Raw genomic sequence first — 72089 nt, 5'->3', positions numbered from 1 at the left:
GTCCAACTCGGGAAGGGGCCATACTGGACCTGGTGTTGGGGAATGAGCCCGGCCAGGTTGTTGAAGTTTCAGTAGGGGACTACTTTGGGAATAGTGATCACAATTCCGTAAGCTTTAAAATACTCATGGACAAAGACGAGAGTGGTCCTAAAGGAAGAGTGCTAAATTGGGGGAAGGCCAACTATACCAAAATTCGGCAGGAGCTGGGAAATGTAGATTGGGAGCAGCTGTTTGAAGGTAAATCCACATGTGATATGTGGGAGGCTTTTAAAGAGAGGTTGATTAGCGTTCAGGAGGGACATGTTCCTGTGAAAATGAGGGATAGAAATGGCAAGATTAGGGAACCATGGATGACAGGTGAAATTGTGAGACTAGCTAAGAGGAAAAAGGAAGCATACATAAGGTCTAGGCGGCTGATGAAAGACGAAGCTTTGAAAGAATATCGGGAATGTAGGACCAATCTGAAACGAGGAATTAAGAGGGCTAAAAGGGGTCATGAAATATCTTTAGCAAACAGGGTTAAGGAAAATCCCAAAGCCTTTTATTCATATATAAGGAGAAAGAGGGTAACTAGAGAAAGGATTGGCCCACTAAAGGACAAAGGAGGAATGTTATGCTTGGACTCAGAGAAAATGGGTGAGATTCTAAACGAGTACTTTGCATCGGTATTCACCGAGGAGAGGGACATGACGGATGTTGAGGTTAGGAACAGATGTTTGATTACTCTAGGTCAAGTCGGCATAAGGAGGGAGGAAGTGTTGGGTATTCTAAAGGGCATTAAGGTGGACAGGTCCCCAGGTCCGGATGGGATCTATCCCAGGTTACTGAGGGAAGCGAGAGAGGAAATAGCTGGGGCCTTAACAGATATCTTTGCAGCATCCTTAAACACGGGTGAGGTCCCGGAGGACTGGAGAATTGCTAATGTTGTCCCCTTGTTTAAGAAGGGTAGCAGGGATAATCCAGGTAATTATAGACCGGTGAGCCTGACGTCAGTGGTAGGGAAGCTGCTGGAGAAGATACTGAGGGATAGGATCTATTCCCATTTGGAAGAAAATGGGCTCATCAGTGATAGGCAACATGGTTTTGTGCAGGGAAGGTCATGTCTTACCAACTTAATAGAATTCTTTGAGGAAGTGACAAAGTTGATTGATGAGGGAAGGGCTGTCGATGTCATATACATGGACTTCAGTAAGGCGTTTGATAAGGTTCCCCATGGCAGGCTGATGGAGAAAGTGAAGGCGCTTGGGGCCCAAGGTGTACTAGCTCGATGGATAAAGAACTGGCTGGGCAACAGGAGACAGAGAGTAGCAGTAGAAGGGAGTTTCTCAAAATGGAGACGTGTGACCAGTGGTGTTCCACAGGGATCCGTGCTGGGACCACTGTTGTTTGTGATATACATTAATGATTTGGAGGAAAGTATAGGTGGACTGATTAGCAAGTTTGCAGACGACACTAAGATTGGTGGAGTAGCAGATAGTGAAGGGGACTGTCAGAGAATACAGCAGAATATAGATAGATTAGAGAGTTGGGCAGAGAAATGGCAGATGGAGTTCAATCAGGGCAAATGCGAGGTGATGCATTTTGGAAGATCCAATTCAAGAGTGAACTATACAGTAAATGGAAAAGTCCTGGGGAAAATTGATGTCCAGAGAGATTTGGGTGTTCAGGTCCACTGTTCCCTGAAGGTGGCAACGCAGGTAAATAGAGTGGTCAAGAAGGCATACGGCATGCTTTCCTTCATCGGACGGGGCATTGAGTACAAGAGTTGGCAGGTCATGTTACAGTTGTATAGGACTTTGGTTCGGCCACATTTGGAATACTGCGTACAGTTCTGGTCGCCACATTATCAAAAGGATGTGGATGCTTTGGAGAGGGTGCAGAGGAGGTTCACCAGGATGTTGCCTGGTATGGAGGGCGCTAGCTATGAAGAGAGGTTGAGTAGATTAGGATTATTTTCATTAGAAAGACGGAGGTTGAGGGGGGACCTGATTGAGGTGTACAAAATCATGAGAGGTATAGACAGGGTGGATAGCAAGAGGCTTTTTCCCAGAGTGGGGGTTTCAATTACTAGAGGACACGAGTTCAAAGTGAAAGGGGAAATGTTTAGGGGGGATATGCGTGGAAAGTTCTTTACGCAGAGGGTGGTGGGCACCTGGAACGCATTGCCAGCGGAGGTGGTAGATGCGGGCACGATGGAGTCTTTTAAGATGTATCTAGACAGATACATGAATGGGCAGGAAGAAAAGAGATACAGAACCTTAGAAAATAGGCGACATGTTTAGAGAGGTGATCTGGATCGGCGCAGGCTTGGAGGGCCGAAGGGCCTGTTCCTGTGCTGTAATTATCTTTGTTCTTTGTTCTTTGTTCTTTGTTTGTCGGGGAGCTCCAGAACCAAGGTAAGTTTTTGTTGCCTCACCAGGGGTGATTGATTGTGTCCCAGCAAGGCAAGGGTGGTCGATTGAGGGACGGGGGGCATATTTGTGTGTTTGGGGGTGGTTGGGGCAGCGGGGGTGGCCCTCCGTCGGGCACAGGGTGCCCAATCATGAGAGCCACCCCAGGCTGTCAGAGAGCTGCCTGCTTTTAACAGGTGGATTTTCTTGGGCCTGGGCTGCCTGCTTGCCATGGGTAAAATCCCTGTGGCAGCTGGCGGAGGCCTTTAAGTGGCTGTTAAGTGGCCACTTAAGGGCCTTGATTGGCCAAGGACGAGCGCGCCATTTTCACCCTGCGTAAAGTAGCAGTGGAGGCGGGAGTGGGCCAGGAAGGGCCCCCCGAGCCTCCCGCTCCATTTTATGCCCCCCGCCCCCCCACCGCCACATTCCCGCTCTTTGGGGGGTAGCGTAAAATTCCGGCCTATGTCTCCTTGCAGCCTCTTTGTGTCCTTCTCACAGCTACTGTCCCACCTAGCATTGTTTCATCAGCAAACTTGGAAGCATTACTCTTCGCCTTTACATCCAGATTGTAAATAGCTGAGGTCCCAACCCTGATCCTTGCAGCACTCCACTAATTGCCAAATTGCCTGCAAAATTCAAAAGCCCTGTTTCCCCCTACTCTCTGCTCTCTGTCAATTAACCAATCTGCAAACCATGCTAATATATTGCCCACAACTTCATGAGCCCTTATCTAGTGTAATAACCTTTTATGTGGCACCATATCGAATGCCTTTTGGAAATCCTACATCTACTGATTCCCCTTTATCTACACTGCTAGTTACATCCTAAAATAACCTGAATAAAATTGTCAAAAATGATTCCTCTTTCATAAAATGATGTTGGCTCTGCCTAGTCATATGATTTTCTCAGTGCCTTGTTCACACCTCCTTAATAGTGGATTTCAAAATTTGCCAATTGATGTCAGGACTGGCCTGCAGTTTCCAGTTTTCTCTTGCCTTCTTTTCTTGAATAGAGGTGTTACATATGTCATAGAGTCATAGAGTTATACAGCACAGAAACAGGCCCTTCGGCCCATCATGTCCGTGCCAGCCATCAAGCACCTAACTATTCTAATCCCATTTTCAAGCACTTGGCCCGTGGCCTTGTATGCTATGGCATTTCAAATGCTCATCTAAATACTTCTTAACTGTTGTGAGGGTTCCTACCTCTACCACCTCTTCAGGCAGTGCGTTCATTCCAACCACCCTCTGGGTGAAAAACTTTTTCCTCAAATCCCCTCTAAACCTCCTGCCACTTGCTTTAAATCGATGCCCCCTAGTTATTGAGCCCTCCGCTAAGGGAAAAAGTTTCTTCCTATCTAACCTATCAATGCCCCTCATAATTTTGTATACCTCAATCATGTCCCCCCTCAGCCTTCTCTGCCCTAAGGAAAACAAACCTCTTCATAGCTGAAACGCTCCAGCCCAGGCAACAGCCTGGCGAATCTTCTCTGCACCCTCTCCAGTGCAATCACACCCTTCCTATAGTGTGGTGCCCAGAACTATACACAGTACTCCAGCTGTGGCCTAACTAGCGTTTTATACAGCTCCATCATAATCTCCCTGCTCTTATATTCTGTGCCTCGGCTGATAAAGGCAAATATCCCATACGCCTTCCTAACCACCTTATCTACCTGTGCTGCTGCCTTCTGTGATCTATGGACAAGTACATCAAGATCCCTCTGACCTTCTGTACTTCCTAGGGCCCTACCATCCATTGTATATTCCCTTGCCTTGTTAGTCCTCCCAAAATGCTAACTTCTAATCTTCTGGGACCATTCTAGAATCAAGGGAATTTGGGAAAATCACAACCAGTGCAGCCACTATCGCTGAAGCCACCTCTTTTCGAACCCTATGATGCTACTGCCCCTTTTAGTCTATGGGTTTCTATGTTGCTAATGAGCCAATTATGTGGAATTTCTTTATCAAAAGTTTTTTGAAAGTCCATATACATTACATTAACTGCACTGCTCTCATCCGCCCTGATCAAAAATCTCAATCAAGTTAGTCAAGTACAATTTGTCCTTAACAAATCTATGTCGACTCTATTAGTCCATACTTGCCTATGAGGATGTTAATGTTCTCCCGCTTATTGTTTCTAAAAGCTTCCATACCACCCACCCATGTTAAACTGACTGGCCCATGATTGCCAGGTTTATCATTCTCCCCGTTTTTGAACAAGGGTGCAACATTTTCAATCCTTCAGTCTGTTGACACCATCTCTGTATTTAAGAAGAAATTTTTACCCTTACTTCCCTCAGCAACCTGGGATGTATCCCATCTGGCCCAGGTAGCTTATCTATTTTAAGTACTGCCAGCCTTTCGAGAACCTCCTCTTTATCAATTTCATTCTCGTTCCGTATCCCAACAACCTCCTTGTTTACCGTAACTTTGGCAATCCACTTCCTTGGTAAACACTGATGCAAATTACTTATTTAGTATTTCAGCCATGCCTTCTGTTTTCACCAATACATCTCCATTTTGGTCCCTAATCAACCTCACCACTGGTCTGACAGCCCTTTCACTGTTAATATGCCTATAGAAGATCTTTAGATTGCCTTTTATGCTTAGCGCTAACCTAATCCTCATACTGTCTATTTACCCCTATTATTTGTTTCATCACTTCTCCTCTGTAACTTTTATATTTAGCTTGATTCTTCCTTGTATTATCAAACTGATGATTCTCATGCACTCCCTTTTTCTGCTTCATCCTACTCTCGAACTCCATCATCCAGAGCTCTGGCGCTGGTTTACCTTGCTTTGCCCCTTCACTCCCATACTAGATCCCACCTCAATTCTCTGAAAGCAGCCCTCCTCCAGTTAAGTATTTTCACCCTAAATTGTTCCTAGTCCTTCTCTATAACTAATCTGAACCTTATGATATGAATGTTGCTATATTCAAGGTGCTCCCTGACTGTCACATTCTGCACTTGACCCATTTTATTGCCCAGGACTGGATCCAGCAATGCCTCCTTCTTCATTGGGCAGAAAACATACAGAGCAAGAAAATCCTCCTGAACACACTTCAGAGGTTCTGCCCTCTCTCTATCCTTAGACACAATCATTGCCCCATTCAGTACTGGGGTATTTAAACTCTCCCATTATCACTCCTTGAATTCTTGCACCTCTCAGTAATTTCCTTGCCAATCTGTTCCTCTCTTTCTCCTCCCCTCTATTTTGTGATCGCTAAAGTACGCCAACTAGTGTGATAGCTCCTCTATTGTTTCTTGACTCCAATTGAACAGAATCTGTCTTTGACCCCTCAAGGACATGCTCTCTTTCTAGCACTGTAATATTTTCCTTAATCAGAACTGCTACCCCTCCTTTTATTATTTCCTGAAATATGTTACACCCAGGAATATTAAACATCCATTTCTGCCTTTTTTCAGCCAGGTCTCAGTTATCACCACTACATCCTATTCTCATGTAGCAATTTGACCCTACAGCTCACCAAACTTATTAACCATCCTTCGTGTATTTACACACATGCACTCCAAACCTAACTTAGGCCTCTTTGTATTTTTCTATGATGACACCTAATTCTGTATGATCTTTAACTGTCTCTCCCACTCCTCTGTGGACCTTGTTTCTACCTCTAAATAACACATCTTGGTGTCCAATCCTCTTACTAAATTAGTTAACCTGCCCACAAGGATATTGATACCAGCTCTGTATAGGTGGATATCATCCATCTTGAACAGGTCCCTCCTGCTGCAGAGCTGGACTTAGTGTCCCAGAAATTTGAAGCCCTCCCTCCTGCAACATATCTCTTGCCACACATTAACCTGCAATATGCTCCTATTTCTACTCTCATTAGCACATGGAACTGGGAGTAATCCAGAGATTGTGGTCCTGCTTTTTAACTTCCTCCCGAGCTCCTTAAACTCTGACTGCAGGACCTCACCCTCATCTTCCTCCCTATGCCATTAGTTCTTACATGGACCATGAATCCTGGCTCTTCCCCTATCCCCCTGATTGTCTGTTCCCTGACTATTGATCTCTAATTACTGATGCATTCCTACACTTTATTGCACCCTCCTGTGCAGTCCTTTGGCTCACAGTGCCAGACTCAGGAACGTACTTCAAGGCATCATCACCCTTACCAGTTTAATGCTAAATACTGGTTTGTGTGTGCCACATTCCAGAGGATTCATGCACTGTCTGCCTCTTCTTACCTTTCCTGGCAGCCACCCACTTGCTATTCTAAACTTTGTCTGGCTGTGGAGACCACCTGCTGGAACCTGTGATCCAGGAAACAGTAAGCCACCCATATGCCCTGCAGTGAATCTAGCTGCCCCTCATCTTCTGAAACCCTCAGCAAGGGTGCAAGCAGCACTTCTTGCAAATATGGGCTTTCAAGACACATGAAGTACCTTGAAGTTCCCACATGGTACAGGAATTGTAGGCTGTAGGTCACAGGAGAGGAAGGCAAAAAGGACCATTATTAGAGAGGGAGTAGGAGACACCCAATATTATTGGAAAGAAAGACAGTATCAGAGAAACATTGAGTTCGCAACATGGAGTCCCTACCCACACTAAGTGTATGTCCCACTATCAACAGAACATTTTCATGTCCATAAAGGTCAGGAAACATCTCATTCAGTGAAAGAGAAACTTCCCGAATCCAAGGGAGTGGGTTATGCATGAATGGTGAGGCATGGAGGAAGACACAGAGTTCTCAAAGGTTAAGAACATTAGCACATAGGAGCATGGGAACAACAATCAACCTTTAGCCTCTTAAACCTGTTCTGTTATTCAATGCGATTAGATGTTAGAATTAGATCTGTGACCTAACTCCATATACCCATCTTTGCCCCCTCTCTCTTAATAACTCAGGATAACAAAAACCTACCAACTTCAGATTTAAAATTAACAATTGATCTAGCATCAATTGCCATTTACAGAAGAGAGTTCCAAACTTCTACCACCATTTGTGTGTAGAAATGTTTCCAAGTTTCACTTTTGAGAAGTCTGTCTCTAATTTTTTTAGCTTGGAGAAGGTTACAGAAATAGTGAGGGGTGAGACCAAGAAGGAATTTGAACACAAGATGAGAAGTTTAAATTTAAGGAGTTAGGGGATCAGGAGCCAATGCAGATGGTAAGCACAGGGGATGGGTTAATGGATATTGCTGCAAAATAGGATACAGTCAATGGAGTTTTGAATGAGCTGAATTTCAGCATAGCATCAAATAGGTGCAAGCAGTCTAGTACAGTTTGTGTCAGTGGGTGGGAAGCAGGATGGTATCATTGGCAAAAGTGCAGGGGTGGCTGAAGACAAAGGCTTCAGTCTTCACAATGCTTAACTGAATAAAGTTATAGTTGGAGAGGAGGATGACAGCACAGAGATAATGGAAGGATTGCGAGAGGTGGTGGAGGGCTAGAACTGGTTGTCATCGGCATATATGTTTGAATCTGACGTCATGTCCTTGGATGATGTTGCCGAGGGGCAGCATGTTGATGAGGAAGAGTTGGGGATGAAGAATACATTCCCAGAGGTAGGGAAGCAGGAAGAGAAGCCATTGCTGGAGATGTTCTCGTGACCATTGGATAAATAAGAAAGGAACCAATTGAGGGCAGTCCCATTCAGCTGAACAATGGAGGAGAGTCATTAGAGAGAGTCATTAAAATCAGTGTTATAGTTCATCGTCTAATTGCCCAGTCACTGATCCAGTCTTGTTCCCTGCTGACAGTATAGCCGTACAAAACTATCCTTATAATGCTGAGACATAGGTGGGTGCTTTATTGATTTCTGCAGTGTGGGAACCAATGAGAAATATCAACCAATAGAGGAGTAAACTTCAAATGTTCCATGATAGCTCATTGTGCCATTTTACTGTCACAATAAAGTTTCCAGTGGAAAGATTCATTACAACAGAGAAGCAAACAGTAATCATTGTAATACTCACAGCATCTGGGCTAGTTATCAGTGTACAATTTGCCGGATCGATTCCAGAATCTTTGCGACACACAGTTTCCTGGACATCAACCATTAAATTCACCCGGAACAGACGTTCTCCGAAATCAGTAACCTAACCAACGGAATAATGAAGGGTGTTTGAGATAATACTTATAAATAATGATATAGTGCCAGACAGAAATATTCTGAGATTCCTGGAGATTATTACACTCCTGTGAAATGCCTTGGGACATTTTTATATGTTAAATGTGCTATCCAAATTTAAGTTTTACCATTGTGGTCAGTTAGTAGAAGTATGTACAAAGATATTGTGGTGAATATTTGACTTGTGTAAGTTCTACACTGAGCAGAGTTTTTATTTTATTCGTTCATGGCATATGGGCGTCGCTGGCTAGACCACCATTTATTGCACATTCCTAATTGCCCTTGAGAAGGTGGTGGTGAGCTGCCTTCTTGAACTGCTGCAGTCCATGTGGGGTAGGTACACCCACAGTGCTGTTAGGAAGGGAGTTCCAGGACTTCGACCCAGCAACAGTGAAGGTAAGATGTAAAAGTCCATCTGGATCTTTTAGGAAGACAATCCGCTGTCCTCACCCTGTCTATCCTGCATGTGACTCCAGACCCACAGCAATGTAGAATCAAAATGGTTTCTGCATATAAGGAAGCCATTTGAGATCATTCTGGTTTTCTGCAAGAAAAATTTAACTATTTCTACTTTCCTGCCAATTCCCCTGTAGCCCTGCAAATTTATCTCTCTTAGGCCTTTATCCAATTGCCTTTGGAAAGTAATAATTGAATCTGCCTCCACCACAGTCTCAGATAGTGCATTCCAGAGCCTAACCACTTGCCATCCAAGAACTATTTTTCTCATGTCGCCTTTGGTTCTTTTGGCAATCACATTAAATCGTGTTCTTCACCCTTCTGCCAATGGAAACAGTTTCTCCCTATCTACTCTGTCCAGACCCCTCATGATTTTGAACACCTCTGTCAAATCTCCTCTCAACCTTCTCTTCCCAAAGGAGAACAATCCCAGCTTCATCAATCTATTCACAAAACTGAAGTCCCTCACCCTGGAACCATTCTAATAAATCTTTCCCGCACCGTCTGTAAAGTCTTCATAACCTTCCTAACGCCCAGTGCTGGATACAATACTCCAACTGAGGCCAAACCAGTGTTTTATAAAGGTTCATCATAGCTTCCTTGCTTTTGAACTCTATGGTACTACTTAAAAAGCTCAGGATCCTGTATTCTTTTTGAACTGCTTTCTCAATATGCCCTGCCACCTTTAAGACTTACATACATATATAGAACAAAGAACAAAGATAATTACAGCACAGGAACAGGCCCTTCGGCCCTCCAAGCCTGCGCCGATCCAGATCCTCTCTCTAAACATGTCGCCTATTTTCTAAGGTTCTATATCTCTTTTCTTCCTGCCCATTCATGTATCTGTCTAGATACATCTTAAAAGACTCCATTGTGCCCGCATCTACCACCTCCGCTGGCAATGCGTTCCAGGTGCCCACCACCCTCTGCGTAAAGAACTTTCCACGCATATCCCCCCTAAACTTTTCCCCTTTCACTTTGAACTCGTGTCCTCTAGTAATTGAATCCCCCACTCTGGGAAAAAGCCTCTTGCTATCCACCCTGTCTATACCTCTCATGATTTTGTACACCTCAATCAGGTCCCCCCTCAACCTCCGTCTTTCTAATGAAAATAATCCTAATCTGCTCAACCTCTCTTCATAGCTAGCGCCCTCCATACCAGGCAACATCCTGGTGAACCTCCTCTGCACCTCCTCAATAAAGGCCACCAGTAAAGCGTCAGAAAATCTTGGAGCCCACCCTCTCCCATGTCATGCCATTAATGAGCATTTCTCAGGTCAGAATTAGTTTTGGAATGACTTCCAATACCTGCTCCAGTTACAATGCACCTCCCCTTTAAGTGCTGCAGGCTGGCTTTAAGTACTGCAGTCTAACTTTAACTGGTGCTAGCCTCTCATGATTTTGGGCCCCTTGCTAAGGCATACAGCCGCTTCATAGAGTGAGTCGCGTTGGCTGCACACTAAACTCATGGCAATGAACAGGCAGCACGAAGCTGGCATGCTTGTTTCCAGGGGCTATTGAATTTTGCCCTCAACATCTTTGCAACAATTGCAGGTCTTCCTCATTTGTACAGAAGATGCAGTAAAAGTTGTGTATGAGCAAGTCAAGTGCAAATATTACTCAGCTAGGATTTCAGCTGTGATCAAGTCTGGTGTGACCAACAGGGAGCATGCAAATATATAAAAATAGACCAGAACAGATGTTCTGTGGCGATACTAGCAAAATTACTTGCGCTTTCAACAAGTTTTCTGAAGTGTTAGGTACATTGTATTCGAAATACAGTAGAAGACCTGTATCTTTCAGTATCAGTAAAGTGCATAATTCTTATACTTCATGAGTTATGTACTCTTATTGCTTCAATAAATTTCTCACCTGTAGAATTGGGAAATTCACCGTCACATTGAAACTACCATAAGATAGAGGTAAACATCAATAACCTCAGTAGTGCAAAATACAGGAGTAATTATATGGGAGATCTACAAATATAATTATAAAAACAATTAAGTGAGCGACAATCAAAAGCTGTTATCTGAACCCTATGTTTGGATTACATCTGCAAATTGGTCAAGTTTCATCCTTTGATATGGGAGGTTATTTGAACTCCACTACATTACAGTCATGTAACATCCTTGTGATACAGCTATTTCTCTTCTTGGAAAATTAATCAAAATTAGTCAGACCATTTACTTACATTCACTTGTAGAAATCAAAATGTGCTACAATTTAGAAACAGGAAAAAAAATGAAGTACTCAGCTGGTCAACAATTTACTCAAGCAACATTGGGAGTAGTCAACAATAGATTCAATGGCACTTTAACAGTGAACATTTATAGCTATATGACCCCCTCTATATTTTTTGAACTTTTTTTTTTTAAATGATTGAAAAATATTTTACCCATCATGCTGATAATATTCCAATATACAATTCTTTCATTTTTTTCCCCTTTAAATTGACTTAACTTTGTCCAAGTCAAAAACATGGTCATTTTGTTTTTAACTTTACAGTATTCATTAGATATCTGCAGGTGTATCTTTTTTTTTAGAGATACAGCACTGAAACAGGCCCTTCGGCCCACCGAGTCTGTGCCGACCATCAACCACCCATTTATACTAATCCTACACTAATCCCAGATTCCTACTACATCCCCACCTGTCCCTCTAATTCCCTACCACCTACCTATACTAGGGGCAATTTTATAATGGCCAATTAACCTATCAACCTGCAAGTCTTTGGCATGTGGGAGGAAACCGGAGCACTCGGAGGAAACCCACGCAGACACAGGGAGAACTTGCAAACTCCACACAGGCAGTACCCAGAATCGAACCCGGGTCGCTGGAGCTGTGAGGCTGCGGTGCTAACCACTGCGCCACTGTGGACAGTTCTGTTCTGGGACACCAATTAGAATTGTACCCTCTAGTCAACATGCCTCTTCTTTTCCTTCTAACAAAATGTATCACTTTGCACTTCTCTGCATTAAATTTCATCTGCCATATGTCTGCCCATTTCACCAGTCTGTCTATATCCTCTTGGAGTCTATCAGTATTTTCCTTACAGTGCACTATACTCTCTAGTTTTTTGTCTTCTACAAATTTTGAAATTCAAGTCTAAGTCATTACCATATATTAAGAAAAGCAGTGGTCCTAGTCCTAATCCCTAGAAAGCCCAATGCACACTTTCCTTCAGTCTGAAATATAACCGTTTACCTCGACTCTCTGGTTCCTGCTGTTGCTTTATTAGGTTCTCAATACAATTGTACCAAACACTATTACAGGAGAGCTCTTCAGTACATGTGCTACCTGCTGACTGACACTGCTCCAACTACTGTATCACATCCTGTGATGATGGAAACTAAACTATTGACATATTCAGTGATATGTTAAATAGTATTAAAGCATTTAGAGCAATATCACAACACCTATCACCTAGGCAACTCCATATCTATCTTGCCACTGTCCCTTTTATTCCACCTTGCTTGCAAGCTAATTACATTGTACTTTATCAGATGCCTTTTGGAAGTCCATAGTCACGACATTAATTCCATAACCCTCATGAACCCTTTCTGTTACTTCATCAGAAAATACAATCAAGTTCTTTGAACACAGTTTTCCCCTAAAAATAAACACGCTGGCTTTCCTTAATTAATCTACACTTATCCAAGTGACTGTTAATTTTGTCCTGGATTATCAATTCGAAAAGCTTTCCTACCACTGAAGTTAAACTGACTGGCGTGTAGTTGCTAAGTTTAGCCTGACACCCTTTATGCACAAGGATGTAACATCTGCAATTCGTCAGTCCTCTATCACCACCCCTCGAAGGAGGATTATGGCCAGTAGCTCTGCAATTTTCCCCTTTACTTTTCTCAGTACCCTTGGATGTATCTCATCTGGTTCTGGTGACTTAACAATATTAAGTACAGCCAGCCTAATTAATATCTCCCCTTTATCACTTTTTAACCCATCCATTGTCTCAACAACCTCCTCTTTCACTATCACTTGGGCAGCATCTTCTTCCCTGCTAAAGACAAATGCAAAGTTTTCATTTAGTAACTCAGACATGTCTTCTGCCTCCATGCATAGATCCCATAATAAGCCCCACCCCTCCTCTTACTATCCTTTTACTATTTATATGAGTATAGAAGTCTTTTGGATTACCGTTTAGGTTAACTGCCAGTCTTTTCTCATATTCTCTCTTTGCCTTGCTTATTTCCTTTGTCACTTCCCCTCTGAAATTTTTATATCCAGCCTTTTCCCACTTGTATTATCAACCTGACATCTGTCATGCGCTCCTTTTTTCTGCTTCATCTTACTTTCTATCTCTTTCATCATTCAGGCTTTGGTTGTCCTACATTTCCCCCTCTTGCGATTGTACCTCGACTGTACTCAAAACATCTCTTCTTTCAAGGCAGTTTATTGTTCTGTTGCAGTTTTGCCTTCCTATCTTTGATTCTAATTTACCTGGGACAGATCTGTTCTCAACTCACTGAAAGTGGCCTGCCTCCAATTAAGTAATTTTAATCTTGATTGCTTCTTGCCCTTTTCCATAGCTCATGTGAACCTATTGACACTATGATTGCTGTCCCCTAAATGCTCCATTATTGACACTTGATCCACTTGACCCACCACATTCCACAGAACCAGATCCAGCAATTCCTCATTCATTGGACGAGAAATGTACTGATCAAGAAAATTCTCCTAGACACACTGCAGAAACTCTTAACCCTCTCTGCCCTTTACTCTATTGCCACCCAGTCTATATTCGAGTACTTAACCTCCCCCATTATAACTACTCTATAGTTCTTGCACCTCTCCGTAATTTCTTTGTAAATGTGTTCCTATATATCTTTCTCACTAATCGGTGGCCTATAGAATAGGGGGCTGCTACCGGACCTGAACCCGACAGGACCCGACGACATGTGTCGGGTTCGGGTTCGGGTTCGGGTCGGGTCGAGTCCATCTTCCGGGTATAGCTTTCGGGCTTGGGTTGGGTCGGGCCGAGTCCTGGTCAAGTCGGATCGGACACACACATGGTCAATGCTCTGCTGGTAAGTATTGAAATTTAAAAAACTTACCTGAGCTGTGAGTCCGAGATGAAACTGAGTCTGCGCAGTGAGAGAGTGATGTCACTACGATGGCATCACGCATGCGCTGCAGCTTCTTGCAGGTTCGGTGTCAGGAAGGTAAGTAAACGGATGGTCAGGTTGGGCTCGGGTCAGGTCGGGTTGAGACTGGGCGGGTTCGGGTTGGGTCGGGCTCGGGGCAAAATTGGAGGGACTCGGGCCGAGTCAGCCTCGGGTCCGCTGTAGTTCGAATGGGTTCGGGTCAGGTTCTGTTTTCCCGACCTGAGCAGGCCTCTACTATAGAATACACCCAGTAGTATAATGGTACCTGTATTTTTTTTCTTAACTCTAACCAAATGGATCCTGTCCTTGACTCCTCCAGGACATCCTATCTCTCCAGCAACGTAATATTCCCTTTAATCAATACTGCCATCCCTCCTCCTTTCTTTCTTTCCTCATTTTCCCTGAGCACCTTGTATCCAGGAATATTTGGTTTTCAGTCCTGCTCGTCATTAAGCCAGTCCTCTATTATCACCAAGACATCATATTCCCATGTGGCTATTTGCATTTGCAACTCACCAACTTTATTTCCCATGTTTTGTGCATTTAAATACATGCACAATAAACCTAATTTAGACCTTCTCATATTCCCACTTAGTCTGACCCCACCTAAAACCTTACTATTTCTTACTCGAGTGCTATCTGGCTCTTTCAATCCTGTAGTTGATTGTTTAATTTGGAATGGCACTGCAAGTCACTTCCATTCAAAATCCTTGAACTCCCTCCCTAACAGCACCATGGGTGTACCTCTGCCACACAGACTGCAGCGGTTCAAGAAGGCCTTCTCAAGGGCAATTAGGGATGAACAATAAATGCTGGCCTTCCCAGTGATGCCAACACCCCATAAATGAATTTGAAAAATACAGGAATTCAAGGCCTATATGCTGTTGAAATCTTTTATCTTGTTCCCAAAGACCATAATGACATTGCAGTGTAAAACACAGGATGGCAGAAGATGCTACCACCATAATGCACAGATCAAAGAAATACCACAATAGAATGGAAACCTTCAATCAGAGCAATAATATAAAAGCAAAATACTGCGCATGCTGGAAATCTGAAATAAAAACAAGAAATGCTGAAAATACTCAGCAGGTCTGGCAGCATCTGTGGAGATAGAAGCAGAGTTAATGTTTCAGATCCGTGACCCTTCTTCAGAACTGGCAAATATTAGAAATGTGAAAGGTTATAAGCAAGTAAAGCGGGGGTGGGGAAAGAGATAACAAAGGAGAAGGTGTAGATAGGACAAGGTCACAGAATAGCTGACCAGAAGGTCATGGAGTAAAGGCAAACAATATGTTAATAGTGTGTTGAAAGACAAAGCATTAGTACAGACAGGGTGTTAACGGACTGAAATTGAACAGCTGCAAGTACAAACATGAAAAAAAAGTGGGTAAGCAAACTGAACAAACTAAGATGAAATAAAATAAAGTAAACACAAAAACTCCCCCAAAATAAATAAATAAATATATAAAAAAGGAAAAAGAAAACATAACTAAAAATAAAATTAAAATGGGGGGCCCGGTCATGCTCTGAAATTATTGAACTCAATATTCAGTCTGGCAGGCTGTAGTGTGCCTAATCGGTAAATGAGATGCTGTTCCTCGAGCTTGCATTGATGTTCACTGGAACACTGCAGCAATCCCAGGACAGAGATGGGAGCATGAGAGCAGGGGGGTGTGTTGAAATGGCAAGCAACCGGAAGCTCGGGGTCATGTTGCAGACTGAGCGGAGGTGTTCTGCAAAGTGGTCACCCAGTCTGCGTTTGGTCTCCCCAATATAGAGGAGACCACATTGTGAGCAGCGAATACAGTATAGTACATTGAAAGAAGTACAAGTAAATCACTGCTTCACCTGAAAGGAGTGTTTGGGGCCTGGGATAGTGAGGAGAAAGGAGGTAAATGGGCAGGTATCACACCTCCTGCGATTGCAGGGTAAAGAGCCATGGCAAGGGGATGAGGTGGTGGGGGTAATGGAGGAGTGGACCAGGGTGTCGCGGAGGGAACAATCCCTTCAGAATGCTGACAGGGGAAGGGAGGGGAAGATGCGTTTGGTAGTGGCAACATGCTGGAGGTGGCGGAAATGGTTAATCAGAGCAAAATGGGTTGTTGTTTTTCCATTCCATAATATTGCAACATGAGAACTGAACCCACAGAAACCTTCACAAACCACAAAAATGCGGTCTGAGGGGCACTAACTGGAGGATATTGATCAACATTACAGCATCACTAAGACAGCATAAGTGAACTAACATTGATAGAGCAGTGGGAATCCTTGATTACTGTGGGTTTGTCACTTCTGTTTGTCAACCCCCTAACTTGTGACACAGTAAGAGGTGGGACTGGTGAGATCAATATTCCAATGGAAATCCAAACAGCTTTTCTGTGTGTATAACCAATGTATGTCTCCATGTTGCAGATTCCTGTTGTGCAGCTGCTGTAAGTAGGACCACAATATCATTTCCCGATGACAATTGCACTTTAAGATTCGGCAACTGGAATTCAACGAGGGTGCATCTAAGGAGTGAAACTTTTGTCACCAGCCACTCCTCTTCACAGACTCAATCAACGGAGACAACACAAGCAACACGAGTGTCTGAATCTGCAACTATATCATGACAGGTAGCTACAGGCTGGATTGGGATGTTTTCAGCCTGATTTCCATTCTAAATGTTACCTTGGGCAATTTCATTGTTCAATCTTGAGATTAAAAAAATGACTTAAAAATGATGACACAGGAAGACATAAGGTCTGTGGACAAAAAGTGGTTGGCTAACACAAGAGTTGTGATAGTATCTTAGTGGATGTCCTGTCAAGTTGCTGTCAGGAAGTGAGGGGAACAGAGCTATTCCCCAAGAAAAATAGTAATAACAGAAATGCAGTGTTCATTTGATGGTGATGGGATTCATCATCATTGCACCAATTTATTAATGGATTACATGACCCCTTGTTTCATTTAAATATGAATCCCCTTAAATTTATTAAATAAAGTAAAGAAATAATTGTATGAATTAAATAAAAGGTTCAGGGTTTTATCGAACAGGATTTCACCAAAATGTATTAATAAAATAAAAGGAACAAAAATATGTTTCCACACAATGTCTTAATGAAATAAAAGCTGCAGCTGTTAGTAAATGAATTGTGCATCGCTGGGAGCAGGTTGGAAATATAAACTCGGACTGGAGTAAGACCTGAAGACTGCGAATTGGGAAGTTAGAAACTTTTATATTTAAAATATATAAATAAAAAATTGAAAGTTTGAAAAATTAGCTGACCAGCACATCAAGACGGTGGAGAGAAATGTCCTTGACCTGAAACATTAACACTGTTTCTCTCTCCACAGATGCTGCCAGAACTGCTGAGTATTTCCAGCATTTTCATTATTTATTATACTGTATACAAAGGGAATTTCAAGCCTAATAGTTCACATAAAAGCATGAGAAAAAATGGTGACAACAGGAAGTAATTTAGTTGAACAAAAAATTCATTCATACATGAGTAATTCTTCTTTGGCCTCCTTGTCTCGAGAGACAATGGGTAAGCGCCTGGAGGTGGTCAGTGGTTTGTGAAGCAGCGCCTGGAGTGGCTATAAAGGCCAATTCTAGAGTGACAGGCTCTTCCACAGGTGCTGCAGAAAAATTTGATTGTCGGGGCTGTTACACAGTTGGCTCTCCCCTTGCGCTTTTGTCTTTTTTCCTGCCAACTGCTAAGTCTCTTCGACTCGCCACACTTTAGCCCTGCCTTAATGACTGCCCGCCAGCTCTGGTGAACGCTGGCAACTGACTCCCATGACTTGTGATCAATGTCACAGGACTTCATGTCGCGTTTGCAGACGTCCTTGCAGCGGAGACATGGACGGCCGGTGGGTCTGATACCAGTGGCGAGCTCGCTGTACAATGTATCTTTACGGATCCCGCCATCATCCATGCGGCTCACATGGCCAAGCCATCTCAAGCGCCGCTGACTCAGTAGTGTGTATAAGCTGGGGGTGTTGGCCGCTTCAAGGACTTCTGTGTTGGAGATACAGTCCTGCCACCTGATGCCAAGGATTCTCCGGAGGCAGCGAAGATGGAATGAATTGAGACTTCACTCTTGGCTGACATACGTTGTCCAGGCCTCGCTGCCATGGAGCAAGGTACTGAGGACACAGGCTTGATACACTCGGACCTGTGTGTTCCGTGTCAGTGCGCCATTTTCCCACACTCTCTTGGCCAGTCTGGACATAGCAGCGGAAGCCTTTCCTATGCGCTTGTTGGTTTCTGTATCTAGAGACAGGTTACTGGTGATAGTTGAGCCTAGGTAGGTGAACTCTTGAACCACTTCCAGAGCGTTGTCGCCAATATTGATGGATGGAGCATTACTGACATCCTGCCCCATGATGTTCGTTTTCTTGAGGCTGATGGTTAGGCCAAATTCATTGCAGGCAGCCGCAAACCTGTCGATGAGACTCTGCAGGCACTCTTCAATGTGAGATGTTAAAGCAGCATCGTCAGCAAAGAGGAGTTCCTGATGAGGACTTTCCGTACTTTGGTCTTCGCTCTTAGATGTGCAAGGTTGAACAACCTGCCCCCAGATCTTGTGTGGAGGAAAACTCCTTCTTCAGAAGACTTGAACGCATGTGAAAGCAGCAGGGGGAACAAAATCCCAAAAAGTGTGGGTGCAAGAACACAGCCCTGTTTCACACCACTCAGGATAGGAAAGGGCTCTGATGAGGTGCCGCAATGTTAAATTGTGCCTTTCATATTGTCATAGAATGAGATGATGATACTTAGTAGCTTTGGTGGGCATCCAATCTTTTCTAGTAGACTGAAGAGACCACGTCTGCTGACGAGGTCAAAGGCTTTGGTGAGGTCAATGAAAGCAATGTAGAGGGGCATCTGTTGTTCGCGGCATTTCTCCTGTATCTGACGAAGGGAGAACAGCATGTCAACGGTCGATCTCTCTGCACGGAAGCCACACTGTGCCTCAGGGTATACGTGCTCGGCCAGCTTCTGGAGCCTGTTTAGAGCGACTCGAGCAAAGACTTTCCCCACTCTGCTGAGCAGGGAGATTCCACGGTAGTTGTTGCAGTCACCGCGGTCACCTTTGTTTTTATAGAGGGTGATGATATTGGCATCGCGCATGTCCTGAGGTACTGCTCCCTCATCCCAGCACAGGCATAGCAGTTCATGTAGTGCTGAGAGTATAGCAGGCTTGGCACTCTTGATTATTTCAGGGGTAATGCTATCCTTCCCAGGGGCTTTTCCGCTGGCTAGAGAATCAATGGCATCACTGAGTTCCGATTTTGTTGGCTGTATGTCCAGCTCATCCATGACTGGTAGAGGCTGGGCTGCATTGAGGGCAGTCTCAGTGACAACATTCTCCCTGGAGTACAGTTCTAGGTAGTGCTTAACCCAGCGGTCCATTTGTTTGCGTTGGTTAGTGATTATGTCCGCTGATTTAGATTTGAGGGGGGCGATCTTCTTGATGGTTGGCCCAAAAGCTCTCTTAATGCCATCATACATTCCTCTGATGTTTCCGGTGTCTGAGGCCAGCTGAATATGACTGTATAGGTGTTGCCAGTAGTCATTTGCGCAGCGCCTGGCTGTTCTTTGTGCAGTGCTTCTGGCTGCTTTAAGTGCTACGGATGTTAACTCGCTGGGGGCTTTCTTGTAGTTCAACAGTGCAATGCGCTTAGCGGCTATGACAGGTTCTAGCTCTTCAAAGTGAGATTGAAACCAGTCTGCATTTCTCTTCGCACGTTTGCCGTAGGTGGTCAAAGCTGACTCATAGATGGCGTCTCTGATGTGGGCCCACTTGGTCTCAGCATCCCCTGTGGGAGTGCTTTGAAGGGCTGTTACAAGTGAATTTAGAAATTTTTGTAACAGCTGTGGGTGAGAAATTTTGCTCGTGTTGATGCGCGGGTGGCCCTTCTGCTTGGAATGATGCAACTTCTTTGGTCTGAGTCTGACCTTGCTGCACACCAGGGAGTGGTCGGTGTCGCAGTCCGCACTGTGGAAGCTGCGTGTGATTTGAAAGCTGTTTAAGGAGGCTCATCTTGTGATGATGAGGTCTAGCTGGTGCCAACGACACGATCTTGGGTGCCTCCATGAAACCTGGTGACAGGGTTTAGTGTGAAAGAACGAGTTGGTGATGCAGAGGTTATGAGTAATTAGTGAGATATATATCGCTAATTGTTCTATTACAAAACAATACTGACCTAAAATGCTGTAAATTAATCTTTTCTATCTTTCAACACTTGTACGATTTCTCCCAGTAAAATCCTTGCCAGCTCAACAGAAGAAATTCATGCCAATGATGTTTATCATGAAGGAGGAGACAAAAAGAAATCAATTGGATTTAGTGTCACTTACATTTACTACTTCACAGCGTGTCACAGCAAATAGGTTATTAGTTGCTACATCTTCATTCACCTGCGTAATTGTAGCATTTAATACTATCTCAATCTGTGAAAAGGTAGAATTTCCACATGTTGCTCCTGAATCAAAAATCAAAGGGGTTTAACGATGAATATATTTTTGACTAATGAACATTTAGGTCAATACACAATGCTCAGAACAACAAATCGTACAACAAAATCATTCTATAACAAGTATTTCCAGCATTTCTTGTTTTTATCTCTGGAATTCCCTCTCTGAATTACATTGCCTCTCCACTTCCCTCTCTTCCTTTAAACCCCACTATTTCGCTGGGTTTTTGTTGACCGCTTCCAATATCTCCTTTTCAGTTCATCATCCATGTTCATCATACATCTGTGAAGTTCTTTCAGTCACTTTTCTGCATTAAAGATGTTATAATCAATGAAAATAATTGATATCAAGAGTTTTAAAGGAACTTAGTTTAGCCTGATAAAAGAAAGGTCATTGACACAGTAAGGTTGGAATTGTACTAAAACTATGTGCATTGGCATGAATTTGGCATTTTGTCTCTTAGAGTCAATAAGGGTGGAAGCTCCGATCAGGAGCAAGCAGGAAGTTTATTTAAGTTTGGAGATGAGAAGGGTGAACATCCTACAATCCATTTCCCAACATTTGTGCATGCAGGATATTCATCACAGAGCCAGAGGGCTGAATTTTTGTCACGGAGGTGGAAAACAGGAGCCGAGTCTGTTTTTGGGTCAGAAACCTGCCTCCAGGGGAAACTCATGAAACTTCTAATTTTTGTGTGAGAAGCCCTTAATAGTGTGGAGACAGGTTTCCATTTTGCTTAGAGCCACTGGGGACGGGAACAGAGTCGAGTGAGATTAAGTGTGGGATTAAGTTCGATTCCCCACAGCAGCCATCTCTCAGTTTGCAGGTTGTCCTGAGGGAGAGATCTGCGGTTTGTGCCAAGGCCTTCCACGTCACCAGAGTGAAGTGAAATGTCACGGGAGAGCCTGAGTCATGGCATGTAAGGCAGGGCAGACCCTCGCTTCATCGATGTCAGCTTGGATCTAATGCTGGAAGCCGTGAGGTAGAGGAGGATGGCAGGAGGAGGCCACCTTATTGTGCAGCAGGGGCACCTCTGCGTTCAGTGTTATTCCCCTCCACATCCTCTTCCTCCTCCTCTCTTTCCTTCCACTCCTCCCACAATGAGCTGTCGCCTTCCAGGGCCTCACTGTCCTCAAGGTCCACACCTCTCTGGAGGGCCTTGTAATGGAGAGTGCAGCAGACCACCATAATGACCAACACCCTCGCAGGAGGGTATTGGAGGGCACCATAATGACTGGTCCAGGCACCTAAATCGCATCTTCAGAAGCCTTGTGTCCTGTCCAATTGTTGTCCTGTTAAGCAGGTAGCATTGATTGTATCACCTCTGCCTCTGTCTGCGCTCCTGCAGAGGTGTCAGTAGCCTGTTCAAGGGGTGGCCCTCATCACCTAGGATCTACCCACGCATTTTGGTGGTTGTAGTGAAGATCTGGGGTAGCCTGGACTGGTGGAGGATGAAAGAGTCATCGCAGCTACCATGAAAGTGAGCACACACATATGGAGGAAGCTCTTGTTGTGATTGCAGACCAGTTAGACATTGAGGAAGTGGATGAATCTCATCGGCCAGTCACTGGATACCTTGATGGCCACAAGAGTGCAATTGATCTTGGCCTGCACCTGGGGGAATCCATCAATTGAGGCCAAACTCAATGCCCTTTGTCCCTGCGAGGCCAGTCTGTTGTTATTAAGTGAATGTACTGTGCAGCTCTATAAATGAGGGCATCAGTGACCAGCAAGATGCAGTGGTATCCAGCTGTTTTTGAGATGCCACTAAGGTCCACAGCTGATCCTCAAAAGGAGCCAAAAGCAAAGAATTTCAAGGTCACAGTTACTTTGACCCCAACTGGCAGGCATGGCAACCAGTGGTGTGAGGTGCGAGGTCTATGGAGATGAGGGCACAGATGTCAGTGACCACCTGCCTAGAGAGTCGCAGTCTCCTTTGGCACTGGGTCTCACTCATTCCCTGGTAGCTCCACATTTGTCGGTAGATCCTGTGTTGATTGTTTGTCCTCCATTGTCTTCCTGCCCTTCTTTCCTCTCCTGCGCCCTCTTGATACCCGGTGTTCTGCCTTTCCTGTGGAAGGTGTTACTCCTTATTGCCACTGATTCCAAAATCAGACAGTGGTGCCTCCATTGCCAGCTGGCGCCTTCCTTCTAGACAGTTGTCCGCCCAATTGTCCTTGGCAACCTGGCTGCCTCCTTGTCTGCCTATGCAATGCCAGTGGGGTGCCAACCCCATTCAAATCCCGGTGCTAAGTGCCCACTCTCCCTGCCACCAGCACAGCACCAAGTGCACCCCATTACCAAGTGCCAAGTCCCCCTTTGCCTCGCTGACCCTCTTAAAGGGCCAGGGTGATGCTGTGGGGCAGCCTAAGACTGTCTGCCCACTCTGTACCTGCCTGCCCTTAGCTGGTCAGTTTGTGACCATGGGTTACATGGGAAAACTCTCTGGCTGTTTAAAAATTTGAATCTCAAAGCTTCGCAAGCCCTTAACAAGCTTTAAGTAGCTTCAATTGTCCTCAATGGATAGTAGAGTGGAATCCCTGTCTGGCCCTCATCCCGCCCTGGTGAGTATCACTGGTGCCGGTATTGGCACCTGGAAATTGACATGATGCCTGGCACTGGTATTTTCAGGGTCCCCACCCCCCCACCCCATCCCTCCGTTCCCATCTTCAGGAGCCCCAAACGTTCAGCCCATAGAGTCATTACAGCACAGAAGGTGGCCATTTGGCCCATTGAGTCTATGCTGGCTCTCTGTAAATCAATCCAGTAAGTCCCATTCCCCCTCTCTATCCCCATAGCCCTGAAGCTTATTTCCCTCTAGTGCCCAACCAACTCCATAGGCAGCGAGTTCCAGGTCGTTACCACTCGCTGCAAGTTTTTCTCACTGCATCTCTTGCCCAAATCCCCTAGGTCAGGCAGCACCTGTGGAGAGCGAGGCAGAGTGAACTTTCAGATTTGTGAACTTGGTGATAAGTGGACGATTTGGGCTGTTTCATTCCCAAATTACACAAGACCTCATGAAATACCCCTGACATGAAGTTTAATCCCTGGTTTGGCAATCTATATCGAGTGAAAAACTGAATCAGCCCATAAATCACAACTTTCGCTGTGACCTTTTTCAAGGATATTGCCTCTGGAAACCGAGTGGACAAATTCCTGATGGTTAGGAGAAACTTGTGACCTGATTTAGTTGTCAATAAGGGTCCGACACAATCCACAAGAACCCTACTAAACAGTTCGTCAAAAGCAGGTGTCGGTATAAATGTGGCTGACTTAATCGAAGGTTGTAGCTTCTCAATCATCTGACAATGCGTGACACGTCTTCCAGAAGTTGACCACATCCCTGTGCAGCTTTCCCAGTAAAAATGCATCATCACCCTAACCTGCGCCTTCAGAATACTGCTACTGGAATCTCATGGGCAATTCTCAAAATCTCACTGTGGTAGCAAGGAGGGACAATAATTTGATTATCTGTGGCCCAATCCTCAACAGCAGGCCACTGGGGAGGTCTCCACTTTCTCATTAGAATGTCATTCTTAACATAATAGCACTAAGGGATTTTCTCAGCCTCCATCTCAGAACACCCTGTTTGAGATATTTTCTTGAAATCAGCATCTGCCTGTTGTGCCTCAATCAAAGATGATCTGCTAAACAATTCAGCCTCGCTACTCAAATTCCTGAAAAAGCTTTCAGCCAGCCAGACATTTGGCTTGTCCTTTATAACCACTGAGTCCTTATCTTGTTTAATCCTATGAGCCTGTTACAACACAATCTGGGAATATTCCTGGAAATTCTTCCTGCAAAACTTCAATTTCAGCAACCTCAACTGGCTTTTCTGAAATTATTGGCGATGCCAATACCTTATCTCCACTTAAGTCATTTCCTTGTAACAAATCCATTCCTTCAATCTGCAAATCAGGGATGACTCCTGCTGCTGCAGGACTGGTGACTAAATCACATTGTAAATTAATTTTACACAATGGTACAAATAAATTACTTCTCTCAATGGCCCACATTAGGACTTTCACATTCATTGAACTACTTGGGGGAAAATTCACATCCTTTGCTACCATTAATGATTGGGTTGCCCCTATATCTCTCAGCAGAACAGTCGACTTGTCTGCCTCACCACATGGATATTGAGACACTTTACCCTTGAACACAAAACTTCTATAACCTTCAGGAACCTGATTTAATTCATCAGTACTTACAGGAGAACCCTTCTGCCATTATTCAAAATTGCCAAGGCCACTGGCTTGTCAGTAGCACCTCCTATTGGGACATCCATTACAGGACAAGCTTTCAGCAAACCTGCCAGAGCTACCGCTTTGCCTTTTAACTTCCAGAATTCTGACTTTATGTGCCCTCTTTTATTACAAAAATAACATGTTGGTCCTTTTGACTGAACCCTAGTCTCCTGATAATTTTTATTACTACTCTGAGAATTGCCTCTATCCTCTTCTTTACCCTTTCTCTCACGAAAACAAATCTCTTTTCATTATCAGCCTTCCTATCTCTTCAACCTGTCTTAAAATTTTCAAACTGGGGCCTGTAAATACTACTTTTGTGGGTGTTTTGACACGACTGCTCAATACAAAGCCCCCAATTAATATTTATATAATTCTATATAATTATAGTTACTCCCGACTGTGGTGGGAGTAATGCACTGTTAATTCAGTCCCGTCGCTCCACAGGTCGCATCATACACATCTTAAAGCTTTCCAAGTCAAAGAAAGCCACAGCCAAATTGAACCAATCTAGTAAAACCTGAATGAGGCAAACCAAACCAGGTATCTTTAGATATCAACAAATTAACTGTTTATTAGAAAAAAACTAAAATCTTAACCACTATTAAGATTAAACCAATATCTAAAGACCTTATAACTTATTTAAAGAATCTAATTCCCGCATACATATACCCAAACTATTGGTAGTTTGGTGTTTAATTAGCTGCCCGAAACATAGAAATAACAATAAAGTCTTTTATAACCTTCAGGAGCCTGATTTAATTCATCAGTACTTAGACCAGAACCCTTCTGCCATTATGTTGATTTACGTTCCTTACGAAATGGAACCTTCAACGTAGACACAGTCCAAGGTTGCTTGAAGTCTTTGCAGTTGTCCAATGGGAAAAAAACAAGTTCTTCAATCATCAGAAATCCAGTAGTCTAGTTGAGCAGTTGAAGTGTTACTCTCCTTTTTCCAGCGAGGAACACAGCAGATCAACAATTTGCTATTACTTTCAAAAGAATCAATCTGGCTTGTCTTTTTAGAATTTTGAGAGGTAAATAAACAGACTAAATTTTCTTCCTTCAGTTTAAATGGTCTGAGAGCACTCCTTTCAGATGCTAACAGATAGCTGTGCCAACTGTCTCTGCAAAGCCAGTTTTCAAAGTCAAACGGCAACATTGTGTCCCGTTGTCCCTCTCTTTATGGTTGTATCCAGGCAACCAAGATGTATCTTCACTTGGTAACTTCTGAAGCTGGCTGCCTTAAAGAAGTACTGATCTTTTGTTGTCTTAAAGACACACTGCATTTTTCCGGAGGAGAGAAAAAACAGGATCATGACAGTGGGTCAATTTGTAATCATCTGCCATTACTATGGCATCTTTTATTTTACCAACTTTATGTTCTTCCAGGTGGGAACTTATTCCAGGAGGGACACTATTTTTAAATTATTCCATTAGGACTACTTCTCTAAGGCTCTCAAAGTATTGTTCAATCTTTATCGACCTATACCACCTATCAAACACCATTTCATTCTCTCTAGCAAATTCCATAAATGTCTGGCCCTGTTTCTTTTTTAAATTGCTGATCTTTTTTGTCTGTAAGCCTCTGGTACCAACACATAGGCACTGAAATCAGCCATTTCATAATCACTTGACTATTCCTCCAAAAATGTTGAATATACCTCTAACATATTTTCCACTAACACACTTTGCAATAAAATTGTCTAACATTCTTTTGGCCAGGAGTTAAATTGGATTCACCCTCAAACCTTCCTGCCACCTATTGTTCACTCAATCTAAGCTGCTATCTGTCCAGTGCAAATTTTCTGGTTTCTCTTTCTTTTTGTAAGTCTCTTTCTTTTTCTTCCCTTTTGAGTTCACATTTTCTCATTTCAAGTTGTAATTATCTTTTTCAGTTTCTTCTTTTTCAAATTCCAGTTGCCTCATTTGTAACTGCAGTCTAGTGAACTCAATCTGAGAACATACTAATATATGATTTAGGAGTAGGAATAGGCCATTTGGCTCCTTGAGCCTGCTCCACCATTTGATAAGATCATGACTGATCTGTTTGTGGCCTCAACTCTACTTTCCTGTCTACCCCCATACCCTTTGACTCCCTTGTCAATCAAGAATCTATCTAACACAACCTTAAAAATATTCAATAACCCTGCCTCCACTACTGTCTAGGGGAGAGAATTCTGCAGACTAACCACTCTCTGAGAGAAAAGATGTCTCTTTATCTTTGTATTAAATGGGTGACCCCTTATTTTTAAATTTTGTCCCCTAGTTCTAGTCTCTCCAATAAAGGTAAACATCCTTTCAGCATCCACCCTGTCAAGTCTTCTCAGGATCTTATATCTATCAGTAAGATCACCTCTCATTCTTCTAAACTCCAGTGGATACAGATACAACCTATCTAATGACCCCTCATAAGATAATCCCCACATCCCTGGAATCAGTCGAGTGAACCTTCTCTAAACTGCTTCTAATGCAATTATATCCTTTCTTAAATAACTGTAAAAAATACTCTGGATGTGGTCTCACCAAAGCCCTGTACAACTGTAGCAAAACTTCCCCACTTTTATATTCCATTTCCTTTGCAATAAACAACATCATTCCATTTGCATCCCTAATCACTTGCTGTGCCTGCATGCTAACTGTTTGTGAATCATGTACCAGGACACCCAGATACCTCTGTACTGCCGAGTTCTGCAATCACTCTCTATTTAAATAATATACTGCCTTTCTATTCTTCCGGCCAAAGTGGACAAGTTCACATTTTCCACATTATGCTCCATCTGCTAAATTTTTGCCCACGCACTTAAACTAGCGATATCCAAATAGTCGTTTTGTAGCACAGAACTTGAGTATTGCTGAAAACCGAGACATTTTGTTGAAGCTTTTCAACTTGCACTTAGCAGGACAATTCGCAAGAATACCAATGTAAAGGAAAGCAACAAATTTATACTGTATGAGAAGAGAGTGCTGATTGGTTGGCAAGTGGACTCTGATTGGTAGAGGTATTGCCATGGAGAGTGCACCAGTTTATGGTGATTGACTGATGGGGAATTGAAGGCACGGGAGTGCTGGCCATTGCATTGTGGATTGTGGCGGGCCTGGAAGATTAAAGATATGTTCATTTAAATTTATTTATCCCATTAATTTAGATATTATCACTCAGTTCCCATCGTCAAGCGGCAGGTGGGCCACCATGGAGCCTTGCTGCTGCCGGGAGGATCTTCTGATCCCCTCCCACCATGGAGCCTGACATCGTGGGCTTGGTAAAATCCAGCCCATAGTGTTCTCAGCAAAAAGGTATTCTTGCAGTTAAAAGTCCCAAACTCCTCCTATTTGTAATGGGTTGGATCTCCCAGTGTTCTTGACAAAGCCAATGTTCTCTTTGCTCACTTCTCTGTGTACACTCGACTGGTCTTCTGTTAATAAGGCAATCTCTGGTGACCGTCTTGATCTTTTCTCCTCTGCAAACATCAGCCAGAAATTTATGCCCCACCAAAGAGTAGGATGGAGGCGAGGGGGGCGGTAGATGCATAAAATGGAGCTTGAAGCTCAGGGGGACCTTCCCGACCCAGTCCTGCCTCCGCCGCCATTTTACGCGGGGTGGCGACGGTGGGAAACGGCCTGTCCGCCCCAGGCCAATCATGGCCCTTATGTGGCCAACTGACATCCACTTAAGGGCCTCCGCCCGCCACCACAGGGATTTTACCCTCGGCTGGTCAGGCAGCCCAGGCCTGCGAAAAGCCACCTGACAAAAGCAGGTGGCTCTCTGATGGCCTGATCAGACACCCTATGCCCAATGGAGAGTTGTCCCCAATGCCCCAACACCCCCAATGTCCATCACGCTCCTCGCTACCCCCCCCCACCACCCCCCCCCCCCCCCGAATCGACCAGCCTTGCCTCGCTGGGGCCCAACTGATCACCCCCAGCGAGGCCCTTAAAACTGACCTTTTCCTGGGGCCGTCCTTCCTCGGCTGCAGTCCCAGAAGTGACCACTGCTCCTGATCGTGCTGCTAGGACTAAGAGCTTCTGGCTCACTGATTGGCCGGCAGCTTTATTAGGCAGGACTTCTTGCCACAATGAGTTGAAAGTCCTGCCTCAGAGCTATTAAAGGCCTGGGAACTGTAAAATCTGGACTGGATCCCCAGGTCAGGCAGAGGTGGGATCACCACCGACCTTTTGGTGAGTGGATGGCTCCCGCCCGATGAGGGTAAAATTCAGCCCATCGAGCTGATGAACCGGGTTCAAATCTTCGCAGCCTTTTGCTGTATCAATGTTCAAAAAGCAACGGTCTCTCTCTCTCTGCTTAGGTTCAGCAGCTCCTGCTGGTTTCATCATGTCTTCCTTTTCAACTCCCCGTCTGCCTCCAGACCTAGAAAAACCTGTTGAATTTATTCAGAATCAAAAGTCAACAGTTTTTTTTGCCTTTTACAATTCCCAGATTCCATATGTCTGGCCATAGCAAAACCACCTGCACCTTCCCTTCTTCCAGGTGTTAAAAAGTTCAACTCCAATTTGCATTTGTAGAGCCCCTGACTTCCTGTTTACAGGCTGAGAGTCTGAGAGAGCAAAACTTATTGTCATTTTGAAACTATAACCTGCACTCTGCTTTCAAAAGGGCCTTGAATCTGGGTTCCTTGATCTTTTAGTAACCAAGACCTCTGGCTTGTCTCTGTGTATGTGATGGAATATAGGTATAATAGGCTTAATTAGGTAGAATTTTGATATAGTTAATATATTATACCTTTTAGATTAAATATTGAATAAATGATCTGTTTTCAAGACTCACTGAAATTCCCCTTTAAGAAGGTAGAGTTAAGAAATTTCAAGATCTTTCAAGGTTCCTGTTACAATAGAACATGAACCAGAAACAAGTTGGGAAATCCATTTCAGCATCTCTGCTGCCATGAACTTGGAGGATAAACACACACATTGAAATATCTTGTGTGACATCAGTAAAAGGTAGCCATAAATTTAATTAATTGATGGTGTTGGTAAATGTAGGCAGATTGACCCATAAAGAGGGATCAACCTACCATAAAACACAATTATAGACAATAAAACAATAAAATGGAATAGTACTTACAGGAACAAGATGTCAAGTAAACATAATTACAAATATTTTGACCAGATAAATGCTCACAACTTCAAGAGCAGGAGGTTTCCAGTAAAACATTAAGTGGCAATGTTAGTTAATGATACTAATAAATGTGGATCATGAAAACAGGAAAGACACACACAGAAAGGTAACACCTATATGCTAAAAGGTCATATGACACCTTAGAAACAGTACAAACATGAGGGTATCTGAAGCAAAAATTAGAAGTATTGAATTCCTCAAACAATATGTCTCATCCCATGGCTTATTCGGGGAATTTAAGGAAAATGTTTACTTTAAATTTTGATGGATATTCTAAGATATTTATCTGTAACATTAGCAAGGTTAAACTTTTGGATTCTATGTTCGAAATAAGATTATGTGTCACATCTCTTAGTAATGTTTGATATTGTGATATACTTAATGATTTAGACATGAATATAGGAGGTATGATCAGTAAGTTTGCAGATGACACAAAATTGGTGGTGTCACAAATAGGGAGGAGGAAATCCTTGGATTACAGGATGATACAGATAGGCTATTAAGATGGGCAGAGCAGTGGCAAATGAAATTTAATCCTGAGAAGTGTGAGGTGATACATTTTGGGAGGACCAACAAGGCAAGAGAATACATAATGGTGGAAGGACCCGAGGAAGTCGGGTCAAAGCGACCTTGGTATACTAGTCCATAGATCACTGAAGGCAGCAGCACAGGTAGTTAGGACGGCATATGGGATACTTGCCTTTATTAGCCAAGGTACAGAATATAAGAGCAGGGAAGTTATGATGGAACTGTATAAAACGCTAGTTAGGCCACAGCTGGAGTACTGTGTACAGTTCTGATTGCCACATTATAGGAAGAATGTGATTGCACTGGAGAGGGTGCAGAGGAGATTGACCAGGATGTTGCCTGGGCTGGAGCATTTCAGCTATGAAGAGAGACTGGATAGGCTAGGGCTGTTTTACTTAGAACAGGCTGAGGGGAGACCTGATTGAGGTATACAAAATTATGAGGGTCATAGATAGGGTAGATTGGAAGAAACTTTTTCCCTTAACATAGGTGTCAAAAACCAGGGGGCATGAATTTAAGGTAAGGGGCAGGAGGGTTTGAAGGGATTTGAGGAAAAGTTTTTTCACCCAGAGGATAGTTGGAATCTTGAACACACTGCCTGAAGGGGTGGTAGAAGCAGGAACCCTCACAACATTTAAGAAGTATCCAGATGAGCATTTGAAACGCCATTGCATACAAGGCTACGAGCCAAGTGCTGGAAAATGGTGTTAGAATAGATAGGCTTGATGGCCGGTGTGGTGGGCCGAAGGGCCTGTTTCTGTGCTCTATAACTCTATGACTCTCTGACTTATCCACTTAAAAGTGTATTGCATGTTAAATTCTTTAATAAATATATAAAAGTTAATAAATCGTCTCATATAGAATTCTGTATACAACTGTAAGAACCCTCTCTCTGTGTCTCTTTAGATGGAGCGCTATATATTGAAGAGAGTTTCCAGACCCTTATAATATCTGGGATATTTATGACTTAGCCATAATTATTAAAAGTAGGCTATCCGAAAGATGGTAATATTCTCTGTTAGTTTTCTTTCTTTGAAGGAAAGCAAGTTCAATTCTTTGGACCGAAATAAATGTCTTTAAGAATTTGTCTGGTTAGAACTTAATTAACGGAGATTCATAGGGATGTACTCCTGATTTGGTTTAGTCCCTCTCAAGGTTTAAAGTCATAAATCACTTCAGGTAGAATGTACACTACATTAAAGATCACAGTTTTATAAAAACATAACCATATTAAAAAATCCAGCATTTATAACACCTCGCAGTTGTGTGGCGCAAATGTTACTTACCCCTTATGAGCCAAGCCTGAATGTTGTCCAGGTCTTGCTACATGTGGGCACGGACTGCTTCAGTATCTGAGGAGTTGCAAATGTTATTAAACACAATACAGCCATAAACAAATATCCCCAAGATAATGGATAAGGTAAAAATTGTGAGGGGGAGGTACTAAAAAGGCTGTCTATTCTTCGGGTAGACAATTCACCTGGTTCTGATGGTTTGCATCCCAGGTTGCTAATGGAAGTGGGATGGAGATAGCGGAAGGGCTTGCGATACTTTTCCAATCTTCCCTGGATACAGTGGAGGTGCAAATGTGACACCCTTATTCATAAAATGGTGTAAGGACAGTTCTAGCAGCTACTAGCCAGTCAGTGGTGGGTCCGGTTTAAGAAACAGTAATCATGGAAAAAATCAATACACACTTGGAGAGGGTTGAGTTAATTAAGGAGAGCCTGTATGGATTTGTAAATGGCAGATCATTGCTTGACTAATCTAGTTGAAGTTTTTGATGAAGTAACACAGTTGGTTGATGAAGGGAATGCAGTGGGTGTTGTTTGTATGGATTTTAAGAAAGCATTTAAATGGTACCACCTAAAAGCCTGGTTAACAAAATTGAGGCTCATGGAATAGGAGGGTCAGTACCCATTTGGATAAAAAAAATTGTTTTTTAAGGACAGAAAACAGCAAGTCGTAGTAAATGGTTGTTTTACAGACTGGAGGAAGGTAAACAGTGGTGTTCCCCAAGGGTCAGTACTAAGACCACTGTTTTTTTTTTGCTAAAGATAAATGACTTGGATCTTGGAATACAGAGTAGAATCTTAAAATGTGCCGATGACACCAAACGTGGAGGTGTGGCAAACAGTGAGGATGATATGAACTGCCTGTAACAGGACATGGATAGGCTAGCAGAACGGGCAGACAGGTGGCTGTATCAATGTTCGAAAAGCAGTGGTCTCTCTCTCTCTCTGTCTGCTTAGGTTCAGCAGCTCCTGGTGGTTTCCTCACGTCTTCCTTTTTGACTCTCAGTCTGCCTCCAGGCCTAGAAAAGCCTGTTGAATTTATCTAGAATCAAAAGTCTGTAGTTTTTTGCCTTTTACAATTCTCAGAATCCACATATCTGGCCATAGCAAAACCACCTGCAACTTCCTTTCTGCCCAGGTGTTAAAAATTTCAACCCCAATTTGCATTTTTAGATAACACTGAAAAGTGTAAGATGATGCATTTTGGCAGAAGGAATAGGGCGAGGCAATATAGACTTAATGGCACAGTTCTAGAGAGTGTGCAGGAAGAGAATGCCAATGGAGGAAAAAATATTGGAGTGTTAGAATGGAGGCAGACCAGGTAGTCACGGATCTGAGACAGGCATGGAGCCCCGAGAGAGTGAATGGCCTAATGGATGGGCACAAGAGATCCTCTGGCGAGAACAGGGCATAGAGATCATGTCTCCACTGCTGGTCATATAGAGCTACAGATGATAAGTAGTCACAAGTACGAGATGGAAAACACATTGCCCTCTCATCACTCTTCCCTCTCTTGCACCTCGTAGACAAGAGCCTGAGCGGCAAACCTCCACCTTTGAGGAGGAGAAGGAGACCTCAGAGAGTGCACGGTCACATCATTCCACCTCACCCTCCACCAGTGCAGACACTCTAATGTCGGTGGGCAGTCGTGCGCGAGTAGTAACAAGGTAACAATCCGGTGAGCACAGCACAGACGTGCCAAGCAACTGATGGAGGCAGTGACAGTTGAGTGCACACACATTCGGAGGACTGTGGAAGGGCCTGGCGATACTCAGCTTCAGGTTGGAGTCAACAACTAGATGGCAGATGCTGCAGATCCAGCATAAAGCGCATGAACATCTGGCAGAGCTTCCAGAGGCTATGCACATCCATGCACAGATGATGGAGGAATCTATCCAGGCCATGGGTGCAGCCATCACTCTGGCATGTGCGTGCATAGCTTCCTCCGTTGAGAGATTGGCGACCTTCTTGGAAAGCCCCATCCAGCAAACCACCCGGTATATACCAGAGATGCACATGGACCTGCAGGCCATCATCTTCTCCATGAGCTTTGTGGAACAATGGTTGGGCAAGAGGGAGACAAGATGCCGGGAGACATCGCCAGGTCCTCAGATTCCTCAGGTGAGTGGGTAGGGACAAGTGTGCCCTGAAAGGGTGGAGGAGCAGCTTCTGGGGGCTTCTCACAGGGTGCTCCTGGTGTGTACAGCTGGTTCTTGTCCCCTCTGACGGTGACACCAGCACCTCATGAAGCCATGGAGACAGAGGTGACTCCTGCACCTGTGCAGGAGGTCCTTCAGTCCTTAGGCAACCAAAGGTCAACGGCTACGGCCATTGAAAGCCATGGAGCAGAAAGGTCAGCAGCCTGCCTCCACCTCAGATGACAGCGCAGGGGGAGCACCACATAGGAGCACCTGCAAGTCCATCTAGCTGCACTTGGGTTTCATGGGATTATATTATATCATTAGGTTTCACCTTGCTGAGTATGTGTCATCAATGAATTCTGAAATGGTGCACCACGAAAAGCATCCTTTACCTTTTTATACACTAAGGGCCATTAACAGTTCTCTGGTTTCTGCACAAGGTATGATGTGAAGGACAAATGAGGTCAATACATTTCCCATGCCATGGCCTGATGTGATGACGGTTTATATAGCTGGTAAGGGCATTCAAGGAAACAGTAGCAGGACTGCAGAAGGTGAAAGATTTATTTGACTGAATGGGTGTATAAGGGAGGTTCATGAGAAACGTGTCTGTATTAGTGAGTCGCTCGCCTCCCTAGCACATATCTCATTGCACTTTGCCTGCTGTTCCTCAGGGTCTTCATTATATTGCACCTGGCCACCGTCTCCCTCTGTATCCTCATCATTGGGAGGAGGCATCACACTGCAGGATCACATCGGTTCAAGAAGGAGGCTCATCATCACCTTCTCAAGGGCAATGAAGGAAGGGCAATAAATGCTGACCTTGCCAGGGATGCTCCCATCCCATGAAAGAATTTTAAAAAAGGATTTCCTCATCGTTCAAAACTTCTCCCTTCTGTAGCACCATGTTGTGCCGAGTATAGCACACCACCACAATACGCAAAATCCTTGTTGGGGATATTGAAGGGTTCCACCAGATCTTTCCAGGCATTGGAACCACATCTACAGAAGCCATACGGCCTGCTTGATGGTGGCTCGAGTTGTCCCATGGCAGCTGTTGTATATGACTTGTGCATCAGTGCTTGGATTCCTCACAGGCTTAAATAACCATCTCTTCAGTGGGTAGCCCTTGTCTCCTAGTATCCATCCTTGAAGGTGTGTGGGGGGGCCTGAAAATTTCGGGCACCTGGAACTGCCTTAGTTCTTAGGTTTTGTGGCAGCTTCCCAGGAATGTTGCACAGACCTGAAAGATCCGTTTGTGGTAGTCAGCGACCAGTTGTACAATGAGTCAACGGAAGTCCTTCCTGTTGATGAAAGCTGCTCCCTGACTCGTTGGAGCCTTGATGGCCACATGCATGCAGTCAATGACACCCTGTACTTGGGGGAATCCAGCAATGGCCCCGAATCCTATAGTCCTCTCAGCTTGACTCTTTGGTTTGGTGCGAAAGGACATGTATTGGCTGGTCCTCTTAGACATAGCATTGGTGACCATTTCGATGGAGTGAGAAGCCACAGACTGGGATATTCCACAGATATCTCCAGAGGATCATGAGGCATAGAAAGTCAGCGCCACTGTGACCTTCAATGCAACAGACATTGGGTGCCTGCCCCTTCCCATAGGGCTCAGCTCCTCCTCCACCATGGTGTACAGCTCGATGATGGCCTCCCTGGAGAGACCCAGTCTTCAGCGACACTGCTGCTCCGGCATTTGCAGGAAGCTAAACCTCTGACCATAGAATCTCTCTGGTGGTTAGCATCTTCGGTGCACCAGAGGCTGGTTGTGTGCCCCTCTGCGCCCTCCTTGTCTGTGCCCCCTACTAGGCTCCTGATCCTGCTGCCACTCTGGGTGCTGTAGCCCCTCCAGGTGCTGTAGCCCCTCTAGGTGCAGCAGCTCCACTCCCGGTGGCTGCAGCTCTCTCCCTCTCTGATGCTCTTCCTCACTGGAGACCTCAAAGCCTGTGTGAATGAGGCCCATTGCAAATAGTTGCACTCAGTTCTCTGGGCCTGCTGCCAATCCTTGCTCTGTACATACAAGTGCCAAGTCAGAAAGGACACCCAATCAGAATGCCACTGCTGTGGCAGTCAAGTTTGTCTTTGCTCCCGATAGCTTCTGCCTCTGTCTACTCAGTATCACCGACCCTACCAAGCCATGCTACCTCTCGCAATGGCTGCTGACTGCAGCCAACACTGGCATTCTGACGAGCTTCCACCTCGTAATAGCTGGGAAGGCTCTGAAGCCCCGTTGTTTCATGCAGCCCTCGTAAAATGGAAAAAAACTTGGTAAGTCACAGTTCATTGCCTATGCAACAGGCTTAATTACCTTCTCACTGCACTCCAGCATTACTTTCTCCCGCCAGCCCGGCTGTCTTTAGCAATATCAGTTCACAACATAAACACATCGAGCTTCCCTCCCGACATCTTTCCCTGCCATTTTACCCACCCCTCCTGCATCCCAGGCCGTCTTCAAAGTGCTGACAAAACTCTGGCTGTTTTTTTCCAATTGGAACAAGATGTTAGGAAGAAGAAGCAGATATTTTATGGAAAGATGCTCCACAGATCAATCTGTACACAAGAATTTGCAATCCAGCACATATCCTAGCCTGATCCTATGTTGATGGACTAAGGGAATGCTTCATTGTCAGAGATACCGCCTTTGGCATGAGATGTTAAGCTAAGGCCCAACCTCCTTGAACAGGCCATTGTAAAAGTTCCCATGGAATGAAGCAGAGAAGTTAGCTCTCCTGGATTCTTGGCCACCATGCATCAAGCAACCAGCACCATTCTATCTGTGCCCATACTCCGGTACTACAGACAGATAGAGATAGCTTCCTATCTCAAATGAGATTGGTGAATGTGGAGATTCCATTTTCCAATGGATGCTGGAACAACAGGTTCCAAGGTACAAATAAGATATGTGAATGTCTGAAAGCTATTATGCTGGATACTTGTAATCATCTTATAAGAAATCATGTTTGACAAAACTGTTGCACTTTTTTGAGGATGTTACTTGTCGCATAGATAAAGGAGAACCAGTGAATGTGGTGGATTTGGATTTTCAGAAGGCTTTTAATAAGGTCCCACACAAGAGGTTAGTAAACAAAATTAGAGCACATGGGATTGGGGGTAATATACTGCTACGGATTGAGAATTGGTTAACTTGCAGAAAGCAGAGAGTAGAAATAAACGGGTCAGTCTCAGCATGGCTGTTACTAGTGGAGTAATGCAAGTATCGGTGCTTGAGCCACAACTGTTCACAATCTATATAAATGATTTGGATGTGGGGACCAAATGTAATATTTCCAAATTTGCTGAGGACACAAAACTAGGTGGGAATATAAGTTGTGAGGAGGATGCAAGGAGGCTTCAAGGGGATTTGGACAGGCGAAGTGGATGGGCAAGAACATGGCAGATGGAATATATTGTTAAGTGATCCACTTTGGTACGAAAACAGAAAGGCAGAGTATTTCTTAAATGGTGAGAGGGTGGGAAGTGTTGATGTCCAAAGGGGCCTAGGTATCCTTGTTCATGAGTCACTACAAGCTAGCATGCAGGTGCAGCAAGCAATTAGGAAGGCAAATGGTATGTTGGCCTTCATTGCAAGGGGATTTGAGGACAGGAGTAAAGATGTTTTGCTGAAATTGTACAGAGCATTGGTGAGTCCACACCATGAGAATTGTGTACAGTTTTGGTCTCCTTATCTAAGGAAGGATATACTTCATAGAGGGAGTGCAACGGAGGTTCACCAGACTAATCCCTGGGATGGCAGGATTGTCGTACGAGGAGAGATTACAGAAACTGGGCCTGTATTCTCTAGAGTTTTGAAGAATGAAAGGTGATCTCACTGAAACTGACAAAATTCTTGCAGGGCGTGACAGGGTGGATGTGGATAGGATGTTCCTTCTGGCTGGTGAGTCTAGAACCAGGAGACACAGTCTCAGAATAAGGGGCAGGCCATTGAAGACTGAGGTGAGGAGGAATTTCTTTACTCAGAGGGTGATGAATTGTTGGAATTCTCTACCCCAGAGGATTGTGGAAGCTCAATCATTGAACATGTTCAAGACAGAAATCGAAAGATTTCTGGATACTAATGACAACTAGGGATATGAGGATTGTGGGGGGGAAATGACGTAGCAGTAGATGATCAGCTATGATCTGTTTGAATGGCGGACCAGGCTCAACTGGCCAAATGACCTACTCCTGCTCCTATTTCCTGTGCTCCTATGTTTCTAGTTTATACTTTCAATGGCACTGCACGAAAGAGGGATGAGAGGAGTCTCCGTAGCCAGTATGTCCTGATTGAAAACAGCCACCAAGATGCCACTAAACATACCTACAAGCAATGCTGCCTGTGAAGGGTCATAGTCACAGATGCCGAGCTGTACTATCTACTGTGAAAGAGTTCTATACACCATAATCTTAAGCTCATCTAAAACTCTGCTGCCTGTGTCTTAACTCGCATCAAATCATGTTCACTATCACCCCTGTCCTCACTGGCCTCGATTGATTCCCAGTTAAGCAATACCTCAACTTCAAAATTCTTGTGCTTGTTTTCAACTCACTCCATGGTCTCACCCCTTCTTATCTCTGCAATTTCTTCCAGTCCCACAACCCTCTGAGATATCTGAGCTCCTCTATTTCCGGCCTCTTGAGCATCCCTGATTTTAATCACTCCACCATCAGTGGCCATGCCAGGGCCCTAAGCTCTGGAATTCCCTCCCTGAACCTTTCTGCCTCTCTACCTCATTTTTCTCCTTTAAGACACTCCTTTAAAGCTACCTTTTTGACCCAGTTTTTCGTCATCTGCTCCAATAACTACTTATGTGTCAAGTTTTGCTTCATAGTGAAGCTACTTAAGAAGCTTTATTATATTAAAAGTGCTCTATAAATATAAGTTGTTCTTGTCGTTGGGATCGTCAGAATAAACAGCAGAGAAACAGGCCATTTTGCCCAATGGGTCCCTGCTGGTGTTTAGGCTACATACAAGTTTGCTGCCACTCTACTCCATCTAACCCTCTGTGCCCATCCTTCTCTTCATTTCTCCCTCATGTATTTGTCTTGCTTCCCTTTAAGTGTGTCTACAATATTTGCCTCAACCACTCTATGTTGTATTGCATCTGCTACTTTACCCTTACCTACTCTTCTTCTAACATCTTTAGAATAAGGTTGTTCAAGCATGACCTTCTCACTTGAAATCCATACTGATTATTCTTTATTCTATTTCATTTTCTAGATATTTTTCTGTTACATCTTTGAGTAAAGATTCCAATGTCCTTCCAACCATTTATGGTAAATGAATTGGTCTGTCAATCTCTGAACCTGTTCTACCTCCCTTTTTAAATACTATAATAACATTCACATACCCAAAGACCTTCTGTATGGTGAGGTAGCTGGGGCCAGACGACAGCGGGGTGCCCAAAGTAAAGGTCTGCTACCCGACCGGGTCGGGTCGGGTCGGGTCGGGCTGGGTCCGTGTTGGGCCAGGTCTGCGTCAGGCTGGGTCCAGGTCAGACACACACAGCAAGAAGAGTTAAAAGTAAAAAACTTACCTGAGCTGGGAGCCCGGGACATCAAAGAAGAAAACTGAGTCTGCACAGTGATCGAGTGAGCGTCTCTATGACGTCATCACGCTCATGCTGCAGCTTCTTGAAGATTGGGAGTCGCACGGTAAGTAAAAGGAACATTCCGGTGGTTGGGTCAGACTTGGATCGGGGCGGATCGGGCTCGGGAAATATTGGAGGGATTTGGGTCGGGTCGGGTCGGGCTTGGCTCCAATGTGGTCCTGTCAGGTTCGGGTCAGGTTTTTTTCCCCTGACCTGAGCAGGCCTTAGCCCAAAGCTCTGCAAGCGTGACATGAAGGCCCTAAATGCTGACTATCTCACTTGGGAGTCACTAACTGGTGAAAGAGTGAAATGGCAACACATCCCGTGGACTGGTGTGCACTACCACCATGACCAGTTGCAACAGCAACTTGACAACAGGCTACAACATCAAAAACAACAACTCACAGCATCACTTGGCAGCTTCACATGCAGCACTTGTGGCAGAAACTGCATCTCAAGGATTGGCCTTCACAACCATCAACAAAGGTGCATCAAGTGTTGACACCCCACTTAAATGGATTGTTTGCTGCATGTCCATCATCTTTCATAGATGGAAGGATGCCAATCATTAGCTGTCTTGTTTCTTTTAGTATATGTGGATGCAATCCATTCAAGCAAGCGTTTTATCCTCTCGAAGTTTGACCAATTTGTCATTTTATGGCCTCTCTCTGTGGCGTAAACTTTCTTTGATTTTATGACACCAAACAGGCAATCAGCATAGATGTCAATGTGCCCAGTAGGACCCCTATTTCCTGGTTATTAATGAGGCAGCTCCCTGAAGCTGGCATCACATCGAGCCAACTTAGCCAGTCACCTGGAAGGACGATGTGAGTGCCAGTAAGGCAGCAGGAAGTCAGTCGGAAACACTATCTGTGGCTGCAGGGTCATCTTAGAACTGAGCACAATGGTGCATCCATCACGTGAATCCCAATTAACAGCAGCAACCTGTTACCACACTTATTCATAACACCTAGGCTGTACTTCAAAAGACCAACAGAATGATTTCACAAAGGTCCACCCCACTGACTGTCACCAAGGAGAAGTATCATAGTGCAAAACATTGATGTCACATACTCATAGAATCATAGAAATTTACAGCACAGAGGAGACCATTTGGCCGATGTGTCCTCACCAGCTGGCAAGTAGCCATCCACCCTAATTCCACTTCCCAGCTCTTGTAGGCTAATTGCATATCCAATTACTTTTTAAATGCTATTAGGGTTTCTGCCTCTAACCACCCTTTCAGGCAGTGAGGTCCAGATCCCCACCACCTTCTTGATGAAAACATTTCCCCTCAAATCCCCTCGAAACCACCATCCTCTTAACTTAAATCGATGCACCGTGGTTATGGACTCCTTAACCAAGGGAAATTGAGCCTTCCTATCCACTCTCTCCAGACCCCTCATAGTTTTACACACTTCAATTAGGTCTCCCCTCAGCCTCCTCTGTTCCAAAGAAAACAGCCCCCTCCCATCCAATCTTTCCTCATTGCTAAAATTCTCCAGTCCAGGCAGCATCCTCATAAATCTCCTCTCTACCCTCTCCAGTGCAATCACATCTTCCCAGTGCGGTGACCAGAACTGCACACAGTACTTCAGCTGTGGCCTAACCAGTGTTTTATACAGTTCCAGCATAATCTCTCTGCTCTTATATCCTATGCCTCGGATAATAAAGGCAAGTATCCCATTTACCTTCTTGATGACTTTATTGAACTGTCCAGCCACCTTCAGGGATCTGTGGGCACACTCTCCAAGGTCCCTCTATTCCTCTACACTTCTTAGTGTATCAACAACAACAACGTATATTTATACCTCTTAGCATCCTACCATTTATTGTGCATTTCCTTACCTTATTAGCCTCCCAAAAATGCATTACCTCACACTTCTCCTGATTGAACTCCATTCACAACTGGTCCACCCAACTGACTAGTCCATTGATACGTTCCTGCACTCTACAGCTTTATTCTTCATTATCAATCACACAGCCAATTCTTGTATCATCTGCAAACTTCTTCATCATACCCCTAATTCAAGTCCAAATCATTGATATACGCCACAAAAAGCATACGATCTGCTGTTGAGCCTTGCGGAAATCCACAGGAAATAGCTTCCAGTCACATAAATGTCCATCAATCATTATCATTTGCTTCCTGCCTCTGGGACAATCTTGGATCCAACTTGCCACTTTCCCTTGGATCCCATGGCTTTTACTTTCATGAACAGTCTGCCATGTGGGACCTTATCAAAAGCCTTGCTAACATCCATATAGACTACATCAAATGCACTAGCCTCATCGACCATCCTTGTTACCTCTTCGAAAAATACAATCATGTTAGTCAGACATGACTTTCCTTTAACAAATCTCTGTTGATTATCTTTGATTAATCTTTGTTTTTCTAAGTAAGGATTTATCCTGTCCCTCAGAATTTTTCCCAATAATTTTCCCGCCATTGAGGTTAGGCTGACTGGCCTGTAATTACTTGGTCTATCCCTTTCTCCATTTTTAAGCAATGGTACAACGTTAGCTCTCCTCCAGTCCTCAATGTACTGGTACAGAAATTAAATGGTAAAAATTTCTTCAAGTCTCAGCTCAACTGTTCCTTTGGCGAGGCACATTAGTATAGTAATCAACAGGTGCATGGTGATGTATTATAGTCAAGGTGCAGCAGATGGTAATGGATGGCCCATGTTGATCATGATATGATTGTAAATAATAAAACAGGACTGTTGGTGGAGAGCTCAGAATTCTCACTTAAGTAAATGTTTTGTCACTTAGCGACTGCTAGGCAACCCTTCTGTGATGTAATCCATCTTCACCCATGTTTCCTTCCTCTTTCTCATCCAGATTTAGGAATTCCATTGGAATCCCCAAAGGAATTTTTGACACAAGGAAAGCATTTGTATAATAATGAATCTTCTATTGAAACTGCTTTCCATAACAATCAGGGACAGTAAGGAGCCTCTGATTTAATTTTCAATGCTTCCTGTAATATGCATACATGAGATGATGTGAGAAAACATGTGCTTGTGCAAACAGCATGAGATTATCAGGTAGAAATCCACTCGAGAAGGTGGTAGCTGGATAATGACCAGTTCAACTGGCAACGCAAGGTTAGGGGAAGAGTAAGGCGACGAACTGCCAGATTCCTGTCCAGAGAGAACACAAAAGGAACAAGCATCCAGTCTTACAGGTCTCTTGGAAAAAAATCTGCCAAAGGAAGCTGTAAGGGCCTCCGTCTATCAACATAAAGAAGGGCGACAACTAAGTTCGGAGAATACTTTGGTCTGACCAGAGAGTTACAGAGATAGTTCTTCAGGAGAAGGAGAAAATGATATGAGTTAAAGTAAGATTAAATGTATTGAATATAAAACAAAGCAGCTTAATAATTCTTTTATCTGGCTTCATCTCACTAAAGTGGTAACCCATTTCCCTTTTGGAAGAAAAGAGCAGCACAGGAACTCTCATGTACAAGGATCATTTGTTAAATTCATATGAACCAGAGGATTTTACTGTTACACATCCCATGTTACATATCTAGATCTTGGATAGCAAAAGTTAATTCCTGATTCCAAGGGTCATACGTCTGCTTATGAGAGGCATTGATGATGCTAATCGAAGAGAATATCTAAAGCAGTTCCAAAATCTGTAATAGATACATCTGGAACCTTCACAGGAACAGATTAAGCCTCATGTATCAGTTTATGTTAAACACACTTCTTCAGCTTCAGTGTTATCAGGAGTTAATGAAGAGTTTATTGTTTTCATGCTGTTTTTCTGCCGATTTGACTTTCTGCGCCTCTGATCTTTTACTTGTAGTGTATTTGATTAATGGCCTTGTAAGACATTCAGAGCCAGCCTAACCAAAATGGTTGTGGTAATTAGAGTTTAATTAGAACAGGACAAAGCAGTTAAGAAGTCAGATTGTGAACAGTTTTACCGTATAAGGCAATAGATACAATAATATGAGTTCCTCTCATATTGTTTTACAAAAGTGAAAGAGCCACAGTGATACAATTATTAATATTCTGTTTATTGTCTGATTTCACATTGACATCTGGTATGGAATATATCACATGATTTAGTTAATTGGCATATTTCTGAGTAGTAATGATATCAAGAACACCAGTGTAATAAACTATATTCTAACATACTAACAATTAAACTGTAACCTACTTCTAACTAAGTGTGAAACATAATGTTTTAAAATTAAACTCTTTAAGCCATCTGGAATTTTCTCCCTGTTTTTCACGTTTGCTTGTTATCTCCATCCACTCTTCAGTTTTCTTAAACTCTGTAATTAAATCAGCAAAATTAATTCATTGAGAATCTGCAGTAGTTTTATCTGAATACTAGATAACCATGGCCATGTGAGCCGCATGGAAGATGGCAGGATCCCCAAAGACACATTGTACAGTGAGCTCGCCACTGGTATCAGACCCACCGGCCGTCCATGTCTCCGCTTCAAAGACGTCTGCAAACGCGATATGAAGTCCTGTGACATTGATCACAAGTCGTAGGAGTCAGTTGCCAGCATTCGCCAGCGCTGGCGGGCAGCCATAAAGGCGGGGCTAAAGTGTGGCGAGTCGAAGAGACTTAGCAGTTGGCAGGAAAAAAGGCAGAAGCGCAAGGGGAGAGCCAACTGTGTAACAGCCCCGACAAACAAATTTTTTTGCAGCACCTGTGGAATAGCCTGTCACTCTACAATTGGCCTTTATAGCCACTCCAGGCACTGCTCCACACACCACTGACCACCTCCAGGCGCTTACCCATTGTCTCTCGAGCGAAGGAGGCCAAAGAAAATTTCTAAGAAGTTTTTGGTGATCAATATTCAGTTAGTGAGTGAGCTGAAAAATCTCTTCTCGGTAAAATCAAAGTGTCTTTGTCTTGCATACATGTGTAGAAAGTGGCTGTTGTTGGAAAAGATGTGTACTTACCTTGGGGTATTTATGGTGACACCATTGAGTTAATTGTTTAATTCTGGAAGTGTCTGTCATGATGATAACTCAGTGTTATGTCGACTTGAATATTAGATACTGTGCAGTGCTTTCTGTACTAGTTAGGAGGTCATCAGGCCCAGATGTTAAAGGTCAGATAGCACATGTTAAAGGACAGTATCTGGAGAGCAAAGATCGCTGAATAATGTCTGTGAATCAAGTTACGCCTCAGTTTTATAAAGTATCATTATTGGAGGATCCAACAATGGCAACGCGGACTAAAATATTGAATTAGGTTGCAGTTAGGTATGGCTTTTGGTGGACTAGAATCTGCTGGGAATAGAGGTGTAAATCAGTTTGATCCCAATGGTGATGCCAGTGTAGTAAGTGTGCGATGGGGCACATGGATGGAGGAGTTTGACGATTATGCGGACAACAGGGGCCTGTTTCACGATGGGGCGAGGTTGGCGCAGAGAGCACAACAGAAAGCTTTGTTGCTCTACAATGCTCGGGCATCAGTGAGGGAGACATTTAAAACACTTAATGACACAGGAGAATGGGATGATTATGACAAGGCCATGGATGCATTAAACAATTGTGTGGTGAAGATGAATGCAACATTTCAGTGGCATGTTTTCCAACAAATGAAGCAGACAGATGGGGAAACTTGCACAATTTGTCACCAGATTGCACCGAGCATCTAAAGGATGTTTGTTTTTTTGGGGTTTTTTTTGTTTTCCTCCCACCATTTCTATCTTAATCCCTTTACTTTGCATTTGGCAGTTGTTGTCCTGTCATTTGCACTTCACCCAGACACATCTTTTGTTTCTTTACTTGGTTTTGTGCCATCGAGAGAATCTAAACATTTCCACTTGATATTCAACAATATTACCATGGCAGAATTCCCCACCACCTCCAACCTATGGGTCACCATTGACCGCAAACTTAACTGGACCAGCACATAAATACTGTGGTTACAAGAGCAGATTTGAGGCTGGGAATTATGCAGCCAGTAACCCAGTTCCTGACTCCCCAAAGCCTTTCCACCACTTTCAAGGTATAAGTCAGGAGTGTGAAGGAATACTCTCTACTTGCCTGGATGAATGCAGCTCCAACAATACTGAAGAAGCGCTACACCAGTCAGGTCAAAGCAGCCCACTTGATTGTCACCCCATCCACCACATTAAACATTCATGTTCTCCGCCATCAGCACACAGTGGCAGCAGTGTGTACCATCTACAAGATGCACTGCAGCAACTCACCGAGCCTCCTTCTACAGCATCTTCCAAACACATGACCTTAAAGACCTGGACAAATAAGGGCAGTTGGTCTGTGGGAACACCACCACCTGCAAGTTGCCTCCGAGTTAGAGACCATACTGACATGGATATATATCACCATTCCTTCACTGTGACTGAGTCAATATCTAGAACTCCCTCCCTAACAGCACTGTGCATGTACCTACACCACGTGGACTCCAGCGGTTCAAGAAGGTGACATACCACTAACTTCACAAGCGGAATTAGGGATGGGCAATAACTGCTCGCCTTGCCAGTGCTGCCCACATCCCATGAACGAATGAAAAAAACAGGTAGACGAATTCATGCTTATTGTGCTCTCGATAGACCACACTTTGAGTACTGTGACCATTTCTGGTGAGAGGCAAAAGAGAAACATTAAAATCCTGGAGGCAGTTCAGAAAGTGAGTCTGATCTGTGGTGTCAGAGAACTGAGTTATAAAGAAAGACTTTGTGTTTTTCAGCTTTGAAAGGCAGCATATGAGAGGTGACCGTAGAGAGATATACAAGATCAAAATAATAGAAAAACCAAACCCAAAATGTTACTGCCAACAAAACCACACAATAGACCATGTCAAAGCTTAAAGATAAGTTAGTAGGTTAAATAGGAGGTTGAATGAAAGGGGGATAAAGGGATATGGGAACTGGGCAAGCACCTGGGATTGGGATATTGCTCGTGTGGGGATAAATATCATTGCAGACCAGTTTTAATGTTATGTATACAGTGACCACAGAAATGAGACAAAAATAAAATGTGACAAATAATCTCTGGTGGTATTTACTAAATCTGTATTTTACTCTCTCCAGTTCCTTCTGATAAGCAAGGGGGTGAAAGGTTATCGGGGGCAGGTGGAAATGTGGAGTAATCAGTTTAGCCCTGAACTAATTGAATGGCAGAGCAGGCTCGAAGGGCCGAGTGGCCTACTCCTGCTCCTAACTCGCATGTATGTTCTGTCTTGGTGATTTGTAAGTGTAGATCCCCCTCCAGAACGAAAGCCATATATTCCTCTCTTGTACATGTTGTACCTGTTGTAATTCCATCGTCGTCTGTTGTTCCATCTTCGGCCCCAACGACGCCCCCACCATCTTCCTCCTCTTCTTGAACCATGCTTCTTCCTGCAATGCCTATACCATCCCCTTCTGCCGTATCTCTAAATTAAAATGTATCATTTATATCTTCAGTCCAGAGAAAACAAGGTTTTTTATACAGAGATTTCTAGAACAGAATATCTGAAGAACCCGCCTCTACTAACCAATCAGGTCTAACTTGCAGTCAAACTTGCAATTGTCCAGTTTTAGGCTTCAGTGACATATCTTCCAAAGACAGGTTTAAATCTGCCTCAGGTGTTAGTGTGCCAGCTCAGCTCAGTAATACAGCACCTTCCTTGGAGACAAATGATCATGGGATCAATCTCCACTGCAGGATTGGAGTACATAATCTAGTTTCAGGGCAGCACTGGGGGATTGCTGTATGGTCAGTGGTGCAAATCTTTAGATGAGATGTCAAACAGAGACCATCTGCTCATGTAGGTGAACATACAAGATCCCACAATGTTACCCAAAGAAGAGTAGGGAGCTCTCCTGGCTAACACCTGCTCCCTCAACCAGCACCACCAAAGACAGATTAATTGCTCACTGATATCACATGCTATTTATGAGACCTCACTATGAGCAAGATGCTTGCTGTATTTGCTGAAAGAAATAGTGTGCATTGTGGGTTTAAGCAGTCACAGTCACTGGGTTTGAAAAGATACCAAGTGCTGTCATCAGTGATCTGATTATGGAGTCACTGTGCCAGCTTTATATAAGAATCCACCCTTTTTCTCTCTGAGAAAAGGGGCTGAGGTTTCCAAACCCTCTCGACGCTGCCAGGTCCTCATATGCAGTGAGCAGCTAATTGCAAAATTATGGGTGCACTGCCTATCCGTTGGCATTAACACAGGAATTTTGCAGGCGTCTCACCAATAATTTTCTGGCAAGCCACTTATGGCATGTTCTGCCCTACCAGTGATCAGTGGACTCAAATAGCTCCACCCTCTGTTTCCTGCTTTCCAAAGGACTTGTTTAGGAATTTCTGAAATGGAATAACCAACAAGTTAAGCTGAAATTTATGCAGAACTTCCTGTTGACGATTTAAGTTTGGATTCTCTGAGATTATTATGAGCAATCGCCAGAATGTAAAATAAGCGTGAAATAAGTGGATTATCAAAGTAAACAATTGGAGCACCAGGCAAGTGCTAAACTCATGCCAAAGTCCTTCTTTAACAATGAAAATTAAAGTTTGAAGCTCCCAAACAACCTTTTATGCACATTTGGCATAACATGTTTCAGAAAATGTACTCATGAAGTGTTTTAATGATTCATGGAATTCTTAATGCAAATCATTCGAGTACAATGAAGATGCATTTATGGAGACAGAAAATGCATTGTAGATATCAATGGGCAAAAAATTAAAATAAATTTAAGAAAGACATCATGAAAAAAACTAAATATAAGTTTGGATCCTGGTATGCTTCAATGTTAGGCTTAAATGTATAGCCCATTCAGAACAGGTGCGAATTCAAGAAATTTGTATGAGCTTCAGTTTTCTCTGGCGGCAGAACTATATTGTAGGAAGTGTGAAATTATCCATTATGGTCGGAAGAATGGAAAAGCAGGATATTTTTTGAAAGGGAAGAGACTAGTAAATGTTGGGATTCAGAGGATTCAGGGCATCATTGTACATGAATCACAGAGAGTTAACATGCAGGTTCAGCAAGCAATTAGGAAGGCAATTAGGTAGGTTGCCTTCATTGCAGGAGGGTTGGTGTATAAGAGTAAGGAAGTCTTAGGGCAATTGTGCAGGGCATTGGTGAGACCACACCTGGAGTACTGTGTACAGTTTTGGTCTCCTTACCAAGGAAAGGATATACTTGCCTTTAGAGTGTGTAATGAAGGTTCACTCGATGAAAGAGCTGTCTTCTAAAGAGAGTTTCAGTGGAGTAGACCTACTATACTCTGGAGTTTAGAAGAATGAGATGTGATGTCAGCAAGACATATACAATTCTTCGAGGGCTTAACAGGGTATCTCCCCTGGCTGGAGATTCAAGAACCAGGGGTCATAGTTTCAGGATAAGGGATAATTAGGACTGGGAAGAGGAGAATTTTCTTCACTCAGAGAGTTGAGAATTCTCTACCCTAGACAGCTGTGGATGCTCAATTGATGAGTATATTCAAGGCTGAGTTTGATGGATTTTTGAGTATTAAGGAAATCAAGGGTTGTGAAGATTGGGTGCGAAAGTGAAATTGAGTAGAAGATCAGCCATGATCTTACTGAATGGCAGAGTAGGAGCGAGGGGTATTATGCCTTATTTCCTGCTTGTATTCTTTATGTTCTTATGTTAGTGAGTGGCAGACAGTTTCAGCAGAGGTTGGACAGAATCAGTGCAATTTAGAGGCAGCATAAAATAAGACATAGCAATTTCCACGATTTTTTGCACTGAAAATCAGCCGTACTTAAACTGTTAAAACTAAAACGGGTTTTCAGAACTTTGAAGGTCATAACTTCATTTAGCTATAATTTTTTTTAAAATCTATGATTTACCTTCCAACTGCATCGTCCTGATGATTCGTTGCTTTCTGATGATGATTCACTGCTTTCTGATGACGATGACAACGGTGGTAATTTCTTTTTTGTTGTTCTTGTTGTTGGTGTTGGTGTTGACATTTGTGTTGATGTTGGTGTTGCAGTTGATGTTGGTGTTGGTGTTGATGTTTGTGTTGATGTTGGTGTTGCAGTTGATGTTGGTGTTGCAGTTGATGTTGGTGTTGGTGTTGGTGTTGATGTTTGTGTTGATGTTGGTGTTGGTGTTGGTGTTGATGTTTGTGTTGATGTTGGTGTTGCAGTTGATGTTGGTGTTGGTGTTGATGTTTGTGTTGATGTTGGTGTTGGTGTTGATGTTTGTGTTGATGTTGGTGTTGCAGTTGATGTTGGTGTTGGTGTTGATGTTTGTGTTGATGTTGGTGTTGCAGTTGATGTTTGTGTTGGTGTTGGTGTTGATGTTTGTGTTGATGTTGGTGTTGGTGTTGATGTTTGTGTTTGTGTTGATGTTGGTGTTGCAGTTGTTGATAATGTTAGTGTTGGAGTTATCGATGATGTCGGTGCTGGAGTCGACGATGCTGATGTTGATGTTGGAGTCGATGATCTTTGTGTTGGAGTTATCGATGATGTTAGAGTCGATGATGTCAGTGCTGGAGTCGATGATGTTGGTGCTGGAGTCGATGATGTTGGTGCTGGAGTCGATGATGTTGGTGCCGGGGTCGATGATGTTGGTGCCGGGGTCGATGATGTTGGTGCGGGGGTCGATGATGTTGGTGCTGGAGTCGATGATGTTGGTGCTGGAGTCGATGATGTTGGTGCCGGGGTCGATGATGTTGGTGCGGGGGTCAATGATGTTGGTGCTGGAGTCGATGATGTTGGTGCTGGAGTCGATGATGTTGGTGCCGGGGTCGATGATGTTGGTGCGGGGGTCGATGATGTTGGTGCTGGAGTCGATGATGTTGGTGCTGGAGTCGATGATGTTGGTGCCGGGGTCGATGATGTTGGTGCGGGGGTCAATGATGTTGGTGCTGGAGTCGATGATGTTGGTGCTGTCGTTCCCAAGGTTATGTTCCTGCATTCTATTTCAACACTCGTGACCATGTCCCCGTCAAGCATGACCCAACTCATGCAAGTAGCAATTTCCTACAGATATAGAGGGTGGTATTGTAATTCAGTAACTGCTCCAAAATAGAACGGATTTTATAATAGTGAATCACCATCAAAAGTGGAATATTGAACTAACGGTCACTTGCATGAGTGCCAGGACACTGTAAACATCAAGGGGGTTTATTAACACAGGATATTGTTTTATCATCAGGTAACTGTTACATTGCATATCAATGGAAGGGACAGCTGGACTGCCCAAAGACAAATTGTAGATGAGAGTCGGGACTTTATCTCATGCCATATTTCCCAACATTAACATTTTAACAGCACTGGGCGTCAGGAATGCTGTTGCCTTCTGATATCCAGCATTACTAAATCAGTGGAAGGGGAAGCATCAAAAATGAAAGAGCTGGCTTCCTCAATGGAACTGATCACTGAACCGATCTGACTGGATCAGAAAAGTGAGGCCACTGAGAGAGCAGGTTTGGGAATGCAAATCAGAAAATCCTGAAGCTCTGTCGCAAAAGAAGAGTTTTAACATTTTCTGAAAAGTGCCTTTGCAGCATCATAGCCCCTGTTTCTCACACCAAAGAGATTGAACCCTTTACCCTTACTGCCAAACCATAGACAGTGAGCCCACTTCTCTTACTATCATAGCATGGACTATGTACTCCTCCCCTTACTGTCTCACCATAGACTGTATACCTCTTTATTGAAAGGGGGTTGGAGTACACGAATAAAGATGTCTTGCTACAATTGTACAGTGTTTTGATGAGATGATGAGAGGCTGAGTTAATTAGGCCTAAATTCGCTGGAGTTTAGAAGAATAACAGGTGATCTCATTGAAATTTACAAGATTCTAAAGGCACTGAACAGGAGAGACACTAAGATTTGTTTCCACCAGCTAGGAAATCTAAAATATGGGGGCACAGTCACAGGATAAGGGGGGAATCATTTCGGACTGAGATGAGGAGAAATTTCTTCACTCAAAGGGATGTGAATCTTTGGAATTCTCTGCTTGAGAGGGTAGCGGATGTAACATCGTTGAATATATTTAAGGCTGGGATAGGGATATGGGGAGTGGACGCGAATGTGCAGTTGAAGCCAAAGATCAGCTATGATCATATTAAATGGCAGAGCAGGCTCAATGGGCCGTATGGCCTACTTCTGCTCCTATTTCTTATGATCTTAGGTTCTGATGATGTGTACCCTTCCCCTTGCTGTCACACCATAGACTTTGTACCCCTCCCCTTACTGTCACACCATAAACTGTGTACCTCTCCCCTTACTCTCACACCATACAGCCATAGAGTCATATGGTCATAGATTTATACAGCTCAGAAACAGGCCCTTCGGCCCATCGTGTCTGTACCAACCATCAAAAACCTAACTATTCTAATCCCATTTTCCAGAACTTGGCCAGTAGCCTTGTATGCTACGGCATTTCAAGTGCTCATCTAAATACTTCTTAATGTTGTGAGGGTTCCTGCCTCTACCTCAGACAGTGCATTCCACTTGCAACCACCCTCTGAGTGAAAAAGTTTTTCCTCAAAACCCCTCTAAACCTCCTGCCCCTTACCTTAAATCTATGCCCCCAGGTTTCCCTGCTAAGGGAAGAAGTTTCTTCAAATCTAACTGATCAATGCCCCTCATAATTTTGTATACCTCAATCAGGTTTCCCCTCAGCCTTCTCTGCTCCAAGGAAAACAACCCTAGCCATATCGGTCTCTCTTCATAGCTGAAATGCTCTAGCCCTGGCAACATCCTGGTGAATCTCCTCTGCATCCTCTCCAGGACAATCACATCCTTCCTATAGTGTGGTGCTCAGAACTGTACACAGTACTCCAGCTGTAGCCTAACTAGCGTTTTCTACAGCTCCATCATAAACTCCCTGTTTTTATATTCTATGCCTTGGCTAATAAAGACAAGCATCCCATATGCCTTCCTAACCATTTTATCTACCTGTGCTGCTGCCTTCAGTGATCCATGGACAAGTACACCAAGGTCCCTCTGACCCTCTGTACTAGCTAGTGTTCTACCATCCATTGTATATTCCCTTACCTTGTTAGTCCTCCCAAAATGCATCACCTCACACTGCTCAGGATTAAATTCCATTTACCACTGCTCCGCCCATCTTACCAGCCCATCTATATCGTCCTGTAATCTAAGGCTTTCCTACTTACTATTTACAGCACCACCAATTTTCGTGTCATCTGCAAACTTACTAATCATACCTCCTATATTCAGGTTCAAATCATTAATATACACTACAAACAGCAAGGGTCCCAGTACCGATCCCTGTGGTACACCACTGGTCACAGGCTTCCACTTGCAAAAACAACCCTCGACCATTACCTTCTGCCTCCTGCCACTAAGCCAATTTTGGATCCAATTTGCCAAATTGCCCTTGATCCCATGGGCTCTTACCTTCTTAACCAATCTCCCGCGTGGGGCTTATCAAAAACCTTACTGACGTTCATGCAGACTACATCAACTGCTTGACCCTTATCTACACACCTAGCCACCACCTCGAAAAATTCAGTCAAGTTACTTAGACACGATCTTCCCCTGACAAAGCCGTGCTGACTATCCCTGATTAATCCCTGCCTCTCCAAGTGGAGATTAATCCTGTCCCTCAGAATTCTTTCCAATAGTTTCCCTACCACTGATGTTAGACTCACTGGCCTGTAATTACATGGTTTATCCCTGCTACCATTCTTGAATAATGGTACCAGATTCACTGTCCTCCAATCCTCTGGTGCCTCTCCTGTGGCCAGAGAGGATTTGAAAATTTGTGCTAGAGCCCCTGCTATCTCCTCCCTTGCCTCACTTAACAGCCTTGGATACATCTCATCTGGGCCTGAGGATTTATCCACTTTTAAGCCCGCTAAAACAGCTCATACTTCCTCCCCTTCAATGCTAATATGTTCAAGTATATCAGAATCCCCGTCCCTGATCTCAACAACGACATCATCCTTCTCCATAGTGAAGACAGATGAAAGGTATTCATTTAAAACCTCACCTATGTCCTCCGGCTCCACATACAGATTGCCACTTTGGTACCTAATGGGCCCTACTCTTTCCCTGGTGATCCTCTTGCCCTTAATAAACTTATTAAATGCCTTGGGATTTTCCTTTATCTTCCCTGCCAGTGTTTTTTCATGTCCCCTCTTCGCTCTCCTAATTACTTTTTTTAGTACCCCCCCAACATTTTCTACACTCTTCTAGTTCCTCCACTGTTTTCAGTGCTCTGAATCTGCCATAAGCCTCCTTATTTTTCCTGGTCCAATCCTCAATATCTCTTGAGATCCAGGGTTCCCTGTTGGTCCTACCCTTCACTGTAAAGGGTACATGTTGGCTCTGAACCCTCACTATTTCCTCTTTGAATGACTCCCACTGATCTGATGTCGACTTTCCTACAAGTAGCTGCTCCCCGTCCACTTTGGCCAGATCCTGTTTTATCATATTGAAATCATCCTTCCCCCAATTCAGTACCTTTATTTCTGGTCCATCTTTTTCCTTAACTGCCTTAAATCTTACAGAGTTATGGTCACTATCCCCGAAATGCTCACCCACTGACACTTCTATCACTTGTCCGGCTTCATTCCCTAGGATTAGGTCCAGTACCGCCCCTTCTCTAGTAAGGCTTTCTACGTACTGGCTCAAAAAGCTCTCCTGTATGCATTTTAAGAATTCTGCCCCCATTTAAGCCTTTTGCACTAAGACTATCCCAGTTGATATTAGGGAAGTTGAAATTGCCTACTATTATTACCCTATTATTTTTACACCTCTCTGAGATTTGCCTACATATCTGCTCCTCTATCTCTCCCAGACTGTTTGGAGGCCTGTAGTAGGTTCCCAACCAAGTGATTGCCCCCTTTTTGTTTTTAAGTTCTTCCCAAAAGGCCTCATTTGAGGAACCTTCTAAGATAATCAGTCACTCAGAATCACAGAATTGTTTCAGCACAGAAGGAGGCCAATTGGCTCATCGTGTCTACACCCGCTCTCCAAATGAGCAATTCACTTAGTCCTATTTCCCTGCCTTCTTCCCGTAACCCTGCGCTCAAAAGCACTTAATATTCAGTGAGCAGAAATGAACACCTCACTGTTGAGGCTTCTCTGTGGGATATTACATCAGTATTTTATGTTTTATAATCACTGCACGATAACAGGGAACATATTTCAAATGAATCATTCATTGATAGGGTGCAGGAAGTTTTAATGAGGAAAGCACACTCTGCCCATGTTGCGCTGTTTTATGCAAGTTCAAAGGTAAAATTGCAGCATTCTTTTACAAAGTAAAATCGTTCTCAGTTTGATGGGTTCAGCCCACTTGTAATGGTTTACTTTCTGGTGAATAATTTCCTAAATCAAATGAAACAAGATGTAGCCCCCTTTCTGGACTACTGCCCCTGAACCTCTTGTCAAGCATTTGGGGCTTCTATATGTTGGATAATGTTGAAAGTCTTGAGGATAACAGCCAACCTGTTTGTGTTTACCCCAAACTGTGCTCCTTAAATCCCTTTCTTTACCTCTTGCTCAGGCAGATTCTTACAGTTAGAGTTACAATGTTCTGTTTCACTCTGAGCTGAACTTCAAACTCCGGGATCATTAGCCATTGAGGACTTCATACATCTCCAGTGTTAAAATACAGCTCTGCCTGATGGTCAAATTAGATGATCTAAGGTGGGTCAGGCGATCGAAACCTGCGCAAACAGGGATACTGTTTATGTAGCATCCCTGTAATTGGGTATTAGATTTTGGGTGTAAGTTAGTGATTGGTTTAGTAAGGCCCAATATTTTTTGAATTATTGTAAGGATATAAAAAGGGGAGCGTGTGTGTCTGTGCATTTGTGTGTGTATGTGTGTGAGTTTGCATCTCTGTGTGTGCAAGCTACAATTGCTTAGCATTTGGGTATGCCTATGCACGCTATGTAAGACTGTGTACTCTGATGAACAATAAACGCTTGAAAATGATGACTTTTCATGGCCTTTTTAAACACAGGGCAAAGTCGAATTAAGAACTAGGTCATCTGCAAATTTTGAAATTGTTCCCTGTAGCCCCAAAGACCAAGTCATTAATGTATATCAAAACAGCAGTGATCCAAGTACTGAGCCCTAGGGAACACCTCTGTATACCTCCCTCCGGTCTGAAAAAAATGACCATTCACCACAACTCTGTTGTTGTTTGGCGCACTGACCTCTACTCGAAACCTCCTCCTATCTCCCCCGGACCATGACTTCACCACTGAACATTGAGCTATGATTTTCAAGTCTGTCACTGACCTCATCTCCTCTGAAGATCTCCTTTCCAGGGCCCCATAGTCCTCAAAACATGCACAGTCTGCATCTACCTAATTTCCAATTGGATTGCCATGGTAGATTCATCATTTCAGCCTGTTCCTGCCCCACTAAACTGATTTTTTCCTACCGACTGTATTTTTTCTCCTCTTGTCCAGTCTCTTCCCAGCTACATCCTTGATTCTTCCAATGCCCTCTGCCACTTTAACAGTTTCCAGTTTCCTCGCCCTAACTATCTCCTTTCCATCATGGACATCAAAACACTTTAGTCTCCATAACCCACGAAGACAGTCTACAGGCTCTCTATTTCTTCCTTGAATAGAGGGCCATCCACCACCACCCTCCACTGCCTGGCTGAACTTATTCTCACATTGAACAATTTTCCCTTCAACTCCACTCACTTCCTCCAAATAAAATATGTAGCTATGGGAACCCACTTGGGTCCCAGCTATGCCTGCCTTTTTGTGGGATATTTTCCAGTCTTACTGAGGCCTCCTCCCTCACTTCTTTTCCAGTACATTGATGACTATATCGGTGCCTCTTCCTGCTCTCGCCCAGAACTGGATAATTTCATGGATTTTGTTTCCCATTGACTCTTCCCTTCCCTTCCTCAACTTCTCTGTCTCCATTTCTGGGGATAGACTATGAACCAATATTCACTATGAGGCAACAGACTCCCACAGCTACCTCAACTAGATTTCACTGCCTGTGACTAGACTCCACTTCCTGTGAGGATTCTACTCCATTCTCCTAGTTTCTCCATCTCCATTGTATCCGTTCTGATGATGCAACCTTCCATACCAGCGCTTCCAATATCTCTCCCTTTTTCCTCAACCAAGGATTCCCCTCCACTATGGTTGGCAGGGTTCTCGATTGTTTCTGTCCTTTTTTTCTCCCTTCTGCTCTCATCCCTTGCCCTCCCTCCCAGAACCATGATAGCATTCCCCTTGTCCTCACCTTCCACCCACCAACCTCCACATTCAGTAAATGCTCCTCTGACATTTGTGCCACCTCCAGCTTGATGCTGATAGCTATGAAGAAGGATGATATGGTCAAAGAATCATCAAATGAGCTCATATGGGTTGAACAAAAGAACAAACAAGGGATGATCACACTACTGGGAGTGTACTATAGACCCCCAAACAAGCAGAAGGAAATAAAAGAGCAAATATGTCGGCAAATCTCTGAGAAGTGCAAAAACAATAGGGCAGTAACAGTGGGGAATTTCAACTACCATAATATTAACTGCGATTAAATCAGTATGAAAGGCACAAAGGGACAGAATTCTTAAAATGCATTCAGGAGAACTTTTTCAGTCCAGCAAGCCCAACAAGAGAGAGGACGGTTCTGGACATAGTTCTAGGGAATGAAGCTGGAGAAGGTTATGGAGAAGGACCAAGATAAACCAGGAATAAAAGTCCTCAATTGGAGAAAAGCTAATTTTGCTATGTTGAGATACGATTTAGCTAAAGTGGACTGTAAACAGCGACATGAACGTAAATCAGTGCCAGATCAGTGGGAGGCATTCAAGGAAGAGACAGTGAGGGTTCAGAGCAAATATGTTCCCTTTAAGGAAAAGGGTTGGACTAACAAATCCAGAACCCACTGAATGTCAAGGGGCTTAAAGGACAGGATAGAGAAAAAAAGGGAAGCTTATGACAGATACCGAGAGCTCAATACTGCAGAAAACCTAGAGGAGTATAGAAAGTGCAGGGGTGAAATTAAAAAGACGATTAGGAAAGCAAAGAAATGGCATGACAAGATTTTGGCAAGGAATACCCAAAGATTTATAATAAACACATAAAGAGCAAGAGACTAACTAAAGAAAGAGTAGGGCCTATTAGGGGCCAAAAAGGTAGCCTGTGAGTGGAGGTAGAGGGCGATGGTATGGTTCACAAAAGAGAGGGATGATACAGACATTGCAATCAGGGAGGAGGAGTGTGAAATATTAGATGAAATTAACATAGTCTGAGAAGAAGTATTCAAGGGTTTAAATCTTTGAAAGTGGTTAAATCCACAGGCCCAGATAAAATGTATCCCAGGCTATTAAGGCGTGCAAAAAAAGAAATAGCAGAGGCTCTGACCATCATTTTCCAATCCTCTCTGGCTACAGGTGTGGTACCAGAGGACTGGAGGACAGCTAATGTTGTTCCACTGTTTAAAAAGGGAGAAAGGAATAGACCGAGTAATTACAAGCCAGTCAGCCTAACTTGGGTGGTGGGAAAATTATTGGAAAAAATTCTGAGGGACAGGATAAATCTTCGTTAAAAAAAAGATACGTATTAATCAAATAGAGTCATCATGGAATTGATAAGGGAACGTTAAGTCTGACGAAGATGATTGAACTTGTTGAGGAGGTAACAAGGATGGTCGATGAGGGTAATGCATTTGTTGTAGTCAATATGGATTGTAGCAAGACTTTGATAAGGTCCCACATGGCAGACTGGTCAAGAAAGTAAAGGCTTGTGGGATCCAAGGCAAAGTGGCAAGTTGAATCTAAAATTGGCTCAGAGGCAGGGAGTAAAGAGTAATGTTTGATGGGCATTTTTGTGACTGGAAGGCTGTTTCCAGTGGATTTCCACAGGGCTCAGGACTAGGCCCCTTGCTTTTTTTGGTACATATCAATAATTTGAATGTAGAGGGTATAATTAAGAAGTTTGCAGATGATACAAAAATTGACTGTGTGGTTGACAATGAAGAGGAAAGCTGTAGTCTGCAGGAAGATATCAATGGACGAGTCAGGTGGGTGGAACAGTGGCAAATGGAGTTCAATACGGAGAACTGTGAGGTAATGTATTTTGGAAAGGCTAACAAGGCAAAGGAATACACAATAAATGGTAGGCTACTGAGAAGTGTAGTGGAACAGAGGGACCTTGGTGTGCATATCCACAGATCCCTGAAGGTGGCTGGACAGGTAGGTAAGGTAGTCAAGAAGGCATATGGGATATTTGTCTTAATTAGATGAGGCATAGAATATAAGAGCTGGAAGGTTATACTGGAACTGCATAAAACATTGGTTAGGCCATAGCTGTAGCACTGCATACATTTCTGGTCACCACGCTATAGGAATAATGTGATTGCACTTGAGAGGGTACAGAGGAGATTTACGAGGAGGTTGCCTGGACAGGAGAATTTTAGTTATGAAGAAAGATTGAATTGGGTTGTTTTCTTTGGAACAGAGGAGGCTGAGGGAAGCCCTAATTAAAGTGCATAAAATTATGAGGGGTCTAGAGAGAGTGGATAGGAAGGGCCTATCTCCCTGGTTGAGGTGTCCATAACCTCGGGGCACAGATTTAGAGTAAGAAGTAGGAGGTTTAGAGGAGATTTGAGGGGCAATATTTTCACCCAGACGGTGGTGGGGATCTGGAACTCACTGCCTGAAAGGATGGTAGAGGCAGAAAACCTCATAATATTTCAAAAATACTTGTAAATGCATTTGAGGTGCTGTAACCTACAGGGCTATGGGAGAGCTGGAAAGTGGGATTAGGCTAATGGCTCCTTGTCATGATGACATGATGGGCCAAATGGCCTCCTTTCATGCTGTAAATTTCTATGATTCCACAAAACACATCTTCTCCTCCCCTCCCCTTTCAGCATTCCGAAGGGACCACTCCCTCCGCGACACGCTGGTCCACTCCTCAATCATCCCTATCCCCGTCCCCTTCTCATGGCACATTCACAAGCAACACCTATCTTTTTACCTCCTCCCTTCTCACCATCCAAGGTCTCAATCTCTCCTTCCATATGAAACAGCGATTCACTTGTACTTCTTTCAATTTAGTGTACTGTATTCACTGCTCACGATGTGGTCTCCTCTACACTGGGGAGACCAAACACATATTGGGTGATCACTTTGCTGAACACCTCCTCCCAGTCTGCAAACATGACCTCGAGCTTCCACTCGTCTGTCATTTTAATTCTACACTGCAGTCCCACTCTAACCTCTCTGTCCTCGGCCTCCTACACTGTTCCAATGAAGCTCAATGTAAGCTCGAGGAACAGAACCTCATCTTTTGATTAGGCACTTTACAGCTTTCCGGACTAAACACTGAGTTCAACAATTTCAAATCATAAACTCATTCATGCTCCCATTTTTTGGGCTGCAGCTGGTGGTGACGATTCTTCTTTAATCATTTACAGCTCCTCTAGACCTCTCTTCTGTTTCTTTACTTGTCTGATTCCCACATCCTTTTGCCATTCACCGTAATCCCTTTTGTCATTTAATTTCTCCCACCTTCTACCCTATTAGAAATGTTCCCTGTGGCTCTGGCCTCCCCCCACCCCACCCCACTTTTCCCTGTGTCTGTATTTTCTTAAAACGTTTTTTACTCATTCATGGGATGTGAGTGCCGCTGACAATGCTGGACACGAAGGGCCGAATGGCCTCTTTCTGTGCTGTAACCATTCTACGATTCTATGGCCGGGAATTTACTGGCCGCGGGGTTATGAGCTGGGAGGCAGCTAGGCTGGTAAAATTCCAGGGTGCGACATCGGGATAGCTCCCTGATGCAGTCATGCTGCTGGGAATGTTTTCCAGCGGCAGCTGCATGCCGGAACGGCTGCCCGCCCAATGGCGGCAGGCAGACTATTTGAATATTTAAAGGCTCAATTAAGTGCCTCCCCCCGGGCCACTGGTGGAGTGGCCATGCCGCCACGTGAGGAGGTCACCCGTTGCTTGGAGGCAGCCTTTCAGTGCCTTCTGATGAGCATTGGAGCCAGAGGCTCCATGTCCTGAAGAGAGGCAGCTGCCAGGGAAGACCGTCCTGGTGGACCCAAACATGTCCGTCCCAGTGGACCCTCTGATCAGTGGGTCCTACCACCCTTGGCCACCTAATATTTTTAATTTAAATTGCCTTCTCAAGGGTGCCTCCATGTTGAGGCCTTCCCATGTTCTCCGGTCTGCCTCAGCAGTGCCTAGCTCTACCATTGGCACCACTGAGACTCCAGAGCTGTCAGCCCTCTGATTGGACGAGCAGCATCATCATCCTACCCACCATCCTTAATGGGATAGCGGGTCCAGCAGCAGCCAATTAAGAGGTCACCTCCAGGAAAATTGCCAGTGTGGTCGGGCTGCCCGCCCATGCAATCATGGGACACACGTATGTTCCCGAAGTCGGAACATTACCCTTCCGATAACCTTCTACCAAATGGTTCTATGATTTATTGCCCATCCCTAATTGCCCTTGAGAAGGTGGCAGTGAGCCGCCTTCTTGAACTGCTGGTGTCCCTGTGGTACAGGTACAGCCACAGTGATGTTAGGGAGAGAGTTCCAGGATTTTTACCCAGCGACAGTGAAGGAGCGACTATATATTTCAAAGTCAGGATAGTGAATGATTTGAACGGGAACTTGCAGGTGGTGGTGTTCCCATGTGTCTGCTGTCCTTGTCCTTCTAGGTGGTAAAGGTCATGGGTTAATTTGCTGTTGCAGAAGCCTTGGCAAGTTGCAGCAGTGCATCTTGTAGAAGGTATAAACTGCAGTCACGGTGGAGAAAGTGAACATTTGAGGTGGTGGACAGGGTACCAATCAAGCGAGCTCCTTTATCTTGGATGGTGTCAAGCTTCTTGAGTTTTGTTGCAGCTGCACTCATCCAGGCAAGTGGAGAGTATTGCATCACACTTCTGATTTATGCCTAGTGGATGATGGAAAGGCTTTGGGAAATCAGGGGGTGAGTCACACGTTGCAGAGTTCCCAGCCTCTGACCTTCTCTTGTAGCCATAGTATTTATGCAGCTGTGCAGTTAAGTTTCTGGTCAATGGTAACCCCCGAGGATGTTGGTGACTTAGATGAAGAGACTGTGACTGTGACTTTGCTCACGATACAAAGCTAGTTGGGAATGTTCAATATTCAGTCCATTAACACCCTATTTGTACTAATGCTTTGTCTTTCAACACACCATTAACATATTGTTTGCCTTTGCTCCATGACCTCTTGGTCAGCTATGTGGCCTTGGCCAATCTACACGTTCTCCTTTGTTATCTCTTGTTCCACCCCCGGCTCACTTGCTTATAACCTTTGACATTTCTAATATTTGCTAGTTCCGAAGAAGGGTCACTGACCCGAAACGTTAACTCTGCTTCTCTTTCCACAGATGCTGCCAGACCTGCTGAGCGGTTCCAGCATTTCTTGTTTTTATTTCAGATTTCCAGCATCCGCAGTATTTTGCTTTTATTACAATGGAAGATAGTCACTGGCGAGGCCTACTGCATCAAAACCAGTGTTATAGTTTATTGTATAACTGCCCTGTCACTGATCCAAGCTTGTTCCATGCTGACAGTATAGCCATGCAAAACTATCCTTCTAATGCTGAGACATAGATGGGTGCTTTATTGATTTCTGCAGTATGGGAACCAGTGAGAAATATCAGCCGACAGAGGACTAAACTTCAAATGTTCCTTGGTAACTCATTGTGCCATTTTACTGTCACAATAAAGCTTTCAGTGGAAACATAGAAACAAAGAAAATAGGAGCAGGAGTAGGCCATTCAGCCCTTCGAGCTTGCACTGTCATTCAATACCATCATGGCTGATCATCCAAACTCTGTAACCTGTTCCCACTTTCTCCCCGTATCCCTTGATCCCATTAGCCCGAAGAACTATATCTAACTCTTTCTTGAATATATTCAATGATTTGGCCTCAACTGCTTTCTGTGGTAGAGAATTCCACAGGTTCACCACTCTCTGGGTGAAGAAATCTCTCCTCATCTCAGTCCTAATCGGCTTACCCCTTGTCCTTAGACTGTGACCCCTGGTTCTGGAATCCCCCGCCATCAGAAACACCCTTCCTGCATCTGGTCTGTCCAGTCCTGTTAGTATTTTGTAGGTTTCTATGAGATCCCCTCTCATTCTTCTAAACTCTAGCGAATACAAGCCTAATCGAACCCAATCTCTCTTCATACATCAGTCCCAGGAATCAGTCTGGTGAACCTTCACTGCTCTCCCTCCATGGCAAGAACATGCTTCCTCAGCTAAGGGGACCAAAACTGCACACAATATTCCAGATGTGGTCTCACCAAAGCCTTGTATAATTTCAGAAAGGATTCATTATAACAGAGAAGCAAACAGTAATCATTGTAATACTCACAGCATCTGGGCTAGTTAGCAGTGTACAATTTGCCGGATCGATTCCAGAATCTTTGCGACACATAGTTTCCTGGACATCAATAATTAAATTCACCCGGAACTGACGTTCTCCTAAATTAGTAACCTAACCAACGGAAAAATGAAGGGTGTTTGAGATAATACTTATAAATAATGATATAGTGCCAGACAGAAATCTTCTTAGTTTCCTGTACATTATTACACTCCTGTGAAACACTTTGGGAGATTTTACTTTGTTAAAGGTGCTATCCAAATTTAAATTGTTGTATTGTGATCAGTTAGTAGAAGTATGTACAAAGTTATTGTGGTGATTATTTGGTTTGTGTAAGTTCTACACTGAGCAGACTGATTCATTGGTGATTTATTAAGATATTCACATGAACAGTAACACGAGTTGATCTTTGCTGGTGCTGGACCTGAAGGAATGCAGTAATATAGTGGTCATGTTACTGGACTAGTAATCTAGGGGCCTGAACTAACAATCAAGTGATATGGGTACAAATTTCACCATAGAGTATGGGGAAATTAAGTTATTTAGTTAAATGAATGTGGAAGGAAAAAGCGAGTATCAGTCATGGTGACCATGAAAATACTGGATTGTTGTAAAAGTCCATCTGGGTCATTTGTGTCCTTTTATGAAGACAATTTGCTGTCCTTACCCAGTCTAGCCTGCATGTGACTCCAGATCCACAGTAATGTAGAATCAAAATGGTCACAGCATAGAAGGAGGCCATTCAGCCCATTGAAGTCATTCTGGCTTTCTGCAGGAACAATTTAGCTTGTCCCACCTCCCTGTCGATGCCCTCATAGCCTTATAAATTATATCCCTTCAGGCACTTATCCATTCCCTTTTGAAAGCCATGATTAAATCTGCCTCAACTACACTCTCAGGTCGTGCATTCCAGACCCTAACCATTTGCTGTGTAAAAATGTTTTCCTCATGTCGCCTTTGGTTCTTTTGCCAATCACCTTAAATCGGTGTCCTCTGGTTCGTGATTCTTCCACCAACAGAAACAATTTTTCTCTACTCTGTCCAGACCCCTCAGGCTGAAGAAATTATGCCCACCTGCACGGGCACCGCCTCATGGAGCCACTGCGATTTCAAACGCGGTGGTTCATTTGCATGGCCGTGGCACCCGGCCCCCGCGATGATGTGGAGGGGGGCGGGTGAGCTGTCACCAGCAATAGCGTCCGGCGCCAATGTGCAGGTACTGGCACCATTTTTAATAGGCTTACAAGTCTCAATGGACATTAAAAATTAAAGGGCCAGGTAAGTTAAATTTCAACAAAATTGAATTAAATGACCATTAAATACATTTTCCCAACCCCCCCACCTCCACCCACCCTCCCCCAATGGCATTTCCAGACATTCGTGCCCATTCCCACTTCGCCCCCCTCCCCACCCCCGTGTCGAACAAATTTGATTGAATTTTTCGAGGAGGTGACTCGAGGTGTGGATGAGGGTAGTGCAGTCGATGTGGTCTATATGGACTTCAGTAAGGTTTTTGATAAGGTCCCACATGGGAAATTGGTTAAGAAAGTAAAAGTACATGGGATCCAGGGTAATTTGGCAAATTGGATTCAAAATTGGCTTAGGGCAGGAGGCAGAGGGTGATGGTCGAGAGTTGTTTTTGCGATTGGAAGCCTGTGAACAGTCGTGTACCGCAAGGATCGGTGCTGGGACCCTTACTGTTTGTAGTGTACATTAATGATTTAGACGTGAATATAGGAGGTATGATCAGTAGGTTCGCAGACGACATGAAAATTGGTATTGTCGTGCACAGTGAGGAGGAAAGCCTTAGATTACAGAATGATATAAATGGGCTGGTGAGATGGGTGGAGCAGTGGCAAATGGAGTGTAATCCTGCGAAGTGTGAGGTGATGCACTTTGGGAGGACTAACAAGGCAATGGAATATACAATGGATGGTAGACTCCTAGGGAGTACAGAGGGTCAGAGGGACCTTGGGGTGCTTGTCCATAGGTCACTGAAGGCAGCAGCACAGGTAGATAAGGTGGTTAGGAAGGCATTCGGGATACTTTCCTTTATTGGCCGAGGCATAGAGTATAAGAGCCGGGAGGTTATGATGGAGCTGTATAAAATGCTAATTAGGCCACAGCTGGAGTACTGTGTACAGTTCTGGTCGCCACACCATAGGAAGGATGTGATTGCAGTGGAGAGGATGCAGAGGAGATTCACCAGGATGTTGCTTGGGCTGGAGCATTTCAGTTATGAAGAGACACTGGATAGGCTATGGTTGTTTTCCTTGGAGCAGAGAAGGCTGAGGGGGGACGTGATTGAGGTATACAAAATTATGAGGGACATTGATAGGATAGATAGGAAGAAACTTTTTCCTTTAGCGGAGGGCTCAATAACCAGGGGCATCGATTTAAGGTAAGGGCAGGAGGTTTAGAGGGGACTTGAGGATAAATATTTCACCCAGAGGGTGGTTGGAATCTGGAACACACTGCCTGAAGGAGTGGTAGAGGCAGGAACCCTCACAAGATTTAAGAAGTATTTAGATGACCACTTTAAATGCCATAGCATACAAGGCTATGGGCCAAGTGCTGGAAAATGGGATTAGAATAGATAAGTCCTTGATGGCCAGCACAGACACGATGAGCCAATAGGCCTGTTTCTGTGCTGTATAACTCTATGACTCTATTTCTAACCTTTGCCAATTCTGATGAAAGGTCACTGACCCGAAATGTTAACTTTGCTTCTCTCTCCACAGATGCTGCCAGATCTGCTGAGTATTTTCCAGCACTTTTTGTTTTTATTTCACATTTCCAGCATCTGCAGTATTTTGCTTTTATGTTATTGTCCGAACACTGACCCCTGGGGAACCCCACTACACAACTTCCTACAGTCCAAAAAACAACCAATCACCGCTACTCTCTGATTTCTGCCACTCAGCCAATTTTGTATCCATGTTGCTACTGTCCCTTTTATTCCATGGGCTCTAACTTTGCTGACAAGCCTGTTCTGTGGCACTTTATCAAATGCCATCTACAAGTTCATGTGTACCACATCAACAGCCTTATCCCTATCAAACCTGTCACCTCATCAAAAAACTCAATCAAATTAGTTAAACATGATTTACCTTTAACAAATCCATGCTGACTTTTGTTAATTAATCCACTGAAATTAAATTCACTGGCCTGCAGTTGCTGGGCTCATCCTTACAGTCTTACTGGAACAAGGGTGTAACATTTGCAATTTTCCAGTCCTCTGGCACCACCCCTGTATCTAAGGAGGATTGGAAGATTATGGCCAATGCCTGCACAATTTCCATCCTTACTTCCCTCACTTTCCTTGGATGCATCTCATCTGGTCCTGGTGTCTTATCAACTTTAAGTACAGCCAGCCCTTATGTCACCTCTATATCAATTTTGAGCCCATCCAGTATCTCAACTACCTCCTCAGTCGGGCAGCATCTTCTTCCTTGGTCAAGACAGATGCAAAGTTTTGATTTAGTACCTCAGCCATGCCCTTTGCCTCCATGAGCAAATCCTCTTCTATGTCCCTTATCAGCTCCATCCTGCCTTTTACCACACATTTACTATATATATGTCTATAGAAGACTTTTGTATTCCCTTTAACGTTAGCTGCTGGTCTCTAAACATACGCTGTCTTTGTTTCTTTTATTTGTTTTTCCCCTCTGAACCTTCTATATTCAGTCTGGTTCTTACTTGTATTATTGTAATCAATAATCAATACAATCTAAGTTCTAATTTATTTTAGTAACCTTGTAAATTAGTTATGATGAACCAAAATGGAATAAAGCAATGGTGAATTTTCAAATTAAATAAATGAACTCAGAGAAATGGAACTTATTGGTCACTTTTATGTCACCGGATGTTTCAGTATGTAGCAATAACATCCCATCCTGGTATCAAGCTCAAAAATTGTCCAGAATCCTGATAGCTATTTGTCAGCTGTAAACTGGAATTGCCTCTCATCTTTACCAATCACTGGCAGCAGTTCCTTCAGTTACTCAGATCCCACTCTCTGGAATTCCCTCCCTGAATTGCACTGCCTCTCCATTTCCCTGTCTTCTTTAAAACCCCACTGTTTAGTAGGGTTTTTGTTGACCACTTGCAATACCTCCTTTTCAGTTCATCATCCATTTTCCTCATGCATCTGTGAAGTTCCTTCAGTCAATTTTCTATGTTAAAGGTGTTATAATCAATGCAAGTTATTGTCATCAAGAGTTTTAAAGGAACTTAGTTTAGACTGATATGGGAAAGGCCATTAACACAGTAAGGTAGGAATGGTACTGAAACTCTGTCCATGAATTTGGCATTTTGTCTCTTACAGTCAATGGAGATGGAAGCTCCAATCAGGAGCATCTATCTTGCACTCCCTCCAATGCCAATTTATCCCTCCTCAGGTGTGGTGAACAGAACTACTCACAGTACTGCAGGTGCAATCTAACCAGTGCTTTGTATAGCTGAGGCATGACTTCTACCCCTCCAGATATAAAGGCCAGCATTCCCTTAGCCTCTCCATGACATTGTAATGTTTTATGGGCCTGGACCCCTCAGTCTCTTTGAACCTCCACTGTTTCTAACATTTCACCATTTAGAAAGTATTCTGATCTGTCTGGTATTGGTCAAAAAGAGTTGACCTCACACTACATTGAAATCCATTTGCCACAATTTTGTCCATTCATTGCAACTATCTATATATCTTTATAATTTTTACTTCCATCTCCACTGTTTATAATGCTGCCTATCTTTGTGTCATTGTCAAGTTTGGATAGCTGGCTTTCTATGCCATCATCTAAGTTGTTATTAAGTACGGTGATTAGTTGGGGGCTCAATGCTGACACCACTCAATACATGCTGCTGATTAGAGTACCCACCATTATCCCTACTTTCTGTCTCCTGCCACTCAGACAATTTCTTAACCAGGCCAGTAATTTGCCCTCAAATCTATAGGTTTCATCTTTAGCTAACAGTCTCTTATGAGGGACTTCATCGAATGGGCACAGAAAGCCGAGGAAAACTGTTTTCAGGTCATTTTTAGGCTGTTACCAATTTTATTTTTGTTTCAATGGCACTTAGGTTTCCTCAGATCTTTCTGCCAAATATTCTTTAAAAAAAGTATTGCCTCCCGATGATTGGGAATGCCATTTCCCAATAGGAATATCTCTACCTAAGATGTAAGGATGAAGAAGGAGATTTTATGGAAGGATGCCGGCCAGATCAGGCTGCACACAAGGTGTTCCACTCCAGCACATAATCAGGCTAATTATTCAGTGATGCACTGAGGAAGTGTTCCAATGTCAGAGCTGCCATCTTTTGCATGAGATGTTATGCTAAAGCTCTGTCTCCTCGCTCAGGTGGATGCAAAAGATCCCGTGGCACTTTTACAAAGCAAGGAAGGCAGTTCTCCTGAAGTCTTATCCATCATACATCCCTCAACCATCACTACATAAACAGACGAACTGGTGAGATTTCATTTGCTAGCTGCTTCTTTTGCCTAAAATATCAGTGACTACACTTCAAGAATAACTTATTAATTGTAAAGGACTTTGAGATGTCATCAGAGCATGAAAAGTTCTTTGGGTCAAGCTTTTGATTGTCTGTGGAACACTTTTCTGCTCTTCAACATCGGTCAGTGTCCAAAATCAGATGAGTTTAGACAGTGGTGACCAGTTCCAATTGGGCACAGATCAAACAATATGAAGCAACAAATAATTGGCCACCACAGAAATGCTTGTGTTGTTTTTGGCAGTTTAATAGTCTAACTGAAATTTCTAAACTGTGGGCTTTAGCTTCAGTAGAAACTTAGTCATCAAAAAGATGGGTTGAGGCATCAGGGCATGGTGAAGTCAGCAGTAGCAGGAGTTGGGGTCACCATAGGGTTAGGGGTGATTGGTTAGATGTGGGGTGTGTGACCCCTGAGGTGAGCAGCTTGAGGCAATCCATTATGTAATCAGGGAAATCTCAGATTTAGTCAGCACTAAACCATAAATGGATAGCCATAACAGCAAATGAGAAAGGGCTTTCCAGACACACTATTCAATGGGTGAAATTCCCCATAAATTGGATTTGAAGTACCCAAAAGATGGAGAGAAACACATAAAACATGCAAAAATTAATTTCGATTGGGAATTGGGAGACAAGAGTTGAGAAACTGACAGGTTTCAATATATTGCCATATAGTGGACTGAGCTTGCAATTAAATCCTGACAGGCAGCTGCAGTTTAAAGTGGAATGTTCGCAGACTAATGTCCATCTGAAATATTAAATGTTGACATAAAAAGCACAACTTAAAAATCATGGCACAGGAACTAGGTGTTCCAGTCACAAAATTATCCATCAACCATTACCCTTTGTTTCCTGCCACTGTGATAATTTTGCATCCAGCTTGCTACAGTCCCCCGAATCCCATAGGCTTTTATTTTTGTAACCAGCCTGCCATGTGGAACCTTATCAAAAGCCTTGCTAAAATCCATGTAGACCACATCAATTGCACTACCCTCATCAATCTTCCTTTTAAGCTCCTCAAAAAATTCAATCAACTTGGTCAGACACGATCTTCCCTTAACGAATCCATGCTGACTGTCCTTGATTAATTCATGCCTTTTTAAGTGACAGTTTATCCTGTCTCTCAGAATTGATTCCAATAATTTGCCCACTACCAAGGCTAGACTGACTGGCCTGTAGTTATTTGGTCTATTCCTCAGTCCCTTTTTAAACAAAGATACAATGCTAGCAGTCCTCCAATCCTCCAGCACCAACCTGCATTCAGTAAGGATTGGAAAATGATAGTCAGAGCATCTGCTATTTCCTCCCTGGATTCATTTAACAGCCTGAGGAACATTTCATCTGGCCTTGGTAATTTATCCACTTTCACGGATGCTAATCCCCTTAATACTTCCTCTCTCCCTATGTTTATCTTATCCAATATTTCACACTCCTCTTCCTTAACTACAATCGTCCCCCTGATTTGTAAAGACAAGCAGTTCGACTGCATTACCAGCTTTACCTTCTTGCAGGTATGCTTCATGGTCAGGATTTAATTTCCCTCCATTATAGTCTATTTCCCTCCCATTTTTGATGTCTATGATGGCTACTCCAGTTGATAGAACAAAGCAATTCCTTGCCATTTTTACATCACTGGACTTCGACAATTACAATGATTTCAACAGTAAACTGAAGACATTTCAACAGGTAACGTGATCTGCAGGCACATCCCTGCAGTGCCTTTGTGAGATTTTGCTATGTTAAAGGTGCTGTTTAACTCCAAGTTGTTGTTGTTGTAGACAACAGGAAGTCTATTTAAGAAAGTCAACCCCCACATGCTTAAAAAGGAGAACAAGAAACGGAGGATCCAAATTCCCAGCCACTTCAAGTATACCTCACTGAACTTCATCTGTATCCACTATTGACAGTGTCACAATACTTTTTGGGGGGGAAATATGCAGTGCGTTTTTAAGACAGCAAAGGATCAGAACTGCTTTAAGAACAAGCAAGCCTCAGGAGTTACCGAGAAGGTGCATCTTGGTTGCCGATGGATACAACCATGCAGAGAGGGAGGACCAGTCAGCAGCAAAAGGTGCATCTTGGTCGCCTTGGATACAGCCATTCAGAAAATGAGAATCGAGATACAATGCTGTGATTGACTTTTGAACTGGCTTTTTATTGAGACAGACTGTTCTAATAGACAGACACAGCTGGGCCAGTATGAACTGAACAGAAATCTCTGTTAATTTGAACAGAAGGAAGAATTTAAACTGTTTATCCCTCAAAATTCTAAAGCCAGATTGATTCTTTTGAAAGCGGTTGTGAGTTGTTGATCTGCTCTGGTCATCGCTGGAAGAAAGAGGAGTTTGAAACTTTGGGTGTTGGACTGTTTGCCTTTCCTCATTGTACCCTGGAAGATCGGACTTTGAATCAGAGGATTGATCATTGAGAAATGTAAATCTGGAAGGATTCTATATTTTTCTATTTTTTAAATGTTGTTTATATCTTAGTAGTGTTTAAGAATTTAGTTTTCTCCAATAAACAGTTAATTTGTTGATCTAAAGATACCTGGTTTAGTTTGCCTAATTCGGGGGTCAATACAGCTGCGGCTTTCTTTAAGTTAGAAAGTTTAAAGTGATATGTTAGGTGATCTGTGGAGTGATGGGACTGAATTGACAGTGCGTTGCTTCCACTGCAATCCGAATCATATATTTTGATTGGGGGCTTTGTCTTGAGCAGTCGTGTCATATTAACAGCCATGGATTTGTTCCACTGGGGTGAGACTAAAACAGAAGTAGATTCTGCAGTTGGCACTGTGGGATATCAGGAGGTTCCCAACTTATGTTTCCTACCCAGTCACATGGTTAAGGATGTCTCCACATGGCTGAGGAAGAATTTTGAGTAGTGGAGGAAGGTGGGTTGGGGGAGGTGGGAACTTGTCATGGTCCATGTAAGAACCATTGTTGAGCAGTAGGTTTTGCAGTATTTCATTTTTATTTCAGATTTCCAGTATCTGCAGTATTTTGCTTTTGTTGTGATGGCGGAGAGGGGACTTCAACAAATTGAGAATTGCTCTTCAGCAGCATCTAGTGACCAGAGCCTGTCATTACTACCTTCTGGAGTCAACCTGCAACATTACAGCAGGTCAGGTGTTTACATTGGGAGATCCTATTATAATGTTTATAAAGGGAATTTCAAGGCTACTAATTCACATAAAAGCATAAGAAAAACATGTGACAACAGGAAATAATTTAGTTGGACAGAAAATTCATTCATACATTAGTTATTAGTAGATATGGATAGATCATTGCTCTAAACAACACTGACCTAAAATGCTCCAAATTATTATTTTCTACCTCTCGGCAGATTTCTCACAGTAAAATCCTTGCAAACTCAACAAAAGAAATTCATGTTAATGACATTTATTATGAGGGAAGAGACAAAAAGAAATCAATTGGATTTAGTGCCACTTACATTTACTACTTCACAGCGTGTCACAGCAAATAGGTTATTAGTTGCTACATCTTCATTCACCTTCGTAATTGTAGCATTTAATACTATCTCAATCTGTGAAAAGGTAGAATTTCCACATGTTGCTCCTGAATCAAAAATCAGAGTGGTTTAAGGATGAATACATTTTTGACAAATGAACATTTGGGTTAGTACAGGATGATCAGAACAACAAATCATACAACAAAATCATTCTATACTTCAATACTTGCCAGAACAGTAGAGGATCTGGACTGCAGCAAAGATGAAGAGAATGATTTTCATTTTGCCTATATGGATTGGTAGTGGACACTTCTATTCCCT

At 43.5% G+C, this 72089-nt stretch overlaps 1 protein-coding gene across 2 annotated transcripts; it reads right to left on the bottom strand.

Moving 5' to 3' along the window:
* Nucleotides 1–43491: 43491 nt before the first annotated feature.
* On the bottom strand, nt 43492–62869 carry LOC137371761 (mucin-2-like). Of its 2 annotated transcripts, XM_068034611.1 has the most exons (4): nt 62784–62863; nt 49298–50437; nt 46741–46865; nt 43492–43773 (listed from the first exon to the last, which is right to left on the bottom strand). In XM_068034611.1, the coding sequence occupies exons 1-4, from the start codon at nt 62844–62846 to the stop codon at nt 43767–43769; spliced, it is 1335 nt and encodes a 444-aa protein (XP_067890712.1). In that variant the 5' UTR covers nt 62847–62863; the 3' UTR covers nt 43492–43766. The 2 variants fall into 2 exon arrangements, with proteins under 2 accessions (XP_067890712.1, XP_067890713.1); XM_068034612.1 differs by lacking the exon at nt 43492–43773 and having other exon boundaries at nt 46779–46865; nt 62784–62869.
* Between the last annotated feature and the right edge of the window lie 9220 nt (nt 62870–72089).

The sequence above is a fragment of the Heterodontus francisci genome, chromosome 7, assembly GCF_036365525.1.
Source record: "Heterodontus francisci isolate sHetFra1 chromosome 7, sHetFra1.hap1, whole genome shotgun sequence".
Classification (NCBI taxonomy): domain Eukaryota; kingdom Metazoa; phylum Chordata; class Chondrichthyes; order Heterodontiformes; family Heterodontidae; genus Heterodontus; species Heterodontus francisci.
Note: the sequence above shows the minus strand (reverse complement) of the source record. Positions and strands in the feature narration are given on the sequence as shown.

Excerpts from the sequence above, each read along its gene's own strand:
- LOC137371761 (XM_068034611.1), bottom strand. The coding sequence starts at position 62,846 with ATGTGTCGCAAAGATTCTGGAATCGATCCGGCAAATTGTACACTGCTA. Across the intron at positions 50,438-62,783 it reads TGCTAACTAGCCCAGATGCT|GAAATTGCTACTTGCATGAG; the intron begins GTGAGTATTACA and ends CTATATCTGTAG. Across the intron at positions 46,866-49,297 it reads CAGGACGATGCAGTTGGAAG|AGATACGGCAGAAGGGGATG; the intron begins GTAAATCATAGA and ends ATTTTAATTTAG.